This window comes from Gossypium raimondii, chromosome 11 (genome assembly GCF_025698545.1).
Source record: "Gossypium raimondii isolate GPD5lz chromosome 11, ASM2569854v1, whole genome shotgun sequence".
NCBI lineage: Eukaryota > Viridiplantae > Streptophyta > Magnoliopsida > Malvales > Malvaceae > Gossypium > Gossypium raimondii.
In genome coordinates this window covers 17,086,581-17,158,669 of record NC_068575.1, presented here as the reverse complement: position 1 = coordinate 17,158,669, position 72,089 = coordinate 17,086,581, and the positions used below count along the sequence as shown (strand labels likewise).

At 33.1% G+C, this 72,089-nt stretch overlaps 1 protein-coding gene and 1 long non-coding RNA gene across 2 annotated transcripts; one reads left to right on the top strand and one right to left on the bottom strand.

Annotated features, from left to right (window-relative positions):
- Nucleotides 1-24,673: 24,673 nt before the first annotated feature.
- On the top strand, nt 24,674-26,046 carry LOC128034617 (uncharacterized). The gene is made up of 3 exons (XR_008190720.1): nt 24,674-24,822; nt 24,961-25,374; nt 25,469-26,046. It is a non-coding gene; the product is annotated as an uncharacterized LOC128034617 (long non-coding RNA).
- Nucleotides 26,047-44,609: 18,563 nt separating this feature from the next.
- Nucleotides 44,610-50,640, bottom strand: LOC105804429 (uncharacterized). The gene is made up of 12 exons (XM_012637055.2): nt 50,401-50,640; nt 49,565-50,324; nt 49,409-49,476; nt 48,940-49,022; nt 48,070-48,169; nt 47,345-47,430; nt 46,786-46,868; nt 46,358-46,485; nt 46,169-46,270; nt 45,564-45,857; nt 45,361-45,483; nt 44,610-45,197 (listed from the first exon to the last, which is right to left on the bottom strand). The coding sequence occupies exons 2-12, from the start codon at nt 50,310-50,312 to the stop codon at nt 44,814-44,816; spliced, it is 2,199 nt and encodes a 732-aa protein (XP_012492509.1). The 5' UTR covers nt 50,313-50,324; nt 50,401-50,640; the 3' UTR covers nt 44,610-44,813.
- Nucleotides 50,641-72,089: the final 21,449 nt, after the last annotated feature.

The window sequence follows — 72,089 nt, the reverse complement described above, 5'->3', positions numbered from 1 at the left end:
ACCATCGCTTACAACTACTTCATGGCGCACTTGCTCGCGCAATTCTATCCCTCATCAGCTAGTGCGCCCTACTACCCATGCACCAATTTACGCCTACCCTTGGTTATGCCTTACTGCTCGTGTATCTTGGCCCTCGCACGCTACTGTTGCTACCTCAAGTTGTTGTTGCTTCCTGTCCCTAGTCGATGCACACTACTACTGATACTCCAACCCTCGTAAGCTGCTACTATCCCCTAGCCATCGCACGTTGCTCCTTGCCTTAACCCGTGTGCACCCTTGCACCATACCATCATCATAAGTTGCCACAACCTCAAGCCATAATCCATCAACATTACACCTTCGAGATTCACTAACCAATTACCCTCCAACCAACCCTAAATTGACATATTTAGCTTTGCATTTTATTTATTTTATTGAGTTCTTATTTTTTATACAAATGTGGTAAGGAAATTTTCTCTTAAATATTAAATTTGATTTAATTACTTGATTTTTCAATTTATTGAATTTTTTATGCAAATTCAATTTTTGAGAAAATATTAGTTTCCATCTTCTGTCCAGGTTAATCATGCCTTGTAAAAGAACCTGTGCCTCTGTCCAAGTTTAAGAATCACAAAACAATTTTCACTATGAATAAGCCAAAGCGAGATACGACAACATTTTCAAACTTTAAATTGGGCGAGTATTCGACAAGTTCTTAAAACATTAAATTGGGAGGTATTTTGTGAGTTCTATGCGAATTTGACCTCAAGTGAATTAACAGAAATCTCTGTCTAAGGGATCAAGGTACAAATAAATTCAAGCACTATTAATGAATTCTTTGATTTACCTAATTTTGAAGACGACAAATATTCTTCCATAATGGAAAATATTGAGGCCAAAAAATTATAAGAAATTCTCGAGGAACTTATAGTTCCGGGATCTAAGTGGACCATGTCAAAGCACGGAACTTAAACTTGTCATAGAGAATATTTGACACCATTAGCGAATGTATGGTTTTATTTTGTTCAGTTAAGCCTTATGCCCATTTTACATTGGATTACAATTCTAATAGAACAAATGGTCTTGTTATACTCAATTATGACTACAAAGACCATAGATGTGGGAAAAATCATTCTGAAAGAAATTTGAAATTGTGTCCAGCATACTTTCCCTTTACGATAACAATTTTGTGCTTGAAAGCTAAAATTATTGCAAACGCAAAGAAGACAGGTTATAGCCAATGCATAATCATAAATTGGGACCTCTACCAAGTAGTCAGAGATTCTGTTTTGCAGCAATGAGTTGAATCAAGTGAGGATCTCGAAGAAGAAGAAGAAGAAGATCCTATAGAGATTGAACCAATGCAGTCAGCTGAAATCCCTGGTAAGGCAGAACCAACTGAACCAATGACTAAACCTGACATGACGACCTCAACATTCAAAAATCATTCGCCTCGCCTAGATCTTTGTGATGAGCTGTCAAAGTTGATGAACCTAATGCAATATATGCAGTGGCAGCAACAAGCTTACTAAAAAATATTCAAAAACACGAGATGACTTAATGAAAGCACTTTTACGAAAATATTCCATGACCCCTTTTTTTGTGCTTGAGTTTCCAAATTTTATATTTGAACCATGGAGTCCAATATTGAAGAAGGAACAAAGTGATTCAAGCAAAAACAAGGACGATGGAGCAAAAGATGAGTCAGATTTTGAGGGATCTACAAATAAATGAAAGGGGGGATCTTTACTTTATTTTCTTTCTTAGGATATTTTAAGTTTTTAGGATTAGGTTCTTTTAGGATTTTATTTCTCACATAATAAAATAAGAGGTGCAAATCATTAATAAAATGAAACAATTTGCAAAATAAGAAGTGTGGCAATAGACATGTACATGTCTAGGATTGGATTTGTCTTGGAAAAGCTTGGTATTTAAGCAATCAAATTTGACTCACCTCATTTTCCTAAGCTCCTAATTGGTGTACAGTATTTATTCACTTCTATATTTTCATTCTCTCTATTGTTTTTAACAATGGGGACATTGTTATTCTTAAGTAGGGGGACCAAAAATTGATTTTTTTCAAAAATACATTATTCTTATAATTATGATTAAGTTATATTTTATTCAAAACTTTGAATTTTTGTTAATTATGCTAACTTCTAGTATAAATAAAGTTTTATTATCTCAATAACTGGTATGTTAGCTAAACAATGACATAATGTTACTCTTAATAAAGTTTGTAAATCATACCATAAAACTTTTAATTCTTTAGGAGAGCTAGACTTCTATGAAAGTTTAAGTCTCTAGAATTGACTTAGTAATTTCTTGAGGCGAAATCCTAGAAAGCATAGAATTCTGAAAATGAATTGGGAAAACTTTTGTTTGGATCGTTTGAGCCTTTCAAGCCAACCTTAATGAACATTTATCCCTTGAAACCCAACTTTGAGACTTTATGACCTAATTTTATTAGAACCATTGCAATATTAAGGCATCACTTCTCTCATAATTATCTCTAAATTGTCTCAAACACTAGACTTAGCTTATCCAGAATATTCTCTGAAAATAAATTTGGAGGAGTTGAAAAGAAGTATCAAATGCTCAAAAAATTGTAGTACATATATGCTCGGAAAAAAAAGAATAAGAAGAAGAAAGAGCGAGCATATGTACTCAAAAGAAATAGATGTACAAAAGAGCATGTGAAAGCAAAATGAGTTGGTGTATTAAAGGTAATTATTCTGAAGGTCTGATGCAAGCTAAGTCTAGGGTTTTTAGCTTAAATTTATTTATCTTTTACCTACCCCTAGCCCATCCACGTTACAACCTATTAAAAGACCTTTTGATTTAGATTTATGTGCTGCCAACATTAGTGGAGAGAAATTGTTAAGTTCAACATATGAAGACATAAGTTAAACTTAATGATTGTAGTTTAGTCTTAAATAAGGGAATAAAAATTAAGTGGTAAGAATTAGCATATCTTTATTGAGAAAACAGTTAGTCTATTCTTGCTAGCATGATAACAATTGAGAATAATTCAAACAATATGTATACTTGAATTGCATAATTCAATTTCTTGTGCCTAATTACACTAAACTCATAATTGTAGGGGAAACTTATTCTATAGACATTTTTCAATGGTGATTTCAAGCACTTTCTCTTTTCAATTGTGCATTAATTGGACGAGCAATGAATTAAGTTTAGGGGTGTGAAATCACAAAAATATATATACTTTTTCAGCACCTTTTGAGCTCTAATTCATGCAGTTTCGTAGTAAATTTTGTTGAAATTCATACTTTAATTATAAAATAATTAATTTTCACTAAAATTATTAACATATTTAATTTTAATTATTTTTATAATAAATTTTCACAAATTTGGGTTATTTTCGATAGTTTTGCACAAAAGGTGAAAATTGGCTCAGCAGACACCTCGAAAGGCTCGAACCGTTGGGGTAATTTTTTCTTATGTTATACTTGCATTATAAAATATAAGGTAACAAATGGATTAATTATTAAACGTATTGAAATTTTAATTAATTGACAAAATATTTAATTAGTGCATGTTTAATCTTCTCAGGTAGCTGAGACTTAAATTAGCGAGGGTATTAAACAATACAATAGCCTTACATAACCTGCAAGATTATTGTGATTAAATTGTTTCAATATAGAAATATATTGTTACCTCACTTAGTCTTATATGTGCTTGTTTGAATTGACATACAAATGTTCAAGAGATTGGTTAATTTAGTAAGTATGTATGTGCAGTAGTTAACAAATTACCAAGTTGCCGTGAAAATATTTGTAACAACGTGAACATGGGTTTAGTAATTCTAAGTTAATGAATGTAATTGATCTAACACAATTATGTCATATTAATTAAAACTCATCTTTTTGAAATCGTGCATTGGAAATTTTTTACTTTTTATTTTTATTACTTAGTTAATTTTTAGTTTTTAAATCACTTCTTCAAAACAACATATTTTTCCCATCACCAAAGTGTTTGATTTACATTTCATAAATATTTTTCTTTCACAATCCCTGTGGGTACGTTAACTCGACACTTACTTGTTACTTTATTACTTGTTGCGATTGCGTATACATTTTCGTCGTTCCAATATACCCTCCAAACATATCCACTAAACATGTATACTTACTGTTTTATGCACACTTTCGCATATCACACAACTCATGTTCATATCATATTTTCTAGTCTCTTATCATGCACTTACAAGAGCTCACATTATGCTCAAATAGCCGCAAAATATAGATCTCATATAGTGTACATAAAATCAATAGTACTCATATCATATTCAATCATAATCACATAACATATCACATTTAAGCATCACTTGCAAATCACAATTAGTTTAAGTAGAAACACTTAATCATGGAACTTAGTATAGGTGATCAGGATACCTAAGCTCCCCTTTAACACTTTGATTTGTGCATAATTGTAGCACATCAAACCACTGACTGTAACAGCCCAGTTTTTAGTGGTGTCAAAAATAGTAGTTTCGGAGCCACAAATCTGATGAGTGAGTTCGTAAATATTAAATAATAATATTTACAAACCAAATACGGTATCAAAATAAATGTTGAATTGGTAATTTATGCTATTTAAGAGAACAATGAAGTATTGGGATCTCATTTCTATAAACCGAGCGTAAGTATTTTATTAAATATTAATGTAGTGTTATTAAGGTTGTATTAAAGTTTGGTTAAGAAATTTTAATGTTTAGATGATTAATTAATTAAAAGAACTAAATCGTAAAGGATGTAAAACATTATCACTATTAGATTTGAAGGATTAAATGGTTTAATGAATATAAATGGATGGTTTAATTTGGAAAATTAACCATAATTGGAGATAGTGGACGACAATGTGGTTGATTGTTAAGTGATTATTTGAATTATTTTATTTTATTAATTAATATTTACAGTATTAAAATAATAAAACAAAAGTAAAAAGAAAAAGATAAGTATCATCTTACCTTGTTTATTCACCGAAAAGAGAAGGAAGAAACTCCATTGGAGAAGCTTCAAGTTTCGGCCAAATGAACTTCTATGTATGCAAGTCCGTTTTGAATCCGTTTTTCGTAATTTTTATGTTTTTGAGATCGTTGCAACTAGGTCCAGTTAGCTCGTGCCTTCGTTTTTAAAACTGTTAAAGATTTTGAATGTTGCCATTGATGAATCTTTGTGATTTTAGATGTTAAATGATGAATTGAGGTATTGGTTGTTATTTATAAGTATTTTGTTAAGTAATTTTTAATGAATTTAATGATTAGGGATTAAATTGTGAAAATAGTAAAATTCAAGGTAAATATTCTGAAGTGATGATAAAAATGGGCTGATTATGAACCCTACAAAAATCAGCTAGCATGAATTTCTAACTAAAAAAGGTAAATTTGCAAGTTTCGTGTTTAGGAACTAAATTGCATAAAAGGTAAAATATTGGGATAAATTTGTAAAATTTTTATGGAAGGACTTAATTGTATTAGACATATTATTTAAGTGATAGAATTTTATTAATTGAATGAAAAAATTATTATTTATAACTAGAAATGATTCAAACGGATCTAAACTGAGGAAAAGCTAATGTGTCAGATTAGTCGTCAGCCTCGTTTTACAACTGTAATTATCGAGGTAAGTTCGTAGGTATAGAATTGTACATACATATATATACATAATGTTACTGCTGATTTATGAATTTATATATATATGATGTTTAATGTGTGAATTGGAAATTGAAATATTATATCTGAATATAAGGTGAGAAATGATTTATTTGAAAACTATTGAATAATTATGAAATATGATATATGTGATTTTGGAATGATTATGAATTGTTACAGCATGTGTATGGAGATATATGGAAGTGCCTCTGATTCATGAAAGTTATAATTTTGTTTAAATGCCTTTTTGGACATAGTAAACTATTAGGATACGATTTGCATGCCAATAGGGTTAGAATGTGCGCTTGTATGGGATTTGCACTTCGGTGCCCCTGTATACACTTGGGTGTCCCTGTTCGCACTATGGTGCCCCTGCCTGCACTTTGATGCCTCTAGTATGGTGTAGTTACCCGAGTATCTGAGTCAATTTACTAGTTCATCGGGCTAAATGTGAATGGAATTTATAAAAAAAATTCAATGATACACCAAAATAGGCTTTTAGCGGCGTTTTTAGCGGTGATTGGACAAAAAATGCCACTAAAAATCAAGCTTTAGCGGTGCTTTTCTAAAAACGCCGCTAAAGGTCGAGCATTAGCGACGATTGTTGAAAAATGCCGCTAAAAATAAGCATTAGCGGCATTTTTTGGAAAGCGCCGCAAAAAGCCTAAACCCAACGGCACCGTTTTCTGGGTTTTTGGGGCCTTTAGCGGCGTTTTTAAAGAAGCGCCGCTAATGCTCGGGCATTTAGCGGCGTTTTTGAAAATGCGCCGCTAATGCTTGGTCCTTTAGCGGCGTTTTTATAGAAACACCACTAATGCTCGGGCCTTTAGCGGCGTTTTTGACGAAGCGCCACTAATGCTCGGGCCTTTAGCAGTGTTTTTGAAGAAGCGCCGCTAATGCTCGGGCCTTTAGCAGCGTTTTTAAAGAATCACCGTTAATGCTGGGGCCTTTAGCGGCGTTTTTGAAGAAACACCGCAAAAACATTTTATCTATCTATTTGCTATGTAATTTGTTTATTTATATTAATTAAAATCCAATTTATTTTAATTGAATATTTGTTAAAAATGGATAAATTTGAAATAATGACACGTAGAAATAATTTGAAATAAAAAAATAGAAAAATAATTGTTAAAAATGGAGAAATTAAAATACTATTATTTAAAATAATTTTAACATTTTTTGGGTACATAATTGATTGATTTTTAATTTATATATTAAATAATTTCAAATATAATTGTAAAAGATACGATAGTATTAATTTTAAAATATTTAATTTAATTATCATTATAGTTTAGGGTATATATATGGTTAATTTAGGATTTAGGGCCGGTTTAAGAGTTATAATTTTAAGGTTTAGGGATTATGGAATTAGGGATTATGGATTAGGGATTCTGATTTAAGGGTTGTGATTTAAGGTTTATTGGTTAGGGTTAGGGGTTAGAGGTTAAAAGTTAAAAGTTTAAGGTTTATTGGTTTAGGGGTTAGGTGTTAGGGATTTAGGGGTTTGGGGTTTAGGGTTTGGGATTTAGGGGTTTGGGGTTTGGTGTTTAGGGTGTCAAGGGTACTCAAGTTAGGGATGATTTCTTAGATTAATTAATTAGTTTTATTAATTTATATAACAATAAATTAATTTAATATATTTAAATTATGAGTATATATTACGTCTTATCGCCCAGTCGCGCGGTTTTATTTTTCTCCAATTTTTTGTCAGTACTCTACAAAATTTGGTTCAGCCTTCTTTATAGTAGAAAGGATCGTTCTAAAAATATTTATTGATGAACGACAGGATTTGGATGTATAGTTTATATTATTTAATTAATAGATATATATATATAGAGATAACTTTATATGACCATGTATATTGAATGGTTAAATTAGGGTTTAAGGTTTAATTGAGACTTGTTAAATGATACAATTAATTAATTAATACTTTTATATTATTTAAATGTATTATCTAGGAAAATGTAAGAATTTTGAATTCATTGATATATTCCTTGGTAATGAAATATAATACTTGATTCGTTATGTATTTGTTTAATAATAAATAAGAACTAGAAAAGCAAAAGAAAAATTATAACAATTTAGACTAAAATATTAAAATTTAATTACGTATATACAAGTAAACTTTTAGTAGTGTACAAATGTTTTAATAATTAATAAATTTTATTATTATTGTATTGAAATTGTCAAAAGAATTGATAAACTTTAATTATACTTAGTAATTAAAAGATACAATTAATAAAAGATACAATTAATTGTATTTTATATGGTTGACGATTTTAGGGTTTCAGTTTGGGGTTTGGGGCTTTGTGTTTAATCTTGGATATTTTAGAATATAAATGTAAATAATATAAATATAAATTAATATTTAAAAAATATATCAAAATGGGTTAAATCCCAAAAGCACACACGAACAATGTTTTATTGTTCAAATATTGTATACATTAACTTTTAATTAGTTTGATCCGGATAATCTTGTAAAATAGTAACATAATTATTGATATAATTAAAATGATTTTTTAATTATATTGCATACATAAATATTTATATTTATTCAATATAAAAATATATTGACGTATTTATTTTTTAAAATGTGTAATTATTAGTTAATATTTTCTCTCTAATTTAAAAGAAATTATAAATATTAGCGGTGTTTATACATAAACGCTGCAAAAGCGAGGCATTAGCGGCGTTTTCGTAAAAACGCCACAAAATTTATTGAAATGTTAGCAAAACATCTCCGTTTTGTTCTTTGCACTTAGTGGCGCTTTTTATAAACGCCGCAAAAGTGTATTATGAGTTAAGAAACTGCGTTGTTTGGCATTGTCTATAGTGGCGCTTTATTTAAAACGCCGCAAATATGTTTTAAGTTTTATATAAACGATGTCGTTTTTTCTATATTAGTTGTGGCGTTTGTTAAAAACGCCAGGAGTTTGATTTAACTGATATCGAAACGACATCGTTTGGCTATATATTTTGTGGGGTTTATGTATAAACGCCGCAACTGGGTTAAATACGAAAAAAACGACGTCGTTTGTTTTCCATCCTTTTGACCGAAACAAAACCAAAAACCCCGATTCTTTCCCCCAAACTATCATCTCCCCAAAATCCCTAAATTCCCCTAATCCCTAACAGTTCCCCAAACCCGACGTATCCCTGTAAGGCGCCGTCTGCTTTGCCGCATCACAGCCTCCGTGCGTCTCCAATGCCGCAACCATCGGTAAGTTCGGCAACTTCCTTTTTCTTCTTCATGCGTGGATGTTATCTGGAATACCGATTTTGAACAAAAAAATCCATTTCGGGTGTATGGCTAATCTTGAGTATTTGGGGCTTCCAAGCATTTTTTTTTTTCATTTTCAGAAAAAGTTATAGGTTGATTTGTTCTCATATTTAGAAATCAATGATTTGTTCTCATTTTGATTTTTGATATGCTTGAGCTTAGGTTGATTTATTTGTTAAGTTGTTAGTTCAGTGCAACTATTTACTCTCTCTTTTTTTGTTCAGTAACTATTTATTTATTCGTTATTACTTTTTCAATGTTTTAATATTTTCTAAGTATTTGATTTTTTTTGTGAAAATGACTGATATTAATATTAATAGGCTCAAAAAGAGTAGCTAAAAGGCCACCAAAACAGACAAAAAAGAAAATCACAGCTGTCCAATAAAAAGAAAAGTAAAAACTACGCCTAGAAAGTAACGAAACATCAATAAGCAGAAAACGCGTGAGCCTGCAACAAAACTTTTCAATCTCCATTATCAGCCACAGCAGGGCTCCATTTCCTTCGGTATTATCGATTAGAGACCGAGAGCCAGCAACGCTTTGAAAACAATATTAGAGATTCAATGAACCTTCTCTAACTCAAAGCGAACATATGGAACTTAGGTCCGTTGGCACCATCGTAACCAGTCTTCCTCCACCACCAGTCGCACAGTCTCCAGTATTCCATTAACCCAGGCCCCACACACTTTTCGATGCCGACCTTCCACTGCCAAAATATGGGCTGCAGCGTTAAGCGAACGGTTCACAAACTTGTAAGAGACTTCATCAAAGCCCTGGTGCAATCTATGAATATTATGAACAATTGACCTAATAATCGATCTATCTTCCTCATTTTTAATCAGTTTTTTAATGACTGTCAGGGAGTCCCCTTCCACAATCAACCGTCGAAAGCCCTTCAATTTTGTGAGGATCAACGCTCTTTCACAAGCTCGTGCTTCCGCCACGAATGCGTCATCCACACCTCCCACCAGATAAGTAACTGCTTCTATAACTTCCCCTCTGTGATTTTTGGCTAAGATTGCTATTGTCGAAAAATTATTTCCTGGAATATACAACGCATCAAAATTAATTTTAATAAAACCATAGTCAGGAGGCCTCCAGACTTCATTTCTCATAAGAGCAGTAGAAACACATAGATTCTCACGAACAAGCCATAAATCTCACTCATAGCCCCTGATAAATCCCAATAGTTGTGGCATAGAAAGCTTAATCCCCTCATGAACCAACTTATTTTTGTGAAACTAGAAACACCAAAGAGATAAAGCAATAAACCTTTTTTGTCGACCTTCTGCTTCAAGATATGTTTTAACAAAATTAGCCTTATAATCCAGGGAATCGTCCAAATGGGGAATTTGAACTTGCAACGATGTCCATATATTTCGAAGGACCCTACAAGACCCCAACAAATGCGCTGTAGTTTCTAAATCTTCCTTACACAGTGGGCATACAGCCTCCTCACACAGTGTTCGGCGTGCCAAGTTCCCATAGTGTGGCACCATGTTATTGAATAATCTCCAAACATGTATTTTAATTTTCTCTGGAATATGTAAAGCCTAGAGATCCATGTAAAAACTTTTGTATTCTTCATTTGTAGAGGACATGTGTAGATTGCTCTGTAAATAATCTGTAATAAGAACTCGGTACCCACTCCTGACAGTATACTCACCTGAGCCTTTATACTTTCATACCAACATATCCTCTGGTCGGCTTTCAGAGATGGGAATGGCAAAGATTCGATTAGCAGTGCCATCATCCACTAGATTGTGAATCAACTCTCTATTCCAGGTCCTGTCTTCTTCATTCATTAACTGATTCACTGTTGACCAAGGAGGCTTAATTTCAATAACCGGGATTATGTTATTCTCCCTTCCAGGCAACCAGGGGTCATTCCAAATGTTGATACTTACACCATTTTCCACACGCCACAAGATTCCATCACTAATCAGGTCCCGCGCACTACAAATACTCCTCCAGGTAAATGAAGGGTAAGAACCAACCTTTGCTGTTAGTATAGTAGAAAGAGGGAAATAATGGGCTTTTAAAACCTCGACTAATAAACAATAGGGCTGGGTTAAAATATGCCACACCTGCTTCGCTGAAAGGGCCTTATTAAACAAGAATAAATTTTTAAACCCCAGCCCTCCAAAACTTTTCGGTTTACACAGAACATCCCACGAACTCCAATGAATCCCCTTCGATGTTTTATTATTCGTCCACCAGAACTGATTCATTATTCCTTCCAATGTTTTACATAATGACTTTGGCAATAAAAAACACTGCATAGCATAAATTGAAGTTGTCTGCAAAACCGATTTAATGAAAACCTCCTACCCACCCCTCCACCCGTTTTCTGAATCGATCCACAAAGTTAGCAAAAGCCCACTTTTTCCTCCTACCCACCATCATAGGCAAACCGAGATACTTTTCAGGATTTGAGGCCAGACGTACCCCTAATAAATTAACAATATCCTCTTGAACACTAGAGACGACATTTGCACTGAAATAATTGAGGGATTTTTCAAAATTCACTCTCTGCCCTGAGGCCATCTCATATTCGTGGATAATAGCCCGAACCACTTCAGCTCCTTCATAGGAGGCATCACCAAAAAGAACGCAATCATCCACAAAAAATAAGTGGTTGACCGAAAACTTCTCTCTACCTATAGGTGCCCCCATCATCATCCTTTTAGTTTTAGCTTCCTGAATGAGCAGCGAAAACCCTTCAGCACAAATCAAGAATAAATAAGGACTAAGAGGGTCTCCTTTTCTGAGTCCTCTTGATGATGTGAACCAGTACCCGCTAGCTCCATTAATACTAACAGAGTACGTGACAGAGCATACACAACGCATGATAAGAACGATCCAATCCTCATGAAAACCCAGGTGCTTCATCATACCTGCCAAAAAATCCCATTCCACACGATCATACGCTTTACTCATATCTAGTTTAAGCGCAAAATTGCCTTTCTTACCTTTATTTTTCATTTTTAGGGAATGAAGTATCTCATAAGCAATCAGTACATTATCAAAGATAAGCCTACCTGGAATAAAGGCCCCTTGAGCTTCATTAATACAAAACCCCAGTGTCTCGCTCATCCTCAATACCAACGCTTTTGCTATAATTTTGTAAATGACATTACAAAGGCTGATAGGCCTAAAATGAGTCATGTTACTCGGTTTTTCAACCTTTGGAATCAGGATAATGCGCGTTTTGTTAATAACACTCAAATCCTCTTGTCCCTGTAGAACGGATAAACAAAAGTGGGTAACTTCAGGCCCAACATTGTGCCAATAACGCTGAAAGAAGAGGGCCGGAAACCCATCCAACCCAGGGGCTTTCAAAGGCGCCAAGTATTTGACTGCATAGGCAATGTCCTCCTCCGTAAATTGTCTTAAGAGCCTTTCGTTCATACTACTAGTAATTTTTTCCTCTACTAAGCTAAACAAATGCTCATCCGAACCTGACTCTGAAGCAGAGAAAAGGTTACCAAAATAGTCAGAAGCTATCTGGAGGAACACCTCAGTGGAATTAGTACTTCTCCTAGCTCCATCTTCTAGTTCAGAAACTCTACAACGAAAGTGACGTTGGACAGCTACCTTGTGAAAAAAGCTGGTATTACGATCCCCATTCTTTAACCAATTCACCCGCGCACGCTGCTCCCAAAATAATTCCTCCTTTTCAGCTTCCAAATTAAGCCCCAATTGGACCTCCATAATCTCAGCTAGAACTTCATCTGACGGATCTTGAGTGTAAAGATTCATTAATATGTCTTCTAAATGGCGCCGATTCCTCCGCTCCTTAATACTATTCACCTTGCTCCACTTTAGTATTTGAGAACCCATTTTCTCCAACTTACTCAGTACACCTCCAGATTCCTCTTCCCACCATCTCCTAATCATACCTTCAAACGAGCCCTCTAAACACCACTTAGCCTCAAATCGAAAAGACTTCTCATACTTGTTCTGACGGTTCCATACTCCCCCTAGAGTATCCAGAAGAAGAGGGCAATGGTCAGAAAACGAGTGACTCAAATGTTCCAGACGATATCCATGAAAAGTATTCATCCAGCTCAATGAAGCAACACCATGATCCAGACGTTCCCTTATATTAGTCGATGTAAATCGTCCTCGTTCCCATGTGAACCATCTGCCAACAAAGCCTAAATTATTAAGGCAACAATCTTCGAGAACCCCACGAAAATCCCTCATTTGTCTAATTGGTCTGAGGCGACTACCCTTCTTCTCAAAGGAATCTATAATTTCGTTGAAATCCCCCATCACCACCCAAGGCAGATCCTGATCTTGATCTTGATGCAACTGGCGTAGCGAATTCCACGAATCACCTCTACGTCTTCCATCTGGATGCCCATAGAAACTAGTGAACCTCCAAACATTTCCTCACTCATTATCATGTACTTCGATATCAATGTGATAGGAAGAGAAAATTTTAAGCTTGACCAACATATTTCCCTTCCAACCCAACGACAAACCCCCTTTCGTACCAACTGGACCAATATCGATGCCATTCTCAAAACCGCACTTTAATCTTACCAACTCCATTTTCTTTGAACATAATTTCGTCTCTATAAGAAACAAAATTCGGGGATTAATGGTTCTTAACTTGTTTTTGAGCCTTATAACCGTTCGTGGTCTCCCTAAACTGCGAACGCTCCAACTTAGGATTTTCATCGAGCCCGGCTGCTCTGATTTTCAGAGCTAGCCGAAACATTCATAGATCCAGATCCCACATTAGCATCCAACAGAACACGTGACCTCTCCACTATTCGCTGTCGCTTTTTCCCCTCAGACAACTCTAATGGCTCATTTTTGTCCTCCAAATCCAACTCCATTTCCCCTGAACAATCCCATTTGCAGTCAAATTATCTATACACCCATCTCGCTTCTTAACAATTCTACCACCGCCTTGAATTGGATCAGGACCTAAAGGAATTAGATTAGGATTCAAGTTCCTACCAGAATCCCTTCCATTACCATACATGACGCCTGCAAAATTTTCCTCACTATACGGAGATCCATCTATTGCCCGCAGCCACCTACTTACCACCATATTTCGACGCCTGACCACAGCACGCAGCAATAAATCCCAGCCAAAGACTATTTTTGACAGTTCAATAGTTAGTCTAACAGGGCAGTAACTTTTCCCGTGCCCCAGTTTTCCACAAATAAAGCAAAATAAACTTAATTTCTCATACTTAAATCTAGCATAAACCACCATAGATTTCCCTATCAAAACTTTCTTTTTTCGCTTCAATGGGGCAGCAACATTTAAACAGATACGAATACGCATATAATGTTAAATTCCCAAAGTCGAGATGGATGCATCATACTCAATATACTTGCCAGAAAAATCACCAAACTGTTTGGCCATCGAGACACTCATCAGTCCCGGCGGTAAGTCGTGAACTTGAATCCAAAACTCCGTGTGATTTAACTCCATCACTGCTGGGTTCTCTTCGGCAGGTTTTTTTGCAGAATAAGTAAATGATTATTAAAACACCATGGAGCCCCCGTAACAACCCTTTCAATATCGATCTCAGGAAAAAATTGGAAAAGATACCGTTTTTCTCCTATCTCCGTTATACAAATCCCTCTTATTGGGTGTCAAAGATCTGCCAAAGTGTTGCCTAATGACGGGAAATGAACAACACTGTCTGTTAGGCACCGTCCCACCAGACATAGTTGATTAACACGACCCACCGCTCCTTCATCCTCTTGAAAGGCATCCTCTTCGTCATCCGTCAAATTCAAATTCTCCATTGCTTCTTCCATCTCACCTTCTGCACGTTTTCAACCGAATAGAAAGAGACTTAATTCATAGAACGATCAGATCTGCAACTAAAGAATTGAAGAATCTCAGATGCAGAAGAAAGAAACGTGCCAATACGGCAGACAGAATCCCGTGCCAATACGGCAGACTTATATCTAAGTATTTGAATTTTTCAGTAGCTATATATGCAGTAAAGGTTTAGTGTTTTAATATTTTCTAAGTATTTGAAATTTTTTAAAATCGTTTGTGCATAGATGGCATTCTTTATTTTAACATATTTGAGATTTTAAATTCTGTAACATGCAACTTGATTTTGTATTTACATCATTGTATTGTCTTCATTAATGGATGGTAAACACCTGACTACTTTTAGTTGATCTTATGTTTACATGCAACTTGATCTTATGTTTCACTTGAATTTATCAATTGATACTTTGTTTAGTTACTTTTCTATAGTTTCGTAAACATCACCTGGATGCTTTTAGTTATGTTTTCTTTATATTTGGTTTAGGGTCACTGGTATTCATTAAGTTTTTATATTTGGTTCTCATATTGGTAAAGTTTTAAGGTGCCATTTAATGTTTCCAAGCAATATTTGGTTGTGATATCGATAAAGTTTTACATATTTGATGGCTAAACTGAAAAAATATTTGGTGCAACTTAATACATATTTGACCATTGACATCTGGTTTGCTACGTGTGTTTTGCGGAACTATTGTTTAGGCAGGTACATGTTAAAATTTGAACGTTTTTCCCCTTATTTATATACATTTTCCCAAATTGCTTAACAAAATTCATATTTCTGACTGCAGTCTTTGTTTGCTGGTGAGAGTGAAGTAGACAAAGTTGAGTTAAACATTAAGGTATGTTTTAGTTCATAACTTACATCAGTAATAGTTTTATCATGATGATTTTTGAAAAATGTTTCTTTTGGGGCTCTGCTTTTGTGTACATGTAATTGGTTTTGGCTGTTTCCCTTTACCTTATGTATACTGCTATTTAATTTGTTTTGTTTCCCTTTGGTTGTAATCACGGAAATTTAGTTCGTTTTGTTAATACTGCTATTTAATTTGAATAATGGAAAAAAATTTCAAACTTTTAATTTATTTTTAAGCTTAATTTTTGATAACTTACCAAATTTTTTTTTAAAACTTACATAAATTTAAAATATTTAATTTAATTTGAACGACGAATTCAAAGTTATTTAATTCAAAGTTATTTAGTTTACGTAATTAAATATTTTATTTAATTCAAAGTCATTTTTATTTGTTTTAAAGTTAAAATTAACATAACATACATAAATTAAAGTTAAAATTTCTTAACTTTTGTAAATGGTATAACTTGCTTAATACAAAACTTATATAATATTAAGATCAAATTTCAAGACTTGCAAAATCTTTCGATCGATTTCATAATTTATGTATTTTATGTAACTTACATAATATATAACTTACATATAGCTTAAGCAACAGTAATTTCAGATCTACATTCACAACTTACATAGCTTTTAGCAGGACACTTCATAACTTTTATAATATTAAGATAAAATTTCTAACCACACATCAATTTCTAATTACATAAAATTAAGATAACTTATATAATATTAAGATAAAATTTCTAACCACACATCAATTTCTAATTACATAAAATTAAGATAACTTATATAATATTAAGATTACTTATATAGTATTAAGACAATTTCTATTTACATAACTTATATAATTATTAAGATAACTTATATAATATTAATATAAAATTTCTAACATAACCTACATAGGTTACATTCTACACAACTTACATAACATACATAATACATAACTAGCATAACTAACATAATACATAGCTTATATAATTATTAAGATAACTTATATATAACTCACATAACTTACATAGCTTACATTCTACACAACTTACATGACATACATAATACATAATGACATAACTAACATAATACATAGCTTACATAATACACAACTTACATAGCTTACATAATAAATAACTAACATAAAATACAACTTCCATAGCTTACATAATACGTAACTTACATAATTTATATAATACATAAATTTTTAGGCTTCAAGAATTAAGAAATGGACCGGTCTTGGATGAATTTGTCAAGGGTAAGCAACGGTTATCGAAATGGAGTACAGACATTTTTAAATTTTGCATTTCAACATGCAAGCCAAGAGAACATGATTCTTTGCCCGTGTAACAAGTGTGTCAACATAAACTGGCATTATCACGAAGTTGTATACGAGTATTTAATTGTTGATGGGTTTGTTCGGGGTTATAAAAAATGGTTTTTTCATGGAGAACGCCTGCCTAGTACTTCCTCCTCAACGATGGATGTTTCTTATCCTGGTACTGCTTACCATCAGTCTGATAGAGTGGATGACATGGAAGGTATGTTGCGGGATGCATTTAATATGCACAATCATGGTGTCCAGTCGTTCCCAGCGGACTTTGTGGCTTCTGATGATTGTAATATTGGGAGAAATGCTTTTACCGAACTGGGACGTAGTGTACCTCATGAAGAGCTGAATGGAGAAGCGGCGAAGTTCTACGCGATACTTAATGACATGAACGAAGAACTGCATGAGGGATCAAAATTTTCAAAAATGTCCTTCTGTGTTCGTCTTTGTCAATTAAAATGTTTGGGAGGGTGGACCAGAAACTCGTTGACAATGCTATTAGATTTTTTGAGAGAAATGTTTCCGTTTGCAAAAATCCCTCAGTCATGCAAAGATATGAAGAAAATGATAAAATATTTAGGCCTTGGGTACAACAAAATCCATAGTTTCCCGAATGACTGCATGTTGTATTAGGGCGATCGGAGAAACCAACAGTGCTGTCATGTATGCGATGAATCTCGTTGGATAAATAGAAACACAGAAGATGGGAACGACAATGAAAATGATACACAGCCAAGAAAGAAGCCGGTTAAGATTTTACTATATTTTTTGCTGATATCAAGGCTTCAAAGGCTTTTCATGTCGTCGAAGACAGCGGAGTCAATGACGTGGCACCATGACGGACGAACCGATGATGGATTATTAAGGCATTCGGCAGATTCTTTAGCTTGGAAATCATTTGAAAATAAATTTCCAAGCTTTGCAAGCGATCCTAGGAGTGTAAGGCTTGGCCTAGCATCTGATGGATTTAATCCTTACAAGATCATGAGTACTGCGTATAGTACTTGGCCAGTAGTGCTTGTTCCTTACAATCTGCCTCCGTGGATTTGCATGAAGCAATCTTCCCTTATCTTATCTATGATTATCCCTAGAGAGAAAGGGCCTGGGAATGATATCGACATTTATTTACAGCCACTTATTGAAGAGTTAAAACAATTATGGGCTGGTGTCAAGACAAACGATGTGCTGAGAAAGGAGAACTTTAATTTACGTGCAGCTTTGATGTGGGCCATTAATGACTTCCCCGCTTATGCCAATTTATCTGGTTGGAGTACCAAGGGTCGTTATGCGTGTCCTTGTTGTGCTGCACAAATATGTTCGCAATGGTTATACAATGGGAAGAAGTTCTCTTACATGGGGCATCGTCGGTGGTTACCAAAAAATCATAGATTTAGATTTCAGAGTTCGGCATTTGACGATACTGAAGAGTTCAAAGAAGCTCATTCGCAGACAAGTGGATCTGAAATCTTGTTAATGTTGGAAGATATGAATTTCAGTTATGGAAAGATGAATCAATTGGCAAACACGCAAAGAAATAGAAGATCAAATGATGAAGCTGATGATGACTCCGATGAAGAGGATGATCCTAATGAGGCAGACTTGTGGAAAAAAAGAAGTATTTTTTTTGAGTTGCCTTATTGGGAGCATCACCTTTTACGACACAATCTTGATGTTATGCATATTGAGAAAAATGTCTGTGAGAACATTGTCGGTACAATTTTGAATGTAGACGGAAAATTAAAAGACAATCTTCAGAGTCGACTTGATTTAGTCGACATGGGAATTCGACCTGATCTTCATCCGAATCCACTTCCGAATGGGAAATATCGGTTGCCGCCTTCTATTTTCTCAATGTTGAAGACAGAGAAAGAAGTGTTCTGCATGGTGTTGAAGGATATAAAGGTTCCAGATGCGTATGCATCAAATATATCTCGATGTGTTAGTGTTAAAGATCGAAGACTATATTCGCTAAAATCACATGACTATCACATCTTGATGCAAGATTTACTGCCAGTTGCTCTACGATGTTTTATTTCGAAGAAGGTGACGTCTTGTATAATTGAACTATCTAATATAATGAAAGCCATTTGTGGCAAAGTTTTGGATGTTCAAGAACTTCAGAAGGTACAGGATCGAGCCGCTTTAACTTTATGCAACATGGAAAAAATATTCCCACCTTCCTTCTTCACTATTATGGTTCACTTGATAATCCATCTCCCGCATAAAGCAATTCTTGGTGGACCCGTTTTCTATCGATGGATGTATCCCATAGAAAGGTGTTAATTACAATTTTTAAAATTTTCCTCCATTCACCTATATGTCTTTAGTTACAAATTTTGATAATGTTGTATATCGTGTTTAGGTTCCTATCCAAATTAAAGTCTTACTACAGCAACAAGCGTTATCCAGAAGGATCGATTGCTGAAGGCTACTTGGCAGAGGAATGTATGACCTTCTGTTCAAGATATTTGGAAGATGTTGAAATAAGGTTGAACAGACCAAATAGAAGTGCTGGACTCATGGATCATAACTTTGCCGATAATTATTTGTTCCAGAGTTTTGGAGAACCAATCGGCAAAGTTGAAATTGCAGAATTAGATGATTTATCGTGGGTACAAGCACATCGATCGGTTCTGTTTCACCACGAATCAATGGAACCTTTACGCAAGTAAGTTCTAGAAATTTGATAAATATTCATCAATTAAAATTTTTTTATATTCTAACAACCTGAACATATTTTTAACATAGTGAGTACAAACAAATATTGAAATCTCGTTTGCGCTCCCGAAGAACACAACATCAAGATATCAATAAGTTGTTCACAGAATCTTTTCATGAATGGTTAAGCCAAACGGTATGCAATTGGAGCTTTCACCGAAAAATAATAATATTTACTCAAAACATTTTTAATTACTCAGTTTACTTTCTATTCAATAGGTTTGGAGTAGGAAGAACGTCACCGACGAAGTTAAATGGCTTTCCCAAGGTCCAAATCGGGTGGTTAAAAGATATAGTGCGTTCCTCATCAACGGATTCAGATTTCATACAAAATATCGCGAGAGATTGAGGAGAACGCAAAATTATGGAATAGTTGTTAATTCCTCAATTACAAGTTATGCTAGTGCTAGGGACAATAATCCTGTCGAGGGAAATGTGGAATATTTCGGACTTCTTACTGACATAATTGAGGTGGATTACTACGGCAAATGGAAAGTTGTCTTATTTCGAGGTGATTGGGCCGATGTTAATACTGCTCGTGGAATTAAGCAAGATCAATTTGGTTTCACAATGGTAAACTTCGCTCGATTGATTCACACAGGACAATAATTGATTGATGAGCCGTATGTATTTTCTTCTCAAGTCAAACAAGTGTTTTACTCAAAAGATCCAACTGATGAGGGCTGGTACGTTGTACTCCGTAACATCCCTAGAGACTTGTTTGACATGAGCAGTGGAAGTAGAGATGGCATTGACGACAGAACACAAACTTTGCCCTTTCCAGAACAAAACTTAAACGAAAACATCCCTGGTACTAGTACACAATTTCAATGGGTCCGCCAGGATACGGATGAAGATATTTACGAATTATAATGTAGTAAGCTTTTACGATTATTTAATTATATGTAATATCATAATATAAATATTGGTCTTATTATATATTTCAACTATTTTATATGTGTTATTAGCATAATAATTGTATACTAAGCTTTCAACTATTTTATTTGTTTTGCAGATAAAATGCCTAGAAGAAAAGTGCGAGAGTTAAGCATTCTTCAAAGGACTCCAAACTCGGCGGGAACAAACAGCACTAAACAACAGACTGCTATTGGATCTTTGAATGTTCCGATTACACCTGAGGAACCTACAGAAGTTGAAAGTAATTTAACATTTAATTTACATGCGTGTTGACTTATTGCTTATTTATTTTTAAAATTCTTATATTACAATATAACATTTTCCAGCTGAAAATGGTGGGACGCGGAGAGTTCGAGGACGTACGCTACTTAGGGATTTATACGAGCTAGATCCAGTCGAGCGTGTCAAAGTATCCATAATAGCTTTGGTCAGCCTGTTGGATCAGAAGCTCGCCTTTTAGTAGGATACATGGGCATTCTAGAACGGAATGCAAATATGTTGCCAATTAACTTCGAGCCATGGCATAAAATGCCCGAGAGTAACAAGAACCAAGCTCTCGATAACATTAAGGTAACAAAATGTTAATGTCATTTATAATACTTGGGTTTAAGTTTCATTTATATTTACTTTCTTAACTTGTGTTTTTTGTAGGCGAGATTTGCTCTAGAGGTCTCCGATGCTTATGTAAAGAAGGCATTGGGAAAATGATAGAGAGACCATAAAAGCACTTTAAAGAAATACTATTTTAAGACAAAAACAACACTCGACGAGAAATTACAAAATGCTCCGCCGAAAAATTCACTCACACAACTGGGTCGAAAAGTTTTGCGTGTGTAGCTCAGGCCGAGGTATTTTGAATTTTTTAATACTGACAGATATTTATTACTTTCTATCAAATAATATTTTTACTATAGTATTGTAGGAACTGTCGTCCGGTCAAAACTTTGGACGTCTTCAACTTTTTGACATTACACATAGGAAGAAATATGGAAACCCTATGACTCCTGAAGCTGCAGAAATTATGGTACGTTTGCTTAATACAATTTGACTTGTTTTAATTATTTATAGTGTTTATTTTCTAATGGTTTATTCCATTTCTTGTAATGCAAATATTGTTAAGTTATGTTGCATTTGTTTTTTTAATATATATTGCGTTCCTAACTATGTGATTTATTTTTTAGGAAAAATTAAAGGATAAAAAGGTGGAGTACAAAGCGATTACTTCCAGTGATAGTTCTGTTCATATTGATGACATTGATAACTGGATTATCACTGAAGTTTTGGGTCCTGAAAGGTATGGTCAGGTTCGATTTCAAGGATCTTTTGTTAACCCATCCCAATATTTTGGATCCAGTCACAACAATACAGGCCTTCGAGGAGTCAGGCTCAAGCTGAAGTTCAGATGTTAAGAGGCCAGATGGCTCAGGTGCAAGCGACAACAGTTGAGCAAATTACACAACTTAAAGCGGAGGCAGCATCGAGAGAAGCTGAGGTTCAAAAAAGATATAAAGAACTCCAGCTAAAACTTAAAGCAGATGCAGCAGCGAGAAAAGCTGAGGTTCAACGAAAGTATGAAGAACTCCAATTGTAGCTTAAAGCAGAGGCTGCAGCGAGGGAAGCAGAGCAGCGTAGAAAGTACGATGGACTCCAGTAGTAGCTTCAGAATATGATGACGATGTTTCGGCAGTTGCAACAGCCGCCGTCTTAGACTATAGTGTAAATATACTTCAATTTTGACTTTTAATTATCATTTTAACTTTTAACATTTTTGTAAGAATAATACGAATTTTATTTTATTTATTGATATTTATTATATATTATTCGTTTAATTTTAAATATTATATAGATTTATTGCTTTCGGTTGGTTTAGATTTGGTTTCTTCTGATTTGTTTTTACAGGAGGGCTGAAAATATAAAAAAATATTTTTTACAAATCTGCCAAAATTAGTGGCGTTTTTAAAAAAAACGCCACTAAAGGTCATGGTCTTATGCGGCGTTTGTGGGAAAAGCGCCGCTAAAGACCAGGGTCTTTAGCGGCATTTGTTTGAAAAACGCTGCTAAAGGTCATGGTCTTTAGCGGCGTTTGTCGGATAAGCGCCGCTAAAGGTCATGGTCTTCAGCGGCATTTGTCGGATAAGCGCCGCTAAAGGTCATGGTCTTTAGCGGCGTTTGTCGGGAAAGCGCCGCTAAAGGTCATGCGGCGTTTTTCGCGGCGCTTCGCAAAGTGCCGCAAATACTTTTAGTGGCGCTAAAAAGCGCCACTAAAGGCCTAAAAAAGCGCCACTAAAAGCCTGTTTTGGTGTAGTGGCTAATGTATAGTCAAGACATTAGTAAATGTTAAATTTTAAATGTTCAATGAATTACTTGATCATATGTGAGTATCATTATATTGATGATTTTTTGGTTAAAGATAGATGTTTGTACTCATATATGTATGAGATTAGATTGAATTATTATAGTACAAGAAGCATACGATGAACCATTTTCAGTACTAATCCTATAAGTGCTTTGTAAATGAATGACATGTATGATTAATTTATTTATTTAGCTTTCTCCTTGTTTAGTGAAAGTAAGTGATTTGAATGATATGCTTATAAGAAGGTTTGGAACGAAAGATGAGTTATTGAATGATTATATGTTAAAGGTGTAAGTGTTGTGGTAAAAGAAAACGTTTAAGTAAAATGATTATATGAAATGCTTATAAAGAAAAATATATACATGTATATGCAAGGCTACACCAATTATCCAGAGCATTCAAAATGTTAGATAATATACGACCACAAGTTGAGAATAGAACAAATGACACTGAAGACATTCCTCTGAATAGCACAGAAGAAATGATCACGTGGCATGGGTAGTTCATGTTAGAAACCCAAATAAAAAGAGAGGCTCTTTTATTGAAGGCAGCATCAGAGATGGAAATAGCACCATGAGAAAATTATGGTTGTTAAGATGGGTGTTAGTCGTGGTATGATTATTTGATATCCGAGATTGCAGCATAGAAATCAAATATAAACTAACTGAAAACTTGATTAGGAAGAAATCTCTAATTGTACATTGAGAGCAAAAACCAATCCTGAACGATGATTACCTGAATAAATTTAAAACCGGAATATGGGAAGAAACAGTCAAATGGGTTGAAAGGATGGCGAAGAAGAGACTAGTGTTGTAATTAATTTTAAAATTTTCTCTTTACCTTTGTTTTGTTTTCGTAGGATGTAATTGTCGGACATACAACATCACTGTCTATTATGCCTTAACACCTAATAAAGAGTACTAAAATAATTATATAGTCAGTTAACAAAGTGGTTGGATGATTGACATAAAATAAAAAGATATAATAGAGTATGATTCACATGAAACTTAATATGAATATAATATAAGTAAAAGCGAGAGAATTTCTAGAACTACTAGGAAAACTTAAAATAATATTTTAAAACTATATTAATTATATTTATTTTAATTATTTTATTGATGGTGTGTTTACCGTGTATTGACATGATATGATGATAATAATAATAAATTAAAACACGATAGCGAAACCATATAAAAGTAACATTATATTGCCAAACTTTATATAATATATATTTTAAATACAATTATGATTAAAATTTATGTGGTGATATAAATGACACAAATTTGAAAACTATTTTAACATTTTTAGTTGTGTCCGGCAAATTTTACTATATGACACAAAATGAGAAAAATATATAGAATACAACATAAAAATAAGGTAAATTTATTTAAATATGTTCAATTTTTTTTTTTGAAAAAGTAGGTTATTTTTCTAAAATCTATCAATTTATGTTGTTTTTGGAGAGAAAAAGGAAAAAGCGTCTTAAGACGCATTTTTATTGAACTGGCAGAAAAAGCGCGTCCCAAAAATTTGTGTCCTACGTGACACATTTTCTTTGCTAATTCAATGAAAACATGCCCTGTAGGATGTATTTTCTGTCCAACAGCAACTTTTCCCAACATGTAGAGATCCCAAAGGCTATGGGACCCTAACAACCATTTTTTCCCTATATAAACCTTCAAATTCTCATTTTTTTAACTCAACTCTCAATTTTCACAATTTGATTCTCAAGTTTTTTGTTCTCGATTTGTTATTCCCAATTGTCAATTCATGATTGTTTAATCCAAATTCTCAATTCCAAAGTTCTTTTTCTAAATAAACTTTTTCTTAATTCTTTGGTTTTATTTTATTAATTCTTCGATGGCATATCAGCTTATTCATTTGAATGATAAGTACATCTCCGGCTTTCAATTACAAATGGTAAGAAAATTTTATTTAATTATTTAATTTTAATCCATTAATTATTATGATGTTAAGTAAATATTATCAAATTATTAATTTTAAATAGTTAATTATTATGTTGTTCAGATTAATAATTTTATATGTTTATATACTTAGGCCAAAGATCGAATTTTTGAGACATACTTAAACAATTTAAGCAAAGGTGCACCGGAGGTCATTCATGGATACTTGCGTGATGCAGTCTTTTTATACATGGCCCTCTAGAGGACTAAATTGGATCCCCCACTCATGAATGCTTTGGTCGAGAGATGGAGACCAAAGACGCACACGTTCCATCTCCCCTGCGGCGAGTGTACAATTACACTCAAGGATGTCAGTTTACAACTCACTCTACCGGTCGATTGGGATGTCATTACAAGGTCAGTTGTTAGTGTCAATTGGAGTGCAACATGAGAACAACTGCTGAAGAAGGTGTCGAACAGGTTTAGGGACAACCCCACGAGCCACAACGATATACCGATCAAGCTTGAGGACATTCGACTTGCTTTAGATCAAGAAATTGATGAGGAGGTTAACTTATGAATTTCATATTTATCGATTTTTGATTCCAACATTTGAAATTAAATATTAGGCACTTGCTAAAATTTATAAATTCATACTGCAGTTCGTATGGATGCCATACAAGGATCCAAGGATTCAATCATATGACTCGAACGATTTTTTGGCCAACCGCGGCATTTGGCACATGAAAGTTTTATTAGTTTTTGCAACAGTCGAGATGCATGAATCCAACCGCGTGATGCAACAGTTCAAGTGTATGCAATGTATTCTATGGCAACCTTAGGAGCTCGATGACCTGCACAATATCAAAAAGGAGTTGGCAACATCTTCGGATTACATGGATTAGTTTAGGCATCAGGGAAAGTCGTATCTACTGCCAGCTTCAAAAAAGAGTAGGCAACGTCGTCGTAAAAGGCCAAGACGATGGCACATCAATCCGAGGTCGGGAGGATATCGACATCTGCTCCACATGCACACGTGGGCCCCAATTCCCGTGCAACCTCCTAGACAATATGTTTAATTTATTCTTGTCAACTAACTGATTTTATTTTACACCATAATCACAATACACACTAGTTTATTTTACACCTGCACCATAGCACGCATAATCATTCCGTGCACCAACACAATCATCACCAGTTTATTTTATACAAGCACCACAACACGCGCAACCATTTCCTGCACCAATATGAGAAAAGTTAAAACACGATATTTTATTTACTAATTTTATATATTTTATCTAATTATTATGATTTAAAATACTTGATATGATGATAATAATAAAAATTTAAAACACGATAGAAAAACAATATAAAAGTAACACTATATTGCCAAACTTTATATAATATATATTTTAAATACAATTTTGATAAAAAAATTATATGGTGATATATATGACACAAATTTGAAAACTATTTTAACATTGTTCATTGTGTCCGGCAAATTTTAGTATAGGACACAAAATAAGAAAAATAAATAGAATACGACATAAAAATAATATATAAACATAACAGAGATATATAAACATGTAAAGAAAAGTAATCAATTTCTCAAAATTTATATATATATATATAAATATATAATATATTATAAAATTACTATATAGAAACATGTCATATACTTCTTTTTTATTTTTCGACTTTATTTTCTTTTGTAAATATAATTTTTATTAACAATCTTATTATAATTTCTGAGTATATCTGCTGTTTTTGACACAATGCTTTGAATTATACATAGCCGCTCCCCAACCTATAAATAGGAGGATAATGCGTTTCACGCACTTGAACACACTTCCTCCTGCATTAGCAACAATATTCATGCCAATCGAGTTAATACCCAATCAACCTTTCCGGTTAATTTATGTATATATACTGAAAAAATTTATTTAAAAGACTAGGTTGAATTTCTTAAAATTTACCGACCTACACTGTTTTTGGATAAAGGAAGGAAAACGCGCCCCGTAGGATGTGTTTTCACTACCACATCAGTGAAAATGCGCCACATATGATGCATTTTCAGGAGAGAGAACAAAAATGAATCCTACAAGGCGAATTTTCTCTGCCACATCAATGAAACACGCCCTATAGTATGCATTTTCCTTTCAATGGTAACTATTCCAACGATAATTTCTCTAACGACTAGTAGGGGTCCAACCATAAAAATTCCTATATAAACCCCTCAAACCTTCATTCTTTTCAATCAAATACTCCATACTCATTCTTCCTTCCTAAATTCTCAATCTTCAATCCCCATTTTTCAATTTTATATTTTCAATCTTCAATCTTCAAATTTTAATTTTCAATATTTATAATTAATAATTCAAATATAAAAAATTAATTTTATAATTTTAAAAATTATTAAACATGATTTATTATGTAATACTAAAATTATAATTAATAAATTAATTTTAGATCATAATTTTATTAATAAAAATATTATCTATAACATAAAAAATAGGAAGTTGTTTAACCATTTTAATCGGTTGGGCTAAAAATATTATGTTGGTCGGGGAAGTTGAATGGTAGAATAGATTGGTTGGGGGAGTTGAATGGTAGAAGAGAATGGGAGACATACGACGTATTGGGAAAATGGAGGAAGGATTGGAAAAACTAAAAATTTGTCTTGATTTAGCCCCTAATTGAATTTTGTTCTGTTCAATCTAAATCATGTTTCTTAATTTCATTCAATTTAGTCCCTAACATAAATTTATTTTATTCAAACCAACCCATGTTAATTTATTTTATTTTATTTTATTTTATCCTATTCATTTGTCTTTGATCTATATGACTATTAAATAATCATAATTGATATCGCACGTGTTTAATTTTTAATTTTGTGTTGTTGATTTAATTATTTAATTTATATTGTTTCATGACTAGTGGTATACTTGATTATTTGTTTATTTAATTATTTAATTTTATTAACAAAATAGATTTATCTTTTGAAATTATGTTTTTCTAAGGTTTGTATTTAGAAATAAAATTAGTAAGTAAAATTTTATTGCAATTTTATATAAATATGCTGAAAAAAAATAATTTGAAAAACTATGTCATTTTTTTAAAAATTTACCGATCTATGTTGTTTTTAGAGAGATAAAGGAAAACGCACTTTCCCCAAAAAATTGTGTCCTACGTGGCACGTTTTCTTTTTCAGATAAGTGAAAATGCGCCTTGTAAGACATGTTTTCTTTTATAAAAATTGCTTTTTTTTCTTGTTTTGAAATTAAAAATTTGTAAATTTAGCTGGCGTTTGAAGCTTAGTTTGGATGGGCGGTGTGTTTAGCTCCGGTGAGGTTAAAAACAGTGGTGGCAGTGAGATTAGTTACTGTAGTGGTGAGATTGGGTACTGTAGCAGTGAGATTAGAAACAGTGGTGAAGTGTGTGTTTGGATTCAAACGCAGCTGTAGCGGTGAGGTAAAAATAGAAAATGACTTTTAAGGACATTAGATTAAAAATGATATATAATAGAAGTTTTTAAAATTATTTAACAATTACAAAATTAATAAATGATTAAAAATTATTACAATTATATTTATTTTCAATAATAAATAATTAAAATAAATTAAAACTAGAGAAAATTCAAAAATTTATTTTATTTAATATTTCAAAATTAATCATATATTTAATTATAGGAGAAAACGAATTACATGTAGTCCGGATTACATGTGTTGGTTTTTTAGCGAAAACTAAAGAGAAAAGAAAACGAATGCAAAGAAGTTTGAACAAGAAGAAAACTGAATTTGATTTCCAAAAATCAGATCTTTTTCATTGACTTGAGAAGCATTTATGTTACAATGAAATATGGCGTTAACTAATGTATAATTGCTCCCAAAGCCTAGATAGAATTACAAACAAAATGTAGTGACATACCAGCTATAACATCAAACATAAATCAACAACTACTCCCACTAACTTTAAGTATAAATTACATTGTAACTAAATCAAGTTACAAATGAACAAAATAAACAAAATGTTGTCGCTTATCCGGTTCAAACTTGGATGCTAATCTGCATCTTTGGTTTACTCTTGGTTTCTGTTGCATTGCAGGCCAAAGTTCAACAACATCCCGTGCTTTGCTTACTAACAAAGTAGTGCATATTCCTTTTAGTGCATTAAGGGAATTATGATTATGGTATGTTAGACATCGAAGAACCTATATATTCTTAAAAAGTAAAGATATGAAAAAGCAGAGTGTTGAAATGACTATTCAATGACATTGAAAATAATATATGGGTGTCTAAAATTCAGATTCAAGGGCATAAGCAAAGCAAATAACAACAACAATGTCACCATGGAAACTGTAAACTAAATGAAATATCGTACAAGGCTGATCCAGAGATAAGAAATAAAATCTTTATTTGAAGTTCAAGGTCTTTGAAATGAACATACCCAAGCAAGCAACAAGGTATCTTCCAAAGCAATACATTGCAAATTATTCATAGCAATCATGTAGTATCGAACAATCAACACTAACTGATGGATGTACCAATGATACAAACTGTTAAAATAATCCAGGTTAGTAAGACTGAAAATAACATATAATTACACCTGATGCATGGTGCAAAATTAACATGTTGCATGCTGTGCCAAAACTATACTCAAAACTTAAATAGTAACCTAAGTTGAATATAGGTCAATTTGTTTGTAACATAAATATGCTACTGCTGGTTTTTACTAATTCCTAGCACATAAGTTGCTGAACAGCTCAGTTTAACAAGAAGGTTTAACAGTGTTACTCAATTGGACTAATTTCTTAGTGTTCATAAAATATGAGGACCATTCTGACAAATCAGAGGGACTAACTTCTCAGATGCTGTAAAATAAAGGGACAAATTTCATAATTAGACTTAAAAAAAGCATACTTGAAAGAAGAAATTTCAGCCTGTGAGTTCTCCAATTGCCTCTCCAATTTTAGCTCGTTTGACCTTAATCGACGTGCCAACAGAAAGGATATTAAAAACATTTTAATCTAGCAAAAGACAAAAGTAATTTCACTCCAGTGTCAACAGCTTTATACAGAAATATATTCAATGGAATAAAGTAAGAAACTCTAAATGCTAATAATATCATATAAAACAAGCAAATAACAGGATCAAATCAAATATAAAAAAGGACTAGAGAGCCACTTAAGTTAAACTGGCACTTAAAAATGTTGCAGCTCTACTATACATCCAAGAATCACCCTTCACGTGGTATATATTACAACCATGCATATACTGAACATGGCGACTTCATCGATCTTTCAAAGATTATTATCAAGAGTGATATATGTTCAGAATGAATAGAATGAAATTGGAGAAGGAAGAAAACCTTTACCCATTAAAATTTTGTTACCTTCTCTTCCAAACCAATGACTTCAGAATCCAATATATTAGCACGTTCATCAACTGCATTACATTCCAGTCGTGCATTTGCATATTCCATTTTAAAAGACTCGAGCTCTGCCTGCAATACCAAACACCAAACATAGCAAGAATAAAAAAAAGGGATAGGGGCTGAAATAGAATGTTGTTGACTTTTTAAAAAGTATTTGTAACAAGTTCCCTAACAATTTGAACATCACTAGACAAAGAACACAAGAGAATAAAATGCGATCAAGATACATACAAAGATAGCATTTTAAAATACAAGATAAAAGCGAATTCATCCTGCACCATCCTTTGCAACAAAAGAAAACCATTCAAAACAAAGACTTATTGATCAGACTATTGAAGAGTCATAAAAGAAGTCACAGGAGTCTAAGAACAAAAATTCCCACTGCAATGATAAGAATGGTCACACATTGTCAAGTAACAAACATGACCTTCAATGATATAGCTATGAACTTAGGTTAAGGTAACACCATAATGGTATAATTCAGATGCACCGCAAATCGTCATCGAGAAAAACATACAATGTAACTTATTTCTTTCCTCAATAGACCATAAAGTATAAACCTATTTCATAATTCAAAAATATGGCATCCAAAAATAGACACCGGGACAAGGATCTTGGAATACATAAGGACCAGTCTCGACAGACATCCTTGAAGCTTCATTATGGCCTTTAGGGAGATTCTTAAACAAAGCCTTAACTTGTTGTTTGTACATTTCGGCATCTGTTAGATCCCGACCATCATCTAGTCCCTCCGCTAGAGGAAGACCATCAGTAACACAAGCAATCATTGTCGGTTTCACCATCTTTACTCCCTTTTCTCACTTTCACAAAATCCTTCAAACTAATAGAAACGCAAAATTAACACCTTAAGTAAAAATTAACAAGCCAAATTCCATACCATGATATTAAAAAAAGGCATAGCGGATTTCAATTGACTATAATTCGATAATTTCATTCTCAATCTCAATGGTACAACCACCCACCACAAAGCTGAAAATAAATACTATTTTCCACTTGAACAATTATCATTGCAAACAATTAAAATTATCAGAAAAAAAAACATAAATTGATTCCATAATTTTGATTTTCACTAAACCCTCATCATTGGTCAAAAGCAAGATCGACCCAACACTTCTTTTTCCAATCGAAAGGTCATTAATGTAATCCAAAGACAACCAATCTAGTCAATGTCATCACGATCTGACAAGGAAATATATATTTTTCAAGGATTCCAACAAAACCCAGAAATTCAGTAGAAGAAAAAAAAATCTTATATAAGAATTTCCACAACGAACGATTTTTTTCTTCAAATAATTATATGCATGCACATTTAAAAATCGATAAATAAAAGCTATTAGTTTTTAATGGAATACCTGATTAGAGCATGTAGGTCTTCGGATTTCTCCTTGATTTCAACGATCAGAAAAAGGAATGAAGAACGGAAGAAGGACAAGGAGCCTTACCTGGATGAAGGAGGAACCGGAAGAGGTCCTTGACCAAACTGATTTGCAACCCAAGGGGAAGGGGAAAGGGAAGGGGAAGGGGAAAGGGGAGAAGAAGGGTAACCATACATCAGAAAAGCCTGAAGAATGCAATTGAAGAATATATGGGTAAAAGAGGAAAAGAAAAAGCAACTGAAGTTGCTAAATTTTTACTGGACCAAAAGGCTCCAGTCTGGAATTAAGCCTCCGGTGAGGTGAAATGTATTTTCAACGTACTGAAGAATACTTTCCAAACAGCCTTGAGTTTGCTAACATTTCAGTTGCAATTTTTTTTAGCCTAAAAAAGCCAACGTACTGGAACCCAGTTGCATCTAAAGGAACCCTGAGATAAACATTGTTATAGTTTTAAGGTATGTTTTTATTAAAATTTTTTCACTATAAAAGACACACAAACCATATACAACATTAATTTACTAAATTTTCATTTAAATCCTTCAAGAATTACAATTTTTGTAACATGACCTAACATATTCAAAATTCTTAACTTAAAAACTTATGTACATGCATCCCAATTGTAGTAAACAATATATATATATATATATTAAATAAGTGTAAATTGTGAATGTAAAACAAAGTAAACAACTTCAAAAAAATAACAAATAGGCATAATCATTGATCCCTTGAATGTGTGCCACAACCGGGTACGCCTAGGGTTCTGTCGCACTATTTGGGTTGGCGTGTAACAGCCCGTTTTTAGTGAAATCAGAAAATATTTATAAATACATGTTCATAAATTAAATTATTGTATTTATTTATATTTATATTTTATTTTATTTTTAAAATTTATCATATAATTATTAAATTCAGGTTTTTGGGGTTTTGGGTCAAATCTATCTCAAACACGGATTGGTCTCAAGCTCAAATCGTTATGGGCTTGAGCATTTTTAGGCTCGAGCTTCCTCAGCTTTAATTTTTCTTAGATTCAGGTCTTTTTGAACTCGACTTTTCATGGACTCAAAATTTCTCAGACTCGGATCCACAAAGGTAAACTTTTGGGGTCAAGCCTGTTTTGCCAATCTACATGCTTAATTAGTTTTTCTTTTTTTTTTTTTTTTTGAAGTTACAACTAAATTAACAACATTTCAATCATCATAAGCACTAAACTAAATAACTTAATTCAACTCAAAAAAATAAACTAATTCAACTCAACAAACTAATCTAATTAGCCCGTACATAATTTTCATAAGGTAAGACTCAATCCTAAACACTAATGCCTCGTTCGAATACTAGTGTAATAACATAAGGGAAAAAATCTTATTTATTACATATGTATTTCAATAGTTAGACATAAATGAAAAATAGTTAATACAAGTTTAAAATTGAAACTACAAAGATTAGTAAAACTCTTGTAAAAAATAAGACCTCTTAGAATAAGCAAAGAAAATTAATTCTCTTTCCACAAAATAAGTTATATGAATAACTAAATATTACCAATTGAAATTAATTTATTGTTAATTCATATACTAAAATATGATACCAAACATAGTCATCCTTTTCTAATGCAAATTAAAGCCTCTTTGGGCACCTTATCTATTTTCCAAACATTCTGTTTTAGAGATTTAATTAAAATCATTGATGTTAATGTTATGGAGTAATGGTTTTCTTAATATTTTTTTACAATATTTCATGGCTTCTACTCTTTGTGAAGACACTGGTTCGGGGGACTATTCTATGCATGATTTGAGTCCCAAAATGGTTTGGTTTAGGGATAATAAAGATATGTTAGTAGACCAACCTGCTGCTTCAACAGTTTCATGGAAAGACAAACTAATAGGAAATCCCTCCTCTGAGTCTAGAATGGTATGGAGGAAGAGGATGACTTTGATATATTGGATAGGGATGTCAAGAAATCTGTTCTGAATGGCATTCCCTCCATAGAATTTTCTGAGAGAATCCATCAAATCCTATTAAGGATATTAACAACACAGTGATTCTCAAACTGCTTGGAAAAAACATTGGGTATTCAGTACTTCATAGCAAATTTTATAGCATTTGGAAGCCCTCATCGTTGATTCGGTTAATGAATATTGAAAATGGGTACTTTCTGCCCATGTTTCAATGTGTTGGAGTATAGGAAAGACTCTGTTAGTCTGTTAGTCTATTAGTTTGTTATACAAGCTATTGTGTAGTTGATGAAATTGTTAGCAACAGTTACTCATGCATATTTGTATAAATACTATTGATGTACTAATTCAATTCAATAATAATACTAATCGAGTTCTCAAGTGTATTCATTCTTAGTCTACTTACTAGAGATATTAACATGGTATCAGTCGCCTAATTTCTAGTGACCTGCTTTGTTGTGCTTCCATAGCTACCTCTACTTCTACTGACTCTGTTTCTGCTAATCATAGTTGTTTGTCGTTCACCGGTGCTCAGTTAGTTCAATCCTTTCCTCGCCATGACACTGTCAAGCTGGATGAAGGTAACTTTGACCAGTGGCAGCAGCATATTTGTTTGGTTGTTGAGGGATATGACTTGACTTGTTTCTTAGAAGGAACATTACCTGCTCCGTCGTGATTTTTGCAATCTCCGGAAAGCTTTATGGTTCCGAATCTAGAAGCCTCGTCGTACATCCAACAAGATAAGTTACTCACTTTTTGGTTACTTTCTATAATTAGTTCTTCTCTTTTATCTTGTTTTACAGATGCTAGAACGACATGTGATGTCTAGAGCACTGTCACTCGCCTCTTTGCCTCCATCACCGGAGCCAAGTTGTCTCACATTCGTCATGATTTACATTTGATTAAGAAAGGCACTATATCGATAAAGGAGTATATAGCAAAGATTCAGAATACTTGTGCCTTGCTCAACGCTTCTGGATCTCAGATCTCGGAGATAGAGAAAGTTGAGATTGTGCTTGTGGGCTTGCCGTCAGAGTTTGATGTCGTGCTCACCCTAGCGTCATTCTCGTCATAATCTTTACCGTTACAACGTCTTGTTGATGTGTTGTTGGAGTACGAGAGTCATCAAATTCACATGATGTAGGAGGTGCCGCTTCATGCTCATTTGGTGGAAATTGTTCCGTCGCCAATGATGCTAGATTCTGTGCGTGGAGGTCGTCCCCTGGTCGTGGAAGGGGCTTTCAATCTTGTCTCTAATGATAGATATGTGAATGGTTTGGGTATTTAGCCCAATGGTGCTATTACCATTTTAATCACGACTATGGTAGTCCAGCATCGGTGGCAAGGGCTTCACCTCTGACTAATGGTGCTAGCCAGGGTTTGAGTGCTACGGCCTTTTGTGTGCATGGTGGGACTTCGAGTGTGACGCATGCTAGTCTTTCCTTTCCATCAACAGTCTCCGGTCAGTTTGATGGTCCCTCATCGGCAGCACCATAGGTGTTTCTCCCTAGTGGTTGGTAGGGAGGTCTCACGTCTTTTGTGGCTCCTCCACATGCGTTGCACACTAGGGTTTCATCTAACCCTTTTATTGTGTATGGTGATGGGGTAAGCCTTCCTTTTGGGTCTTCTATTGGATCAAGCCAGCACTTTGGGCCTAGTGACGTTTGGGACAGTCAATCGAAACTTCTTGAGATGATGAAAAGAATTGAATTGCCCAACTATAAGAAACTCAAACTATCTCTCTCGAACTCCATGATCTTCCTTGAAAGATGAATAAATTGTGATTTTTCTATATGCGCCAAGTGAGTAGCCCAAAAAGACAGGCCTAACTAGCTCCTCCCTCGTGAATCTTACTATTATACTTCACATTATAAAGAAACAAATCCTATGTACTATTAGAAAAGAAATTCGTAAGGTGAGTACATAGGATGACCTGATTCCATATTTCCTTAGCAACTATATAGTCTCTTAGAATATGCAAAATGTCTTCCAAGTGATGACCACAAATAGGACAGGAGGGATCAACCGCTAACCCCTTCTGACTCTTTCCACATTACTGAGGAGTCTTCCCTGTAAAGCAGTCCAGATAAAAACATGAACCCTTAGGAGACCTGGAATCTTCTAAACACTCTTCCATTTCTCATATTTTGTATTCAAATCACCTTCCTTTAAAACCTTATAAGCGATTTTAACAGAAAAGGCATCAGACAAAGTGTGGCTCCAAAAGATTTTATTAGATCCTTCAGAAGGATGTGGAGGAGGGATGCCCTCAATAAGTTGAATCACATCTTTTGGAAACCAAACCCAAAATAAATCCAAGTTCCACGAACCTTCCTCAATGGCCATCTCATTAAGAAGACAGTCTAAGTCGAGATTAGCATTAGCAAGAATACGCCTAACCAGTGGCCCTACACTTGGAATCCAATTATCCTTCCAGCAACGAATTTTACTGCCATATTCTATAGACTAGAATAAATTCTCCTCAAGTAACAATAAAATTTTGGAAAGAGATTTCAAAAGAAAAGAACCCCTATCCCAAGCAACACAAACTAGTAAGTCATCCTTCATTTGGTACTTTGATCTAAGCACACGATCTCATAAAGCATCCTTATCAGATACAATATTAAACCCCGACTTCAACAAAAAGGAGATATTCCGATCATGAAGTTTTCTCAAACCAAGACTGTTATACCATTTTGGTTGACAAATGGAATCCTATCCCACTAGAGACGTCTTATTTTCCCTATCTGAAGAACCTCAAATAAACTGTTTTACCAAACTTTCAATCTCATTACTGATTTTCCTAGGTATCAATAGGAGAACTCTAAAATCAATACTCCATTAAATTACATTAGTTATCACCTTATCATTCTAGCTTATAATAAACATTCTATTATAACATAAACATTAAAAGGTATTTTAAATTTTCTATGTTTAAAAAAAATTCACGTAAATTTAATAAAATAAAAATACTTGATTAATTAATATTAAATTGAAAATAATATTTTTTATAAGTAATTTAAAATAATATGGGGTTAATCTATAATGAGCTTGAGTTAACCATTTTTAAATATGAGTGAGCTTGAGCAAAACTTGAAGATTATTGTAACACCCCAAAATATATAGGGTTAGAGGAAATATATAATTAAGAAATGACTTTGGTTTAGTGGTTAAGTAGTTAGTGTAACCCTTTATAAACCTAAGGTTCAAATTATACTCCTCCCATTTTATTTTCTTTTTTCTAACAACCTATAATCAAAACCATACTAGAATATATATTAATTAGTGTAAATCATGTTAAGTGTGGATAGCAATCCAATTGGTTAAGCATGTTTTCTTTTTTCCTTGAAACCCAAGTTTAACTCACGCCAAATCCATCCCCTTTCTCTTTTATTTTCAAAAAAAATGGGCAAATTGATATCCAGCCTCACAACTTTTGAAAATCCTAGCTATTTAATTTGAATTACAATTTCCTTTTCTAAATTGAACTTCATTTTTAATCTTTTTCCCCTATTTCTTCTCTATTTCCTTTCCTATCTTCTCCTTTACAAATATTTTCTTTACATTGCTGAAATTAATTCTTGCATCCTGAATTCGAAATCAATCTTTGTTCAATCTGTTCTTCATATTGGTTTAGCATAACATCATCGATTTCAACCCTAGTCTTGCCAAAAACCAGTAAGTTCAATTCAATCCTGGTAGTTAATCTCAAATTCTCGTAGTAACTACATCCAACGTTAATCTTTCATCTACATTAACGAATATTTTTTGAATCTTGTTGACATTCTCAAAAATCTTAATAAATCTTGAAAATAATCTCTAATTCTTGCATAAATGTTGTTTGAAGGACTCGATTTAAGTATTCTAGGCCAGAATTGAATAAGAAGGACATTGTCCAATCTCTCGATACTAGGTATGTGTTTCTTTACAAGTGAATCGAGGCAAACCATGCCTCAGGATAGGGCCAAACAGACGTGTAGGCCACCCATGTGGACCACATTGCCCCTTCACATGGTCATGTTCACCCCGAAACCCTAAGAAATTTGTTTCTCACATGACCTATGACCTTCCACACGGCTTGACACACAATCATGTCTCCTCTATAGGTGGATTTTAATAATGCCACACGGCCACAGTCTGTCACACGGCTTAGCCATACTGCCACAATCTGTCACATAACCTAGCCACACAGTCGTGTACCCCCTTCACATGGTCTAGGGCTTCCTACATGGTCTGATTACACTGCTATGTGTCCCTTCTAACTCAAATTTACCGTTTTAACCTAGAATTTAATGATTTATTTAGATTATTCCTTGATTGATTCTCGAACTATTTTTAGTGTTTAATTTATTTAATTAAGTCCTTGATAGTATGAATAATGCTTGAATCCATGATTTAATTGACTGAATTAATATTATATATTTGTGTGAATTGTGAATACTTATAGTTATTGTATATGTACTTGTGATTATTTGTATAACATGCTTTATGACATAGCTAAATTGGATCCTTGAAAAGCATATTCTTGGCTACTGTATCGAGCAGCTGAAGGCATGATTATTGTTACCATATTTGATTATTTCTAAGCATGTTATTCATTTCTGTTATGATTTGTTTAAAGCATGCATTATTTTATTGCATGGGATGGGACGATTTGAAAGGAGGAAGTTCTGACAGATTATTAACCTACAACACTAATGGTTCATCCACCCATTATTTAGTAGCTTTTATCTGCATTTATGTTGTGTATTCACAACCATCTTGCAGTGTATTAACTTGCAACTTTTATGGTTTATCCACAACTCGATGTGTAGGGATGGACGAGTTCTTGGAAACTCTTATGGTGTGTAGTGATAGGGTAAGATGTTATCTATTAAACCGAATCTATTTGTATTTTTAAAGCATAAGCTTGAAATTTTGATACCTCTAATATGTTATGATATGATATGATATGATATGATATATGTGTATTTGTTTATACATGGTTAAACGGTTTTGTTATTCCGATATACTAAATTTGCTAATGTGAATTATGCTATGTGCTGTGATTTTATATGTTAATCAGTTGCATTGGTTTTCTTGTGATGGAACTCACATTGAGCTTCATAGCTCACTCCCTTTTATTTTCAATCTTTTTAAATAACCCACCAGGTTAGGACACGGGCACGGCATTTGGAGGATCTTGGCTTTGCTTTTATTAAAATATTTTAGAGTTATTATTATTTGTCATTTTTATTATTCAAAAATTGTAATATTTTATTTCAAACTATGGCATGGAACTTAGGGTTTTTATTTCTTTTATATCACATGGCTTTTAATTAAGTTCTAGGCTATTTAATTAATAATTCGTTATGCATAAACCCGGTTTTTATTAAAAACATAAATAAATAAACGTCTTTCTCCACTGTTAAACCATAATTTAAAAGTGTTAGGAATAATAAATTGATATCTAATTAAGTTTTCTACTAAATTAAAATAAATATTTTAAGATGATTGCTTTCGAAACTCCGATAGTTCTTTGGGTCACTTTGGTGACTAATGTAATATTCCAAATTTGAGTCTAACGTCTGGGCCGAGTTGAGGAGGTTACACATATATTTCAAGTCTAGCTGGGCTTAGGCAATATCACCTATATAAATCCAACTTTACTCATGAACAATTCTATTTGGAGATAAGGGTTTAGTCATATATATACATATTATCACTAGTTTATATATAGATATGCATACATATGAAATAACTTTAAATTTTAGAGGTGATAACTAAAAATATTAAAATTTTATTTTAAATAACATTTATATCTTCTATTCGTATATGTTAAAATTGAATAAAGTTATTTTGGCCATAACTAATTGAGTCGTTATCTAGTTAATTCAGTCATAAGTTTTATATAAGTATAGAGCTTTCTTTTATCTTAGTTTCCTTTTTCATTTAATTTTAACAATTTCTTTCAAGTTTCTTTCTTTTGGGTATATCAAATTTAATTTTAGAAATAAGCCAAGATATATGTATGCATATGATCACTTATCTATAGTTACTAGAATCGAACTAGACTATCGATTGACCAAGAACCGATGGTCCAAACAATTCATCCGATACCATAAAACCAATAAAAATGATTGAACCGCTAAAAACTAATTGAACATACTAAAAACTAGTTGAATTGGGTTAAAGCTAGTTTAAATATTTAATTTTGTTGTGTAATTTATAAAAGGAATGTTCTATTATTATTTATTTGTGTCTGTTATTTTTTTTCTATCTTCTTTACTTTTCTACTTATCTTCATGAATTTTCAAGAATTTTTATTTTTTATGATTAAACTAGCGATCACTCAGTTGAAGTGAAGATCAGTAGTCTAACTAGATTAACCTCCAATTTGATTTTTATAAAATTGCATATTATCAACCATGTATTCACATTAGCGCTATGTAAATATGTATATATGAATACTAATAAATAAATAAAACAACACTCTTAATTCTAAATTTCAAACATAAAACAGAACATTAGTTATCACAATTTATACACATGGTCTTAATCATGATTTGCTAATTAGGTTCATTTATTCATTGTATAAATTGTTTCTATTTTAGTTATGGGTTAATATATACGAAAGTGTCTAAATTTAGAAATCATAATTCAAGTTGGTACTTTTTATTGGTACTTAACTAACACCATGAGATTTTAAGTGACATCATATAATGTTAACACGAGATATGAAATATTAATTTCTTTTGAAAATTAAGAATTAGGAGTTTTTTTATTTTGCATGTATAGTGAACCTAGTTTTATTGGTACCGACTAACACCATGAGATTTTAAGCTGCCATCCTATAATGTTGACACGTGATATGAAATATTAATTTTTTAGAAATTAAGAATTAGGAAATTTATTTATTTTATTTTGCATGTACAATGAACCTGGACAAATGGTTGTCCAAGTCTAAATAAATATGGACAAAAATTTGTCTAAGTTCATTTTGAAGGTTTTTCAATGATTTTATATATTTTTATAATTTCAAAATAAAATATTTTTAAAAAATAAAATATTTTATTTTATAAAATTTTCATATTTTTATGAATTTTTCTTCAATTTTAGGAATTTGTTTTTTATTTCAAGTGCATAATGAATCTAGACTCATGGTTGTCTAGATAAAATGCATCTAGAAAAGGGAATGTCCAGATTCATTCTGAACATGTATTTCTCTAGTAAATTAATATATTTTTATAATTTCAAAAAATAATATAAAAATAATTTAAGCAATGAAATTGGAATTTATTTAAAAGGTTATTCTTTGGTACAATAGTAGTGAAAATTTTTATTCAACAAGTAGGTTGAGATTTTGTTATGTGCTCTTAAGTTTAAAATAAATTCCAATTTTATTACTTAAATTATTTATAATCCATTTTCAAATCTGGAATTTATTTTAAATTGATAACTTAAGTAATATAAATTTATTTTAAAAGATTTAAAATCATTTTTTAAATCTAGAATAAAATTTAAATTTATTTTAAATTGATTTATTACTTAAGTAACAAAAATTAAATTTATTTTAAGTCTGGAATTTATTTTAAAATAATTTTTATATTATTATTTTTGAAATTATAAAAAGTATAAATTTACTAAAGTAATACATGTTTAAAAGGAACATGGACATATGGTTGTCCATATCGTTTAAATCTGGACAAGCATTTGTTCATATTTATTGTGCCAAGAAATTAAAAAAATAAAATTATAAAATTCCAGAAAAATTCTAAAAACACAAAAATATTATAAATTTTATTTTTATTTTTATTTTTATTTTTGAAATTATAAAAAATTACTAAAAAACTTTTAGAGTGACCCTAGACAAATGGTTGTCTAAATGCAAATGAATTTGGATAATCATTTATCTAGATTCATTATGCATGCAAAATAAAAATAAATTTCTTAATTTTTAACTTTTAAAAATATTTTTATTATTTTTATGACGTGAAACATTCTTTTGGCTATCAACCCAAAGTCTAATGATATTATGAAGCACTAATAAAAAGTACCAACTTGACTTTACGGTTTCTAATTTAGGTATCAATTAGGTAAAAAAAAAAAGAGTTCAGATATTATTTAGGTACAAGTTTCTAATTTCAAGCACCTCCATAAATATTAACTTTTAAAATTTGTGTAATTAGGATTGTTAACTTGGGAACCAAATTAAATTTGAATTTGATTTGTCTTAAATATTTGATATTGCTTTATTCTTAACTTAATTTTAGGTTAGCTAAGTTTTAATTTATTTTTGTTTAATTATACCCTTTATTTTACGAAAAACCAAAACTTAGTTTTTCTACTTTAATTTGTAAGAATTTCATCATCATATATTAGGATAATTGAGAAGTTAGCCTAGTTGTTAGTAAAATACATAAACTTTGATTGCTAATTTTTACTAGTTTATTGCATATTGTTGATGAGAGATATCAACAATGGAGGAGATAATGAGGAGAATGTAGTGGTACAAAGGAGGTCTGTTCACCTAAACAGGTAAAGAGTCGGAGAAGGATAAGAGGAAAAAGGTTGATGTGAAGGTTAGGAAGGTTGTATACAATGAGTAAGTTCTCAAGGTTGCTAATGGGGAAGAAAATCCCCTGTTCTTTGATCTAGAGAGTATTTATGGGGAAGTCCTCTTGTCTAATGCAAGGTGTTTATCATCATGATGTATGTGAGGAAGTACACAGTGAGACCCATTCTATTATTAATAAAAAGTTGTTATACTTAGGTGGACCCCAATGTCTCTAAAGAGAGTCTCTAAAGAGAGTGTTCGCACTTGGAGGAATGCTTACACAAAAAAGCGAGTGACCTGTCCATAGTAGCAGATAGCTTGATGAAAGGGGACGTTTCGTCTATTAGCGGGTAACCTCAAGGCGGGTGACTAATTTGTGAGGCTAAACAGTTGAGGACAAATTGGAGGAAGGAAAGTAGGGAATCGTCTTCAAGCATCCACCTGGTGCCTTCTGAAGTGCCCAATGCAGTTGAGGATTCAATCAACCAGCCAGTTGAAATTAGTAACTTATCCTGCAATACAGTGGTGGCTCATCGCTGTGTGCCAAACTTGGACCTCAACCAAACTTATCCTGATGATAGCACTGTATCATCATGAGCGATGACTTTTGGGTTGCTATAGAACTTGGACCTCAACCAAACCAGTGACTCCTATGACTAGCTTTTATTGCTAATGTGCTTGATGTAAACAGAACCAGCTGAATGGCTATATTTTTTACTGTTTACTATTTGGAAAACCTAGCATTTGGCAGTGGCTCTTTATCTTAAAAGAGCAACCGCAATACTAAAGTAGTAAAAGTTATTATGGCTAATTATTTCCTGTAATTTTTTTTCACTTCTCCATCATAAGAATTGGAGTATATAATTCGAGTGCCTGAATTTCACTAAATTACTCAAACATACTACACATTATTAAAAACAGTTACTCTTTTTAACACACAAAATTTCCAAGTCCAACCTAAGTTTCAAACTTTGCCTTGTTATTCTAAAGAATTATTACCTTTTATTTTGAACTTTTAAACAGGGTTTGGTTTTAAAAGTTGCAATTGATGTACATTATTTGAACTGATATAATATATTCAAATTGGTTTTATAAATTATTTGAAATGTATACGTATTTTGCGTAATATTTTTGAATTTTTAAAAAATTACTTTTATATAATAAAAATTTGATTAGAGTAATTATAATTTTAAAGTCATAAACAAAAGGAACTAAATGAATTATATTTAATTATTACCAAAATCGAAGTATTGAAGATGGAATTAAGGAAAGTATAATGACGTGTCATAATTATATATATGGTTTATTTTTTTACTTCTTTGAGCTTGTTGTTGAGTGAAAATAGGTGAATTCAGTGTTATTTGTGGGATTTATATGTTAGTAGTAACTAATATTTGACATTTTGAACGGCGTTTAAATGTGTTTATAGGAGAGTTAAAGTGGGAATGATGGATGACAAGTACAAGTTTTGAAGCAGAATCATCTAACTGATTGTTTCTGTCATCAGGTTAAAATAGAAGACAAAATTGCGACGTCGTGAAAGAGAAAGTCGTGACTTCACTCACTCTTTCTTGCATTGGAGTTGAAATTTTAAAAATAAATGTCGCTTAACGACTGAGGTGCTTGATGTGTTGAAGTCAACGACGTTGCGACATTATATTCTAAGATGCCGTCACATTGTCGTGATGCTGCGACATTATACTCTAAGCATGAGGGCGTGGCAGTGATCCAACTATTGGGATCTTGACGGTTACAAAAGGAATTTGGCGGAATTTTGGCACAAAAGCGTGACTAATGACAGAACAGTGCATTATAACTAACTTAAACTCTTTTAATATATATATATATATATATATATATCTCAATTATGTATCAGTTTTTTTAGAAGAAGAAAGAAGAGAGGAAAAGCAGAATTTGTTGCTTTTGAGTTCCTTTTAGAAAAGCTCTGAAGTTGATAATGCAAGTGTAAAAGATTCATAGAACCCTCCTTTGTACAGAAATTTCTAAATTATGTTCTCAATTTTCTGTATCTTATTGATATAATGTTAATGCTTTGCTTGTAAATTCTATAATGAACTAAATAGTTTGATGGTTGATTGTAAATTGAAAAGTGTTGTGACTTACCGAGATAAATGAGATTGAACAGAGATTTTACCGAGTAAATCTAAATTCGATTTTGCGGAATTCATTAACTAGGTGTAATCTTTAGGTTAGAAAACTTTTACTTGATAATTTATTTAAGCATCAAGCTCATGTTCTACTAGCCAAACAATCAACCGTTAGATTCTTCAGATAGAAAGAGGATCATTTAGTTCAATTTTATGATAATGCATGATTTGATTGTAATAATAATCCTAGATTCTAATAGACTGGTATTTGTTTAGCTAGTAAGATCGTAATTGCAATGTAAGAACAATCTTAGAAACACTTTCCCAGTATTTCATTACAAAAATTTCTATCTGATTCCATGATGCTTCTGGATTACTCGTGCTTTAATTGATTTTTATACATTTTGAATTACAAGTAGAACACAAGGCAAGTTTTTCATAAATTGTTAAAATGGTAGGGAAAAAAATAAAGATTATACACCTCATCCAAATGCTGAGTTCCCCTAAACCCTGCAAAATCTGGTCAAATTTTTCTCTAAAAACTTGGACATTGCGATTCAAAACTAAAACTCAAAAATCAATGCTCACATTAAAACTCCCTCGGTGTTATTAAGGGCTTTCTTTGCAAGCTTAAATTTATCATTTACTTTCTTGTTAGTTTTCACGACATACTCCTTGATGAAGAACTCCATACCTTGTCGAAGAGTTTCAAGCTCGGGGGTTACAGCTATACGGGTGAACATGTTCCATATAACCTTATCAGGATACTCAAATATGGCCTCGAAAAGCATTCGGAAATGCATGATCTTTTTTGGGCTTAGCATCTGGGGATCACTCCACTCCACTGTTTTCAACACGGCAAGGGAAAGAGTAAAAGACGCAACCATTTCAGCCATGAATTTCGCTAGGTGCATCGACCTTAAAAGTGGCATTGAATCCAACTCTTTGAAGTGATCCCAGAGACAATACTGTGGGACATGTCAAAATTAAAAGGTCAGATACTAGCATCGCAAAAAAGTTCATTTCGCATGCACACTACACAAGAAAAACAATAGGCATTCCTAATATCTTCACTAGGTTGATCTTGTGCATTCCTTACATTTAATCCACAATTGGATAAGAGAAGACTACCTGTAAGGTAAACTTGTGGTTTTTTTCATGCTCACACAACTTAGCAGCGAGAACAGTGTAGTACTTGTTAAAAACCTTCTCTTGCAAGCAACATTCCACGAGAACCCGCATAATATCTCGGTCCTGTAAGCAGATATTTGAGTTAACTATTGAATAGACAAAAAAATAGGCATTTCTTCTCAATCTGAAGAACAGCAGCCTACCTGCTTTCCAGGCAAATCCAACCGTAAAAGCTTTTCAAATGCATCGATGTAGTCTTCCCCACTCATTATTACACAAAAGATTGCCCTCCGAGCATCTGTATTCATCCTCTGTGCAGCAGCAAGCTCCAGCATTTTCTGAGCTTCAAGAGCCTCTTTGTCAATGCTGTTGGCAACCTCTTCGACATTATCTGTAGCAGAGGCAATATCCCCGGGTAACCACCATTGGCCCTTTTTGTCAGGATCAAGCAGCTTGCTCCATTTAAGCCCTCTAATTAAAATATCCTCAACCCTTAACTGAAAATATCAAGGACGATGGAAAAATACGTGAACAAAAAAGGGAGATAAAGAAATATAAGATCCTATATATTATCATTGTTTATAGCCGACAATAACTAAAGAAATATAAGATCCTATATATTATCATTGTCAGAAGTGCGCAAATGAAACCTATTAACAACTTAAGAACCATCTTGAGAACGGAGATAAAGAAATATAAGATCCTATATATTATCATTCTTTATAGTCGACAATAACTAAACTAAACGTCTGATTGAAGAGACACTTGAAGCAAGTCTAATTCGAAGTCCAAATAAAAGAAGCAATACCTTCTGTAGCCATTTCTTTATCCGAGTGTGTTGCACCGTATCCTCCTTGGGCTTTTTCTTGTTATTTTTTATATCACATATCGTTTCAAGCATGAATTCCATCTGCAAAAGTAACAATATAATAAGATTTTGCAAAATAGAAAGAAAAAGTAGCATACTAGATCTAAAAGAAAATTAAAAAAATCTTACTCTCTTGCCGTTTATTTTAGCCTCGCCACCTCCGGACAAAGCCTTTAACTCATTCACCCTATTTTGAACACAAAGAATAAAGTTTTTCATGGCAACTGGATCATCACCCCTTATTTTCATCCCACAGCCTATCATTTAATGAAAATTAATGTTAGCAAAAGCTTGCTTGTCCAGCATTTGGGCAATTTCTATCTACACAAGCATCAACATTATGCTATCATCAAATACCATAAAAGGATTGCTTTATGCACCCTAAAACTTGCAAAAGAATGAAATGAAAAGGATAATCCATGTCAACAAATAAACAGGAAAACTAATGGGTATGCCATGTTTAAAGCTTAAGCATTCTGATCTCGATAAATACTTCTTAACAATCAAGTTTTATAATTAAAGAAAGAATAAAAGAAAAGGGACTTGCAAAGCCTTACATTGCAAAACTGTCAGGATGGTAGAAACATCAATCTCTGTCAACCGCTTGCTCAACATGATCAGAAAATCGTATATTAAGTCACTGGGAAGCAATCATCAGAAATACTGCTGTGAGAATAGTGTTTTTAATACATCAAAAGGCATACTTGAACGTATGCTAAGTTAGATTACTGCAGCCAACTCTAGAACAAAAATGTAATGACCATGAAGCAGCTAGTATAAAAGATGATAGAAATGCGAATTGGGTGAAGAATCACTTATATTGCCATGACAGAGCATTCATAAAATGTATGAAAATATTGTAGGTAATTTCATGAATCAGAAAATTGTGAAGCATGATAACAATGTCCAATATCCTTCTACATAGGACTATAATAATGCTTTCTGCTGGCCATGATGGCCTGCATCCTATGCATCTGACCACATTGGCATCATGATAGAGAATAGAGCATTAAAGAAATGCTCTTAACCATGAACCTATTCACTTCTTGCCTTGGAAATGCTTTCATTAAGAGCATACTAATGAAAAAAAAAAAAAGATTTGCTGAGAGCACCTACCATGAGCAAACTCCAAAAATGCAGAGATAAGATAGCAAAAGAGTGAGATTTCTCAACGAAAGATTGTCTTCTTTGAGATACTCTTCCTGAAAAGGAAAAACAAGCTAAGCATTTAAAAATGCAGCAGTGCAACCAGGATAGTGATGTAGAACACAAATATGCTAACCGTGGGATTATAGCTTACTTATGATTTCATTTTGTCACTCTGCCTGTGTTTATAGGCAAATTGTAGTATCTTATAGGTCTAGGGTTATGTTTGGAATTTTCCAATTATATTAGTCTAGCATCTTAGTGTGATTTTATTTATCCTATTAGGTTTGGTTTTTTAAGTCAAGTTTATCAGCATTCTAATGAAGTGTTAGTATTTCAAAGAAAATACTTGAGACCCTTAAAAGAACATTGCTAAACTAGACTTCAAAACAAAACCTACTAGCATAAAGGAACCACTCGAAGATACTAACCCTAATATGAAAGTATAAAACCAAACATAACCCTAGATTTATAAGATACTAGATAGATTGGCCCCACAAATACAACAGTAACAAAATAAAGTCTTAAGTACCTTAATCCTATAATTAACTTATTTCTGTTCAATATCAAATACTCTGGAAGGTCCAAAGTACCAATCATATATATTATACATACATAGTAATGCTTGATAAACAAGTATAAATAACAATGAAAGTACATTAAACAAAATTACTATTTAATGTGGAAGTACTTACCTCAAAAATCTTGGCAAGTAAAGCCATAAGTTTTGCGCTGAAATCCACGCCAACTAAAGAAGCCATGCCAGCAATGAAAGCTGCAAAAACTGCAGCATGCCTTTACAAAGAAACATACAACATTAACTACATATACAACTGCTGCAAGGAGAAAAAAAAAATGAAAACAAGTACGACAACAAAATCCTAGCTAACCCGGGTAATGGTAGTATGCAACAAGCATGATAGTGTGCTAATGTACTCTAATAAGGATCACAAGTATTGCATCTAGAAGGTAAATCACTTGTGCTTGATGAGGAATACAGTTATTACCACATGAAGAATGTATTGTTGGAATGAGAAAGTGGAGTTTCAAATCAAAATATAAATATGCTTTCCACAGCTGTGTAGCTACTATTTTGGCTATATATATTGTGGAAAGATAGCAACAATAATTATTATTCATCTGACTTCCATTATAGCTATTCTAACCAAAAATAAAGACAAATTAAAAATAAACAATAGTAATTTACCTTCCATTATTAATATTTCAACTGTTCCTTCCTCTGATTAACATATATCAGATTGAAAATTAGAATAACAATTACATCATGTTTAGTAAGCAAAATTTCATAAGAATTAAAATTTACTTTACTTGTCATAGTAAAATGTCAAGTGCAAATTAAAAATCAATGACAATAAGTATAGGCACATTAAACAAAATTCCCATACATAGCATACATATAAACTGAAAAATTAGGAACTTTAAAGGAAAGATGACAGAATTAAAGAGGAAGGAACCCTTTTAGGAGAAAAAAAAAAAAGAAACGAGTTTTTCTACTTATAATGGAGAATTATACAAACAAAGAGAGAGGCAAGGTTGCTCTTAACTGTTCATTGCCACGTGGACCATTATAACAAGATGCCAAGACCTCCTCACTGATAATCTGGGAGCTAACACTGCGACTAACAGACTGTAGAAGAGTAGAATTATATAGTTAACATTATACGTTTTAATTTCCAAATGTAAAAGCAGAGGATACTGCATAGGCAACCGCATGCTAATTTCTTTGAAAACCTATCACAAAAATGGAAGTTGTTTTGGTATTATATTAACTTCCTTAAATTAACCAACAAACTCGTAAATGCAGTTTCGGTAAAACCACAGCCCCTGCATTAACCTAGTCGGAAATAACTGTACCAGTTGTATGCACTTATGCTAGAAAAGATTAATATAACAACCAATTATATTTACTCAGAGTGAGCGTGCATATATAGCTTAAATCAATTGCAGTAAAATTCAGAAGGCTTGATATGAAGTCTATTGAAACAAAAAGCTATAGACAGCATAGCAGCATACACGAAAAATTGTGGCCATTTCTCCTGTAATTGATTCCACGTTAGATTCAGAAAGCCTATTAAGAAGACCTGGAACATAGAGAAAAATAAGTGGCGTGTCAAATTCCAAAAACGAGAAGTGAACTTACTAAAGTTAATTAAAAGTGAATATTCATACCTCGTACACGTCTGCGCATTCGAGTCTGCTCCTCTGATTCATTCTTTGTCTGGGATCTCAAGTGAGGAGCAACATATTTCCCGCTGCTCTCCATTCCAAGAGCCTTAGTTGAAATTTGACCTGACGCTACCTCTGCATTGTGGCACTCAGAATGCGGGGTAACAGAAAGGGCAGTTTCACCCACCATGTCACTTTCTTGTCCTTGCAGCAAAGACTTCCTCTTCTTACGCCTCTTTTGTGAAGGTGCCTTCACAGGAATTTCTACCACTGTTGTCTCTGAATACTCCTCCCCTTCGGAAGCTTCAATAGTTGAGTCATCTCCAATATCATCTTTGATAGCCTGCTGCACTGACTTTTTCTTTTTTCGTTTCTTACTTAAAGAATGGTTCACAGCTTCCTCATCAGAAAATCCTTCAAATAAAATATTAAGTCCATCATCATCTCCCCTTAATTTACCGCCCTTCACCTTGAGTTTCTTAGCAAGTTTCTTCTCCAATTCCAAGTCCTCTTGTGCAAGCATGTCCGAATTTGGCATCTCCATTTCAAGATACTCCTCGAACTTGGTTTTCGATGTTCTTTTCAAATCCTTCTTCGCTTTAGCTATCTTAGATTCATTAGCATCATGATCTTCCTCAGACTTCAATTCACTAACTCGTTGCACAATATCATTTTCTTTAACAAGCTGCATTCGTGAATTCTTTATTTTGTTCCCCTTTTTCGACTTTAAATCCCCTGCTTTTCTCTTCATCCTCAATGATTTCTGTAATCATAGAATTAACATCATATAACAGAGAGTGACTTTAGTTGTCCTACAATTTTTTCCTAATTGTTCTCACCTTCGTTACCAGGACTCGGCAATCTGGGGTGCAGTACCTGTGTCGACACGATTCGACACGGGATACGGGTCAGATCCAGCATAAACCAGCAGACACGGCGGTGAATGCAAACTGAGATGAGAAGAGAAGAAAAACAAAACTGATTTACGGAGACGAGAGAGAGAAGAGGGACGATGGTAGGAGGAAGATGATAGAAGAAAGAGGAAAGACGGTTCAAAATAAATGAACAAAAATTTAGGGTTACTAAACGCTGTACTCTGGTGGTAAAAAAAAAACGTTGTACCCTATATTATATTTAGGTTAAACTACAAAAATAATCCTATATCTTTGTTTAAGTTTACGTTTTGGTCATCAATGTTTCAATTCTAACAATTAGGTCACAGGCGTTATCAATTGATAACAATTTGGTCACTTTCCATTAGCAGTCATTAAGTGTTGGACAAAATCATAGCCGACCCATCAAATGGTGACGTGGCTTCCATGTCATTATCACATAATTTAAATATATATTTTTAATTTTTTCTTATTATTTTCCTTTCTTTCCTCTCCTCTCTCTTTATCTCTTCTTCTTTCTTTTCTCTCTTCTCCTCTTTTTATAACTCTATCCGCCATTGTCGAGAGCTTTTATCAAAAGCCATCAAAATAAAGATCATCATTCTTCAAAAGTCTTCACCCTCATCAAAGTTCATTAAAAAAACACAAAGTTTTTGTTATTTAAGCAACCTGAAGGTTAATTATTGAAGACTTGTCAGTATCCAGTTTTGAGATATCAATTACTTCATTTGAATCAAGTTCATGTCGAACTAGTTACAATAACAATCAACAAAACACATATATCAATAGAATCAAAAGCATTGTAATTTTGAAATTATTATTACCATGGGAGCTTGATCATTCTATGTTGGTTGATCCTTGATGAATTATTTATCATCCATGTCTTTGCCTCTGTTTACTTCTAGGATCCTACAGATATCCTAATGTCCATAAAGTCTTGCATCTATTAATGGCTTCACAAATAAAAACCAAAGAAATTAAACCCTAAATTTGTAGTTTTCACTAACTAATTGAATTGTAAACATTAATGCAAAAAATGGCGATGAAGTTGGGTGCATACACTACGGTTCCATTGGTCAATGAGGTTAATATTGGCCTTATAAAGGAGAAGAAACTCAACAATAGAGGCATGACCCTCACTAGTTGTGAGATGCAAGGTAGTTCTCTGGTCATAATCTTAAACGTCTATAATGCGCCAAAATTTGAGTTTTGTTATTAAGTTGTGTCGATGAATATGTGTATGCTTTTGTGGTTGTGTGTTCTATTTGCTCACTTGAGATCTGAGGTTCAAGTCTCATAAATTTTAGAATTTTTTAGTTTCTTTATTTGAACCTTTAACTTAGGATTTCTTGTTTAAGTTGAATTCGGTGCCTTTTTATGTCAAGAATGAGCCTGCTGGTTCACTAATTAAGCATATGCCTATTACCTAGTTTCGTGCTCGAGTCTTTGCGTACGCAACAAGGATTACATTTTTGCACTTTTTTTGTAAAAACTGAAATTTTAAATGCTCATTCCCTCTACCGTTACTTAGACATTTTTTTATTTCTTTATCCTTATTCTTTCCAAAATTGTTTTATTTTATTTAGTACGTTATTCTTAAAAAATTTCTTTTTGTTCTGTTCACCTTGTGTAATTGTTGCGTCCGGTTATGGTATTACTTATTCCAGTGTGCTTTAAGGTATAAGTTGAGTCGATTATCTTCGTTATATTGCGTTGTTGTGCAATTTAGGGATTTTTTTCTAAAATCTTGAAGTTGATAGTCTTGTTGTGCCTTGTGTTTCGATGCACTAGGAGAGATTCAAGGGACATTTAACACCTCCCATTTTACTTAGGAACGGAACATGTATTGCAAATTTACGGTAAGTAGACTTTCACCCGTTTCATGTAGTGAGCCGAAAGTTTTGACGAAACTTAATTGTCGATACTTGCATGTTTTGCGAATGCGATGTTGAATTGAGTGTTTGGAACTTGTTTTAGGCTTGGAATATGCAGTTGGCTGCTTCTACAGCGTCGGGTAACAAGTGGGTATCGAAACCCCTTCTTTTTCTGCGTTTCTTTTTTGCCAAAACGGGACTGTCGACGACACATGGGTTGCCACATGGCTATGTGAGAGGCCGTATGATGAACCGTGTAACTCCCTAACTCTAGATTTGTAGTCACACAGGCAAACCGCACAAGCGTGTAAGAGGCCGTGTGTGGAAAATGAGGTGTAGAGATCATAGGGGTGAAACACATGGGCATGTGTCTAGGCCGTGTAACTCACTGACTTCGTATTAGAGTCACATAGGCATGACACACGGGCATGTTTCCAGGCCGTGTAACTCATTGGCTTCGTATTATAGTCACACGAGCAAGACACACGAGCGTATGTCCAAGCCATATAACTCACTGATTTTAGATTTGAGACACACATGCATGGCACACGGGCGTGTGCTAGGCCATGTGAAGCTACATTGGCGTGTGAGCTTAGATGCTGAAACTCTGTTAGTGTGGTAGTTGATGTGCAGGGCAGGAGTAAACTACCTATAAGATGAGTATGAATTAAATTGTACTGTATGAGCTAGTCTATCATGGATATTAGTTGATTTTGGCTATTGGTATGAATTAGATCTTAATGATATTGACACCGTGTTATACTAGAAATGTATAATCATATCTACAACTACATTATACATACATGTCTGTTATCCGTTCTGCAACTATTTAGGGTGGAATTTATGAATTGAAGGAAGTGTTCTGTATTGAATTGGTGGTTAAATCGCCCGACCTGGCAGTGAGACTGTAAATACTACAACTTGTCATACTAACACTATGAGGTGTGTAGGGATGAATGGGTATTATATACCTATTAGTGTGTAGGGTGGATAGAGATGTTATGTAGTAGATGAAATAGAGAATTGCATCTATATATGTGCTCGTATGACATTTATATTTACCATCGCATTTGTGTTATTCATGTATTTGTAACTGATCTGCTACAGATCAAGACTGTTGAATGCCTGAAACCATTTTAGGTTGTTAATATGACTGATGAGATCGAATTATTATCTGAACACTCTATAACATCTGAACTCTTATTCATAGGCTAATCTATTATGTTAAATTCGACACTATAACACACTAAGAAATTGACTGAATTTCAGGGAACTCATAGGACTAAGCGGTTGGTAGACGTGGGACTCGGTTATCTATCAGACTTATTATATATGTATTTACGTGTGTGAACCTATGTCTTTAATTTTGTATTTAAGCTTCAAATATTTAACTATGTTTTCAGACAACAAATGATTTTATGGCTTAATTATGGATTGTAAAACTCGCCTTAAGTATGTCTATTTTTCGATAATTTAACGTGACGTTCTAGATTTGACCTTTCCATCTAGGCTGGGTTTAAGGTGTTATATTTAGTGGTATTAGAGTCAGGTTTACAACACTCGGGCTGTGTAATTGGGCCTCTATTTTGGTAAATGGTGTTTTAAATAAAGTATTTTATATCGTGAACTTTGTAATTAGTTTGGTAAAGGACCTAGTCTCTAACGTCGCGTCTGTAAGTATTCCTTCTGATATGATATGTGTAAATTGTACAGTAATAATTGAATTTTTTTTGCTGGTTAATTCTATAACTTGAAATAAATTGATATGTGAATATTGGATTGATTTGTGCACTTTTGATATTGTAGACACTGAAAGGTATGAGTTCGCGAGGAAGTCGTGGACGAGGGTCACATGGGTGTCGGAGGCGTCATGGGAGAGCTTGAGTTGAGTCATCTTCTATGGGTAACATACCCGTTGTGAAGACCAGTGATACGTTGGTACTCTTATTGCTGAGATAGAGTCTCAAACTATGCCAACCGAGGATGATCCTGTGTCTTAAGCGATGTTACAAGTATTGGAAAGGGTCGTAGGGACTCGTACTATGTCTGGAGTTCGAGGGTCAGATAAAAAATGACTCTGATCAAATGACGTTGAACTATTTAGAGTTGTTATTAGAGTCGTTCCTACGATGACTAAGTACTGGCTCGAGGCTATCGAGTGCATCATGAATGACATCGACTGTACACCTGCACAAAAACTGAGAGGTGCGATATCTCTTCTCCTAGACGAGGCTTACCAGTGGTGGTTGACAGTTGAATAGGGAACCCAATCCGAACTGATTACTTAAGACTACTTCAAAAGCGCCTTTCAAGGTAAATACGTGGGGGCTAGCTACATGAGGCTTGCAGACGCAAGTTTATGAATCTAGTTCAGGGGGAGAGGTCTGTAGCTGAGTACGAGATCGAGTTTATTAGATTAAGCAGGTATACTCGAGCTAGTTACGACTGAAGAGGATAAGTGTGTATGGTTTGAGGACAGACCGTGTTATGACCTGTGTGTTCTAATAGCTCATCAGAGGGAGCGAATGTTTGTTTTCTTAGTTGATAAGGCCAAAATAGTGGAGAAAGTCAAGCGCACTGAACGTGAAAGTTAAAATCGAGAGAGAGCACAGAGTAAGGTGAGGAAAGATTCAACTCCTTCTAGTTTTGTTCAACGTCCTAAAAAACGGGCTAAAGTCAACAGACCTACTAGGAACGAGGCGCCAGTCGCCTCTAATGTGATTTCGCATTTTGCTAATTGTAGAAGATGCCATCTGGGTGAGTGCTAGAGGAAGTTTAAGGCTTGTCCCCGTTGTGGGTCGATAGAGCACTATGTTTGGGACTGCCCTCACCGACTTGATCATGTGCTAGTTTCGGTACCAGTTATGGCTACAAGTATTTTTCAACCTCCGAGAGGAACTCTACAACCACCTAGAGACAACTTGCACTTGTCTAAGTGGTTAGACACCGTGAGGACAGGGACAATGCCGATGTAATCGCGTATACATTCTTTATTTACTATGTACCCTATTTTACTTTAATTGATATAGGTTTTACACATTCCTACATAGCTAGTACTGTATCTGTGAAATTTAATATATATGTTTAGTATACTGTTAGTAAGGTTTCTATGGTTAGTCCTCTAGGTCAGTCTGTCTAGGTTGACAAGGTTTACCGACGAGTACCGTTACAAATTTAGGGAGTTGTGTTTCTGGCTAATTTGATGGAACTACCTTTTGGGGAGTTTGATTTGATTTTGGGCATGGATTGGCTCGTTGAACAACGAGTCAGCCTCAACTGTGCTTCCAAGAGAGTCACTTTGAGAACAGAAGAGAACCTTGAGGTAGTTATGATAGGGGAATGACGAGATTACCTTGCCAACGTAATTTTCGCACTTGTAGCTAAGAAATTAGTCTGAAAAGAGTGCAAGGCTTATCTTACCTTTATCTCCGACTCTGATTTCGCTATGGCATTTGTTTATGACATTTGGACGGTCTGAGATTTTTCAGATATATTTTTCGATGAGTTATAGGACATACCACCGAACTGTGAGGTTGAGTTCGGTATTGATCTAATACCTTGGACAGCTCCGGTGTTGATTGCACCCTATCGCATGGCATTGAAAGAGCTTACTGAGCTGAAAGCTCAAGTTCAGAAGCTTCTCGACCGGGGATTTATTAGACCAAGTGTTTCTTCGTGGGGGCACCGGTGTTGTTTGTCCAAAAGGATGGTACGATGAGAATGTGCATTGATTATCGCCAATTGAATAAGTTAACAATAAAAAATAAGTATCCGCTTCTGAGAATCAATTTATTTGATTAGTTTCGTAGAGCTTCTATGTTTTCCAAAATCAATCTCCGTCCAGGTTATCATCAACTCAAAGTTAAAGAGGTAGATGTGTTCAAGACCACTTTCAGAATTCGTTACGGATATTACGAGTTCCTGGTTACGCCTTTCGGGTTGACTAATGCTCTGACTGTATTTATGGATTCAATGAATTGGGTATTTCAGTCATATCTAGATTAGTTTGTAGTCATTTTCATCAATGATATTCTTATATACTCAAAGATTGAAGCTAAACATAACGAACATCTTCTTGTCGTACTACAGACCCTCCGTAAAAAATAGCTTTATGCTAAGTTTAGTAAGTGCGAGTTTTGGTTGTCTGAGGTTTCCTTTCTAGGGAATGTTATGACTGCTGGTGGAATTCGAGTAGATGCCAAGAAGATTGAGGCTGTGGTTAAGTGGAAAGAACTGAAGAATATATTTGAACTTTGAAGTTTCTTTAGTTTAGCGGGTTATTACCAAAAGTTTGTCGAGAGGTTCTCTCTAATTTCATCTCTCTTGACTATGCTACTATGTAGAATACTTCGTTTAAGTGGTCTGAGGAGCATCAGTCGAGCTTTAAAAAGCTTAAGTTTGTTTTGACATAAGCTTTTATTTTAATTCAGTCTGAGTCGAGTAAAGGGTTTGTGGTTTACAATAATGCATCGTACGTCGGCTTAAGATGTGTTCTGATGCAAGGCAGTAAGGTAATAACTTATGCATCCCGCCAACTTAAGAAGCATGAGGGTAACTATCTTGCTCACAATCTCGAGCAAGACGCAGTCGTGTTTGCTTTGAATATTTGGAGACATTATTTATAAGGTGAGAGGTGTGTCATCTACACCGATCACAAGAGTTTCAAGTACCTGTTAGCTCAGAAGAAGTTAAACCTTAAACAACGTAGGTGGGTAGAACTGCTTAAAGACTACGATTGTACCATAGAGTATCATCTTGGTAAAGCTATTGGCTGACATTTTTAGTCATCGAGCGATATCTAACTTGCGAACGATGTTCGTTCGATGAGTTTATTTGATAACGGGAGTCTGTTAGCCGAGTTACAAGCTAAACCAATTTGGGTTGAGCATATCAGAACTAAACAATTAGATGATAATTCTTTAATTCAGCATTTACATCAGGTTGAGTCTAGTGAAGTTTCTGAATTTGGTTTGAACAGTGACGGGGTTCTGTGCTTCAGAAGTCAGGTTTGTGTGCTTAAGGACCGTGAATTATGACATCCAATCCTGCAGCAAGCGCATAGTAGCCCTTACGCTATGCATCCTGGTGGGAATAAGATGTACCGTGATATTCGAGAACTGTATTGGTGGCTTGGGTTGAAATGGGAAATGACTACTTTCGTTTCTCATTATCTGACGTGTCAAAAAGTTAAGGCTGAACATCAGTTACCTTCAGGGTTGCTTTAACCGATTAAGATTCCCTAGTGGAAGTGGGAGCATGTGACAATGGATTTCGTTAGCAGTTTACCTTTGACACCCACTAAGAAGGATTTAGTGTGGGTCATTGTTGATCGATTGACCAAGTCTGCTCATTTCCGACCAATCAGAACTAATTATTCGCTACAGAAATTAGTTAAATTGTACGTGTCTGAGATTGTGAGGTTACATGGGGTTCCAGTTTCGATCCTTTTGGATAGGGATCCGCGTTTCACCTCCAGGTTCTGGAAGAAGTTGCACGAGGCTTTAGGTACACAATTGGATTTTAGTACTGCATATCATCCTCAGTCTAACGGACAATCTGAGTGAATGATTTAGATTTTAAAGGATATGCTTATGAGCTGTGTGATTGACCATAGGGGAAGTTGGGAGGATCAATTGTCGTTAGCCGAATTTGCGTATAACAATAGTTACCAGTCTAGCATTCAGATGGCACACTACAAGGCTTTTTATGGCCGTAGGTGTCATACCCCTCTGTGTTGGACAGAGTTAGGTGAACAATGGGTGTTTTGTCCTAAATTAGCGTCTGAAACTGAGAACACGGTTAGACTGATCTGGGATCGTTTAAAAACTACTTTGGACCGATTGAAGTCATATGTTGACTTAAAAAGAAAATATATTGAGTATTTTGTAGGCGATCAGGTGTTTCTGAAAGTGTCACTATGGAAAAAAGTTCTCTGATTCGAATGGAAGGGAAAGTTAAACCCGAGATTCATCAGACCTTACAATATTCTGAAATTGCTAGGGCCGGTTACATATTAGCTTGAGTTGTCACCTGAACTTGATCGAATCCATGACGTGTTTCATGTCTCGATGTTACAAAAGTATCGATTTAACCCTTCCCATATAGTGCCTGTAGAGGAAATCAAGGTGAGAACTAATTTGACCTTCAAAGAAGAATCGGTTTAGATTTAAGAGTGGGATGTTAAAGTTTTACGAAAGAAGACTATACTCCTAGTTATGGTTTTTTGGTGAAATCACAGTTCTGAGGAAGCCATCTGGGAACCTGAAGATTCGATACACCAGCAATACCCGTATTTGTTTGAAATAAGTAAAATTTCAAGGCTGAAATTTTTTTTAGGGGGAGAGAGTTGTAAAGCCTAAAAATTAGAGTTTTGTTATTAAGTTGTGTTGATGAATATGTGTCTACTTTTATGGTTGTGTGGTCTGTTTGCTCACTTGATATCTGAGGTTCAAGTCACATAAATTTGGAATTTGTTAGTTGTTTTATTTGAACCTTTAACTTAGGATTCCTTGTTTAAGTTGAATTCAGTGCCTTTTTATGTTAAGAATGAGCCTACTGGTTCATTGATTAAGCATCTGTTCATTCCTTGTTTCCGTGTTTGAGTCTCTGCGTACGCAACAAGGATTACATTTTTGCACTTTTCTGTAAAAACTGAAATTTTAAATGTTATTCTTCCCTCTACTGTTACTTAGATGTTTTTATTTATTTATTTATCCTTATTCTTTCCAAAATTGTTTTATTTTGTTTAGTACATTCTTCTTAAAATTTTTCTTTTTGTTTTGTTCGTCCTGTGCAATTGTTGAGTTGGGTTGTGTTATTACTTATTCCGGTGTGCTTTAAGGTAAATTGAGTCGATTATCTTCGTTGTATTGTATTGTTTTACGATTTGGGGATCTTTCTAAAATCTTGAGGTTGATAATCTTGTTGTGTGTTATGTTTCAATGCACTAGGGTAGATTCAAGAGACGTTTAACACCTCTCGTTTTACTTAGGAATGGAACATGTATTGAGAATTCGAGGTAAATAGACTTTCACCTGTTTCGTATAGTGAGTCGAAAGTTTTGACAAAACTTAATTGTCGATACGTGCGTGTTTTGTGAATGTGATGTTGAATTGAATGTCTGGAACATGTTTTAGGCTTGGAATTTACAGTTGGGTGCTTCTACAGTGTCGGGTAATAGGTGGGTACCAAAACCCCTTCTTTTTTTGAGTTTCTTCTTCGCCAAAACGGATTATTGCCAGCACACGGGCTACGACATGGACGTGTGTGTGGGAAGCCATATGGTGGATTGTGTAACTCCCTGACTGTGGATTTGTAGTCACACTTGTAAGCCACATGGGCGTATGAGAGGCCGTGTATGGAAAATGAGGTGCAGGGGTCATATGGGTGAAATACACGGATGTGTGTCCAGACCGTGTTACTCATTGACTTTGTATTAGAGTCGCACAAGCATGACACATGGGCGTGTGTCTAAGCCATGTAACTCACTGACTTCGTATTAGAGTCACACAAGCAAGAGACACGGGTGTGTGTCCAAGCCGTGTAACTCACTGATTTTAGATTTGAGACACACATGCATGGCACATGGGCATGTGCTAGGCCATGTAAAGCTACATTGGCGTGTGAGCCTGGATGTTGAAACTCTGTTAGTGTGGTAGTTGATGTGCGGGGCAGGAATAAACTGTCTATAAGATGAGTATGAATTAAAGTGTACTGTATGAGCTAGTCTATCATGGGTATTAGTTAATTTTGGCTATTGATATGAATTAGATCTTAATGATATCGACACCGTGCTATACTAGAAATGTGTAGTCATATCTGTAACTGCATTATATATACATGTCTATTATCTGTTTTGCAACTGTTTAGGGTGGAATTTATGAATTGAAGGAAGTGTTCTATATTGAATTGGTGGTTAAATCGCCTGTAATTATGTATGACCTGGTAGTGAGACTATAAACACTGCAACATGTCATACCGACACTATGAGGTGTGTAGGGATGGATGGGTATTATATACCTATTGGTGTGTAGGGTGGATGAAGATGGTGTGTAATGAACGCAATAGGGAATTGCATCTATATCTGTGCTGTATGATATCTGTATTTGCTATCATATTTGTACTATTCGTGTACCTATAATTGATCTGCTACACATTAAGACTGTTTAATGTCCAAAACCATTTTAGGTTGTTAATATGACTAATGAGATCAAATTTTTATATGAGCACTCCATAATATCTGAACTCTTATTTATAGGATAATCTATTATGTTAAATTCTATTCTGCAACACACTAACAAATTGATTGAATTTCAAGGAACTCACAGGACTAAGCGGAAGGCAGACGTGAGACTTAGTCATCTATCAGACTTATTATATATGTATTTTTGTGTGTGAACCTGTCTTTGATTTTGTATTTAAGCTTTAAAGATTTAACTATGTTTTTAGACAACAAATAATTTTATGGCTTAATTATGGATTGTAAAGCTCACCTTAAGTATGTTTGTTTTCGGTAATTTAAGGCGACGTTCTAGATTTGACCTTTTCATCTAGGTTGGGTTTAGGGTGTTACAACTTCTGACAAATTTCCATCCCTCAGCATCTAGTTCAGCTTAACCTTATCTCCCCTGGATGCAAAGCTCAAAAAATTCCTGATCAATTGCATATTAAATTCTCTTGAGATGTAGTAATCATGATTTTTCTATTTATTTTGTGAACTTTTTGAGACATTTTTGAAAACTACAAACCAAAAGAGGGTAGAGAAAACATAGATCTTCATTTTGGTGGCCTTTGATCGGAGCTCTGGCAAGGGCAAAACTAGGAAGGCTGGCAGGGGCCCCAACCTCCCTAAAATGGAAAACTTTCCATTTAGGCCCTTTAATTTTTTTTAAATTTTAAATTAGTAAAGGTAAAATTGCACTTTACCCCCTAGAAATATAAAAATTTGATTTAATCCTTTACATGTTATAAATATATAGGCTATTAAAATGGTGAAATTGCATTTTTGCTAACATAAAAATTACAATTTAATTTCAGCCCCCTTAAACCATTTTCTGATTTTGCCTCTGAGCTCGAGTGGCAAACTTGACGACAGTGAATAGAGTTGTGAAGGGAGTAGAAGAGAAAAGAAAGAAGAAAAGAGAAACCAAAGAGGAACAAATGATAGAGGAGAGGAGAGGAGAGGAAAGAAAGGAAAAGAATAAGAAAAAAAATTTAAAATATATATTTAAATTATGAGGCAATGATACGAAAGTCACGTCACCATTTAACGAGTCAGTTGTAATTTCCGTCCAACGCTTAGAGACTGCTAACCGAAAGTGACCAAATTGTTATCAATGATCATGTTCGTGACCTAATTGTTAGAATTGAAAGATTGGTGACCAATATGTAAATTTAAACAAAGATATGGGACTATTTTGTAGTTTATCCTTATATTTACATGGATAGTTTTAGGGAGGAAAGAATGATATTTATTGGGTAAATTACAAAAATGTCACTAAAATTTGGTAAAAATTCTTTTTTTTTCCCACTAAACTATGAAAAGTTATATCTTTATCACTAAAGTTATCGACTTATAACATTTCGATCAATCGTCCGTTAGTGGCAATTATAACCTTAACGAAAAAGTGAGATGACACATTAAAGCAAAAGTTAATATCCAATTTGATCCTTGAACTATAATTAAAACATTCAATTTGGCACTTTTACAACATTTTTAACAATAATTCTAAAAGAATTATTAAAATTTCTAACAATATACAAAATCTTAAAAATTCATTATTTATTTTTTAAAGTTATAAAAATGCTTTTTAAAATTATAATTATGTAGAAAATTTAAAATTCATTTTATAATGACCAAAAGGCGTATTTACAAAATAAAAAAATTCATCCCTACCTTATCCCACCTATAAAACCAAGCCAGTAAAGAATATGTGTGTGGATAAACGAATAGAGAACGTCCATAAGAAGAAAAAGTAGGAAGTACAAGAGAGGAGAATATGATAGTCTACTTAGGGTGGGTTTAGATCAGCGATGGGGTAGAATGCGTTTAACTTACTTTTTATCTCACGCTACAATATTTAATATTATCACCACCACTGTTTTTACGCTAACAGTAGGTAAACACACCGCCCATCCAAATCCATCCTTAATAACCAGCTCATGTGGTAAATCAATCCGTAGAAGTAAAAATTCAGACGCAAGAGAGGAATTAAAAGGAATAACTTTCTCTTGTATAGCAAGAACCACTAAAACCACAAATTCAACAACCTAATAACTATATCCCACGGTGATATAAGTAGAACATATGTACAATATTTTACTGGGTTGGTTTTATAGGTGGGATAAAGCAGTGATGAATTTTTTAATTTGTAAATACGTGTTTTGTTTATTATATAATTTTTAAAATTTTTATGATTTTTATTTTATATAATTATAATTTTAAAAATAAATAATCATTTTCGAAAATTTTAAGATTTTTAAATTTCTTTTAGAATTTACCGTTAAAAATGTTGTAAAAGTACTAAATTGAATGTTTTAGCTATAGTTCAAGGATCAAATTTGATATTAACCCTTGAATTAATGTGCCACCTCACTTTTTCTTAAGGTTGTAATGAACATTAATGCATGAGTGACCATAATGTTATAAGTTGATAACTTCAAAGACCAAAATGTAACTTTTAGCGACAAAAGAAATTTCACCAAAGTTTGTGCCCATTTTTGTAGTTTACTCATATTTATTAGGTTTAGATACAACAAAGTTACTTATACTTTTCTCAAATTTAAAAGGGTAAACTATATTGGTAGTCACCTAATTATTAGAAAATTTCTTTTTTGGTCATCTAACTATGAAAAGTTACAAAATGGTCATCCAACTATTCAACTTTTTCCTTTTGGTCACCCAACTATTCATATTTTTTTTTGGTCATCAACCATTACATTAGTAACGGAAAGATAACTTGGCAGCTTTTAAAATTGGCATAATAATAAATTTAACCTTCAACATCTATATACTGTATCAATTTAGTCTTGATTCCAAAAAAAATTAGCCCTTAACATTTACGCATTATGTAATTTGATCTTTTTTGCGACTTTGCTTTTATTTGTGACTTGAGGGTTAATTTTAAAAGAATGAGGAAAGATAAAAAATATTATATTGGAATTTTGGTGTTTTTATTTTTGGTATATTTTAATCAAATTTAGTTGATAAATTTGCTTCTTCTTCTTTTAGCTTTTTAGGTGGAAGGGTCATAAAAAATGAAAAAATGAGACCAAAATACATAATGTGTAAATGTTGAGAGTTAAATTTTTGGAATCAAAACTAAATTGAAAAAATGTATAAATATTGAGAGTTAAATTTACAATTATGCCAATTTTAAAATTTGTCACATCATCTTTCTATCAATCATTTAATGGCGGTGGCAAAAAAAGAAAATTTTGAATAGTCGGTGGCCAATTTATAACTTTTTTATAGTTAAGTGACTAAAAAGAAACTTACTAATAGTTGGGTGACTATAAGTGTAATTTGCCCAATTTAAATTTTAATCTCTTTCTTTTTATTTAAAAATTTTGATCATTTTACCTTTAAAAATGTTGATGTGACTATTATAAAATGGTTCCTATACAATTTTTTTTGTTAATTTGACCTCTTTAAAAGTACCTAAACAATTAAAAATATTTTAAAATTAAAAATCAATTTTAAATAAAAATATTTTTGAAATATTAAAACTCTTTAAAATTAAAAAATAAATAATTTAAAATTATGAAAATATAAAATTTTCAAACTTTTAAAAATGTGTTATTTACTCCATGAAGGGTAATAAAGTCTCTTCAAAGTTTAAGCTATTCATTCGATCCATATTAAATCAAAAGGTAAAACATTGCAGTTATTCTAAAATAGTGTCGTTCTTATTTTGGTCATTCTAATATTTTTTGTCAATTTAGCCACTCTAACTAATATAATTGCTCAAAATAGTCATCACCATTAAAAATTCTATTAATCCACTAACGAATTGCTAATGTGACATTTTTTCTTACTCTTGACTAAAGCTAGGGACCTCTTTATAATTAACCTAAAAATATATTTTTGATTTATTTACAATAAAAGACTAAAGCTTATAAGTTTAGGGCTGCCTTTTTCTTGTTGTTTGTTTCATGAAAAAACAATAAAGGAAATTAAGAATAATTTTGACTTATCTGAGAAACCACCCATTACTTGTTTATGAAATGAGTTTTCTTAATTTATGTGTGTATAAGTATAGTGTTAAGTAAAAATCTTAAAAATTACCTCATAAATAATAAAAGAAAATTTGAAAAACTTCAATATTAATAAAAAATAAACTTAATTTTGTTTGAGAATAAAAACCATTAATTAAAGATAAATTTTAAAACAATATAACGCAAATAAAATACTGTTCTTTGATTGGAGAATACTAATGTTTTAGTGTTTGTGTGGATTGGAGTTTGCCATTTAACTTAAACCATATATTCACATTTCTACAAAATAGACTACAAAATCACCATCAACAAACATGGTCTCCAACCTCATGCTATAAACATTAAAATACTTAACTTTTAACTTGAAAATCCACCTTCCCACATCAACATCCTTCACATTCAAAACACTAAAAAACACTTTAAAATCACAAATTATGAAAAACTCATGTCATAGAATCATGGAAACAAATGAGTAATGGTGATTTTTACTTTCTCTAGGAAATAAACAAGAAAAGAGAGAGAAAAAAGAAGAAAACTTACAATCTTTAACCTTATGTTACAAATTAAAAAAAAGTGTTTTGGACTAATTATAGAGAGGTCCTTAACTTTAGTTAAAAGTAAAAAAAGTTACATAAACAATCGCTAGTGGATTAATAGAATTATTAATGGTTGTGACCAATTCAAACAATTATCTTAATAAGAGAGACTAAATTGACAAAAAAATAAATTAGACGCTATTTTAGAGTAACTTGAAGTGTAGTTCACCTTAAATCAAATTTGAGTTTTTTAAATCAGATTAATTATGTATCGAACATATTTTTATGTAAATCTAATTATAAAGAATCGGACGACAATTCAAAATAGTAGTTCACCTTCTAACAATTTGTAAAATATATTAAGAAAAGATGTATATTAATAAATATTAAAATTAATTTAAAGTAGATTAATATTAAAAATGAATGTTGTAAAATAGAGTTGGTTAAAGAAAATAATGTTTAAGGGAGAATAGAGATTGAAAAATAGCTTAGGAACAAACCTAAAAGTCAAAAACCTTTGCTTTTCTTATTATGTTGTGCTATTAATTTTGCATTTGCATGCAGGGAAACTATCCTATTTATAGGTAGGACAAAAGTAATAATCAACGGTGTTAAAAAGGGGTGCCTACTCCTTCATCATTGGAATTATTTTAGATAGTTTTCAAATTTGAAATGTTGGTAATTTATTGTATAGTATTATAAGCTATGCTGAGCATAAAAATGAAATTTTGCTCATCAAAACATATTTAGAGAATTGGATTGGATCATTCTTATCTAATCCCTTAAATCTAGGAACTTAGATTGGATTGAATCATTGAAGCTTTAGTTGTCAAGATTTATTGTTTACCTTGTTTTTATTATTATAATATTGTATTCAACTTATTTAGTTTGGAGTATTCAAACATTTAGTTCAATTAATACCTAAACTAAACTACCATTAACTGAATTAATCGAAACTATAAAAGTTTTAATCATTACTCGAACCGAAATTTTTTCAAAATCTTTTAAGCGACGAAATAATTTCAGTTAATTTGAGTGGTTAACTAAATTAACCGAAATTTTATATGTTCTTTTTATTTTATTTTGTTAAACATGAAAAATACTATTGCAATTTTATTTTCTTTTCTTTTAATTAAAAAAGAAAAAATAACAAATAACACAATAATAACATTAATTTAAAATCATCATAACAAACACTACATTAAAAATAAGAAAGTTTGAGACTTGAGTATGAAATGAAAAAAAACAAAGGTTTGAAAATGAAGAAAAGAATCAAAGAAGACAAGGAGAATAGAAGATGGTCTGGTGTCAGACGATGCCCACCCAGGCTTTGTTTAGAGTTTGACGATGGAAAGAAAAAAAATTAGGGCTTCTTACTTTTATTATTATTTTTTAAACTTTTTTTTGTTTAATTTTTAGTTTAAAAGTATATAAATCCATCATGATTTTAAGCCCACTATAATCATTTGTATAAATTCAATTAATTTTAAGCTCATTCTTTAATTTTTATATTTTGGGTTTACATAATATATTCAACCTATCTAATATATTGGGACTATAATATTTTATTATTAATAATTTTAGTTAATCAGTTAATTTAGTTAATTACCCAATTTTAAATCAAATTAATCGTTAACCAAAATTTCAAAAAACCCTTAATCGATTGCTGATCGAATTAGACTCGATGACTGATCGATTAATTGAAACAATTCGATTTAGTCGATTAGTTCAATTAAAATTGAATTATGCACACCCCTATATATAATAGTTGTTTTATAGGGATTGTGATAGATCTTTTTTTTATGTTAGCAAGTCTCGAACAACTCTATATACTTGAGAGGCTTCTATAGATTTATGTACCTAGAATTGAGAGCACTAAGGGTGAGTTTGGATAGACGGTGCGTTTACCTGCGGTTAGTGTAAAAACAACAGTGGCGGTGAGATTAGATACTGTAGTGATACTGTAGCGTGAGATAAAAAGTAAACTAAACGCACCGCACCGCACCCAATCGCCCATCCAAACCTACCCTAAGGCTTAGTTTGGATGGTGAGGTTAAAAACAGCGGTGGCGGTGAGATTGGATACTGTAGCGGTGAGATTAGAAACAATGGTGGAGTGTGTGTTTGGATTCAATCGCAGCTGTAGCGGTGAGGTGAGAATAAAAAATGACTATTAAGGACATTAGATTAAATTTTTTTATTTTTAAAATACACTACATATATTTTTTATTTTTAAAATACACTACATATTTTTTTATTTTTAAAATACACTACATATATTTTTTATTTTTAAAATACACTACATATATATTTTTTTATTTTTAAAATACACTACATATATTTTTTTATTGAAGCAAAATAAAGCCAAATGAGTTAAATCCAAGAGATGCAGCTTCGATCTTATCCATTTCTCAAAATCCATCATCAAAATTAGGGTTTGTGTAAAGTCAAAAAAAAATTGAAATCAAAATCATTTTGAAATCTTAGGGAATGCGGCCGAATTGTTGTCATGTTTCATTTGCTTTTGTTCTGAAGTTCTTGAATTTTCTCCAAGCTTTCCTTGGAGTGTCGATTTTACTCTACTCATTATGGATGTTGGATCAATGGAATCATTATGTCCCCATTTCTCCTCCGCCATCAGCTCTGTCGCCGGATTCTTCTCTCTCAGTTCTCTTCATTTCGAGACCGGAGGTTGGAGGACCTCGAGCAGCTAAGGTTTTCGATGATTTACCTGCCGCCAGCTAAGCTTTTCTTTTCTTGACTGCCATTTTTTGTATTTGTTATAGAATTGATGAATGAAGGAGGGAAAAAACTAGGAGAAGGTACTCTTTCTACTAAGGTGATATTGTGATGGGTATTTTTGTCTTCTAAAATTGCCTACTGCCCTAGCTCTAGCTGACTGGAGTTTTTAGCACCAATGGAGATAAGGCTGTCCAGTGCAGTAGAAACATCTCACTGTGCTGGAAGCCAACACATCCAAACAGCCAAGCAATTCACTGTGGTGCAGTGAGATTGAAATTCAAGGGAAAAAAATTTAACGCACTGTAGTGCGTTGGCATCCAAAGGAAGACTAAATCTATTCAAGTGAGAAATTATATTTTGTGAGTGCTTATTGATAGTAAAATATTTGTGTTGTGATTTTACTTGCTAAATTTACAGGGGCAAATTTAACGGTAAAGGTTTTGGTATTCAAAGATACAAATAAAGAAATTGTCACGCATACGATAGATTTAGGATCACCATGAGTTAAAACACGGTGACCACTATTTCTAACCTCTAGTATTATATCAAAAATAGTTCTCTCCACTAATAGAGTCTATTTAGAATATTTACTAGCATTTGCTGTCGATTACTTATATTTTATGAAATTAATTATGCGAGAAACCATTGCATAAGCATGCACCTACTATTTTTATTGTAAAAAGTGGTTAAAAGGCAGATCAAAATACAAATAAAACATAACCTTTGAAAAGAAATATCAATGGAATGAAATATCAATACCATTGTTAGACAAACTTAAGGTGAGTTTGAATAGGCGGTTGGGTGTGGTACGGTCCTTATTTTTTATCTCATGCTACAATATCGCTACAGTATCTAATCTCACCATCACCGCTATTTTTACACTAACCGCAGGTAAATACACTGTCCATCCAAACTCACCCTTAAGCGTCAAACACAAATTTAACTTAATATCAATGGTAATATATTTTTTTCCTACATTTAATTTTTGCATTGAAAATCGAATATAAGTTTTAAAAACTAAAAATTTTAAATTTTCTTCAAAACCTTGTTATAGTATATATAATAGTTTGTTATCATGTGAATATATATTAATTAAAATATATGTGATATATTTGTTAAAAAATTGTAACCTTTTAGAAATGTTATGATTGAGAATTTAAAAATATAATAATATAAATGTATAATTTGTTACCCTTGAAGGCCTTGGGAATTGATGGATTCCTTGCTAAATTCTATGATTAGGCAAATCTTGGGAGGTGAGCATGTTGATCCTATGATTAGTAGAACGTTGCTTGTTTTATTGTCAAAGGTCCAAGGTCTAGAGAGGATTTCGCAATTTAGGCAAATTAGCCTATGTACGGTGGTTTATAAGATTTTAACGAAAACGATAGTTAATAGGCTGAGGCCTTTGATGATGAAGTTCACTAATCAGAACCAAGCTAGCTCTGTTGTAGGAAGATATATTACTGATAATATTGTAGTTGCTTAGGAGGTTGTTCACTCTATGATATGTTTCAAAGGTCGAAAATATTGGATGGCTTTAAAGATCGATTTGGAGAATGCTTATGATAGGGTCAAGTGGGATTTTTTGGAAGACACGCTTTTGGAGGTGGGTCTACCTATATTTTTGGTGTCTTCGATTATGAACTGTGTTTCTTCTGCATCTCTCCAGATACTATGGAATGGTAGTATCACAAAGAGTTTTTTTTGTCGCGCAGTTTGAGACAAGGAGACTGATACGGAATGAAGTGGAAGAAGGATCAAATTAAAGTTGTTTGACTCGAAAAGGAAATATTTGGGTTTGATATGAAAAGAAGAAATAAAAAATTTAGTAATAAAGAAGTCAAAAACAGTAAAAGAAGAAATTTGAGAACAAAGAAAAAATAAAAATAATAAAAATAAATAAATAAATAAATAGACGAAATTTAAAAGTGGAAGATGAATTGAATAAACTGATGGCTATGATAGATAGAAGGATAAATGTCCAATTGAACCCTTTGAGATATAAATCCCAACAAACTCAATTAATGGCTCTAATTAACCCTCAAAGAAATAATTCTTGGCAAATTGAAGTGTGAATAATGAATTCCCACGACTCCTTGAAGAAAATCGAGAAGAAAACTGCTTCTAAAAATCACAAGAAAGAAATCTTTCACAAAGAATAAACTCCCAGAGTTGAAAACTTTATTAATGAAAACAATTATGTTCTTAATGAACAATGAAGAAGCCTTTATATAGGCTAGCTATGTACATCCAAATAAAACTCTAAAGTATACTAAAACTCTAATTAATCTAAACAAGAAGTAGTTTTAAACAAAACTTTCTTGTTAACATAAAACTCCTAAATAACTTAAAATACTTAATAATTATAAAAAATTCGTAATAAAAAATAAAAGATAATAAATACAATATTGGGCTCATGTATAATAAAAATTAAGCCTAGGACTGAAACCCAATATGAAACGCCTAAGCTTGTGGGATTGATTAGGGTCTTTGAAATAAACGCTTAAACTTGTTAACATTCTTCACATGGGCTTATCATAATAGATTGAGAGTTTAGACCCACAAACAAAATCAATCCCTTCTAATTCATCATCACTCCAAAATCTCTCGTCTTTAAACTTCAACTCTTATTCTCGAATTTTTTTGGTGATAAAGTCTTAAACGAATAAGTTGAGGATTGACTTTAGCTGCTTGGATTTGGATCTCGTGATTGAGACTTGAGGGAAGTTAATCCCATCTCTATTATGACCTTTAAATTGGACCGAGCTGCTCATATAAGAGACCCACTATCTTCTTACTTGTTTGTACTTTGCATTGGAAAGACTGGGGCACTTAATTGATGAGGTTGTAAGATATGGAAGTTGGTCTCCGATCTTTCTTTCAAGAAGGGGTCCGACACTTTCTCACTTATTTTTCATTGATAATCTCATACTCTTTTATGAAGCCAACTTGGTTCCAGCAAGTCAATGAACGATATCCTCTATACATTCTGTCATTTTTTGGGCCAAATAGTGAATAGAGGAAAGTCACAGGTTTTTTTCTCACCGAATATTTTGAGTGATGTTGCTATTGGTGTAACACCCTATACCCGACCCGATCACCGAGCCCGAATACTAGGACACTACACCTCCATATCATTTTGTATTCATCACAAACCGTCATATAATTACACATGTATATATATTTTTTAAAATTATTAGCATTCAAATGAAATGTAGGTCATACATGCTCTTAGGAGGTTGAACTAAGTTAAACATTCATTGATTAATCATAAAATAAGTACTAATCATGCATTAAAACCATTTAGCAAAATTTCCCAAAACTGTTACATAGGTACCGATGCTGGAAGAGTGGTATGATAATTCTCTCAAGTGGTATCGATACTGCTTGGAAAATTGATACCAATTTAGGTTATTGTTCTTGTATTAAAAACTCAATTTTCAAAAAATATCGATAGCACTGAAAAGGTATCCATAATTCCACCTCGAGTATCGATACTCAAGATAAAATATCGATACCAACTAGCAAAATTGACTTCCTACACTTTAAAAATTTCAGAGGTATCATTTTTAAATTCCAAATATCGATACCTCTGTTCCAGACCATAAAAACATAGCATATATCATCACATAGATAATTCCAAATAGGTTCTAAACATCATGCATCAATTGTCTCATAAAATAAACACCAGAGTGTCTCAAATAATAGTCCCAAACACCATATTTAAAGTCCACAAGTTAACAAGAATAATAGGCATGCAAATAATCAAGAATCATAGAAAAACCAACTTAAAATCTACCACATTTCCTTTTATTCCCAAAAACACAAATAACTAAAAGAACACCTACTAACAACAACTAAAACTCTGGCTTGATCACCTCTCGAGACCACACCACTCACACCGGCACTACTTATCTACAATGGTTAAAAAGGAGTGGGTGAGCTTAGCAAGCTCAGTGAATGCTCAGAAAAACCACTACGCAAACAAGTCACCATGCATAAACTAAACATACATGTAACATATTCATATCATATTTAACTGTAGTATCATAATTCACACATTTAATCATCTTCTCTTTATACTATTTACACATTTATCGCTTTAACTACATGATTATTTGAACATATATCATAGCACATATAAACCATATTTAATCACATTCAATCACATTGATGTCAGGTATTATTTTGTAGGAAAGATTCTGGAAGAAGGTGGAGTAAAGATTCAAAAAAATTCAACCACTAAGAATCTTGTCGATATGATG

Coding starts and splice junctions, on each gene's coding strand:
- LOC105804429 (XM_012637055.2), bottom strand. CDS start 50,312: ATGAAGAGAAAAGCAGGGGATTTAAAGTCGAAAAAGGGGAACAAAATA. Junction 48,170..48,939: donor GGTCCACGTGGCAATGAACA/GTTAAGAGCAAC, acceptor TTCTTTGTAAAG/GCATGCTGCAGTTTTTGCAG. Junction 47,431..48,069: donor TACTTGCCAAGATTTTTGAG/GTAAGTACTTCC, acceptor TTTCCTTTTCAG/GAAGAGTATCTCAAAGAAGA.